This window comes from Ambystoma mexicanum, chromosome 2q (genome assembly GCF_040938575.1).
Source record: "Ambystoma mexicanum isolate Mex_15411 chromosome 2q, UKY_AmexF1_1, whole genome shotgun sequence".
NCBI lineage: Eukaryota > Metazoa > Chordata > Amphibia > Caudata > Ambystomatidae > Ambystoma > Ambystoma mexicanum.
In genome coordinates, this window is record NC_090924.1 from 54029205 (window position 1) to 54101293 (window position 72089).

At 45.6% G+C, this 72089-nt stretch overlaps 1 long non-coding RNA gene across 1 annotated transcript; it reads left to right on the forward strand.

Annotated features, from left to right (window-relative positions):
- Nucleotides 1-27458: 27458 nt before the first annotated feature.
- On the forward strand, nt 27459-49172 carry LOC138569124 (uncharacterized). Its single transcript, XR_011303139.1, has 2 exons — nt 27459-27525; nt 46307-49172. It is a non-coding gene; the product is annotated as an uncharacterized lncRNA (long non-coding RNA).
- Nucleotides 49173-72089: the final 22917 nt, after the last annotated feature.

Genomic DNA, 72089 nt, shown 5'->3' on the forward strand with positions numbered 1-72089 from the left:
ATGCAGATCCTGCTGACACAGGTTCGAATCCCGGCACGGCCAAACCCAGCTTTTCTTCCTTCCGAGGTCGATAAAGGAGCACCACATGCCGTGGGTAATAATAAGCAGCGCTCAGATACCTGAGGGTTCGTAGCGCTATATAAATGCTAAATTATTATTATTTACCGAAGTCGTACAACAGCAGTGATGTGCATTAAATCTCCCATATTAGGTAACTTGCGCGCACTTAGAATTAAGCTGGCAAAAACATCTGTCCCTGCTGTTTCCTTTAACTCAACTTTACAGGTGGGTATAGTGGCTGCCAACAGAATCGGTGGGAGGGGGCAGATTGAACCCCTCTGTTAAGCATTGGCGATGGCTTTTGTGTAGGCATGGGAAATGCCCTTGCCAGCCACTGCCATAGTGGTATTAACTGGCCATTGATGGTAGCAGGTGCAACATGGTGAGTGTATCTGGGCATCTAATAGCAGTTCCTGGAAAATCCCTAATACTTATACACAAGCCAAATCGGTTGGCTTTGCCAATGCTTGTTTTTAACAGCGCTTCAGCATGGGTGTAATTTTAGGAGAGGGCGGGGGTGTTTGTCCCCCCAAATTTCACGGAACACCATTTTGTCCCCATTCATTTGACTGGGGCAGCTTTTCTTCAGATGTCATGCCCCCCCAACATTTTCAGCAAAGTGACTCCACTGCGCTTCAGTGAAGGACACAGAGGCCCTCATTAGAAGGTTGGAGGTAACCATGCCGCTTTTAGCGGCATGGTTGCCTCCTTACCGCAATCCGGGCCCGGGTTCCTCAAATGAGGAATCACCGGGCCATCGCAACCTTGGCGGACCCGGTAATTCCCTGTCCGAGGAACCCGGACCCGGTCCATCCCCATTCCCATTCGAACCCCCATAGGGCTCAATGGGAATGGGGATGGAGCTAACAATGGGCCCGTTAATGACGGGCCCGTTGTTAGCTCCCTGGTGTCCTTGCGGAACCCGGTATGGACGCATGGTTTTTCCAGGCGCCCATTGCGGGTCCCGCGAGGGGACCTCGTGGTGTGGCGGAATGGGTTTACCGGCACCGGCGCCTTTACCGGTGCCGGTAAACCCATTCCACCAACCTTCTAATGAGGGCCAGAGAATGCTTAGTGGCTGAAGGCCGTTGTAAGCCATTACACCAGTAGTTGCTCACAACTCCAATGAAGTCATTAACTCGCAGAAGACTGCTTTGAAAAAACACTGGCAGGCACTTTGAGTGGAAAGTTTGATGTGAGGCTTGATTAAAGTGAGCTCAAAGAGTTCCCAGGAGGAGGTGTTTTGGGCAGGGGCAAGAACATAGTGGGAATGGCCATAGGGATTAGCATGGACATGGGCAGTCAATGCGTGGGTAAATAACCAAACAACCCCTACAAGCTGTGTGCCCTTCCTCACGTGCCATAAAAAGCATCACAGGAAAAGCCATAAGCGTTTTCAACAGCAACATTGAACGGCAAGAGAAATAGAATCAAATCTCCTGCCACCATTGTATACAGGTGTACCTTCTTCCAAGCATGATTTATTATTGGAGTCAAAGCGAGAAACGAGCTCGCTGTTCAGAGAGGAGATTGGGCTGCCTTCCCGGCTGCAAGGGAATGACTTCCGGTGCTTTGTCTTTCAGGCGCGTGCCTGAGAGCTCGTGGAGTCGTAGGCCCGGGCAAGTCCAGGCCTGCGCCTGGGCACGATGGCCAGAACAGACTGCATTCCTGTGCGAGCCCACGGCACGATGTTTGCCAAGCCATTGTTCCCGGGGCCCGCCAGGCAGCACGCCCAGCGGCCACGCCACCTCCATGCGGGGGGTACGAAGGAGCCCGTAGAGCTTCTTGCTGTTCCAGATGGGTAGGTGAAAGGAGGCATGGCGGAGCAACCTGCTCTCTGCCGACTCGCGTATGGCTTGGGGCCAAGCCCGCATTCTTCCCCCAGCAGCAGCAGGTGCAGAGAGCACCCGGTAGTCTTCTGCTGCCCCTACAGGCCGTGGCGGGCTATGCAGTTTAGAGCAAGAACGCCAACCATTGCTTGAACGGGAGCATCCTACCTAAATGCGATGCCCCACCATCCATCGCATGGCATCCTCAAAACATAGCCGCCTGTTTTATGGCTCTTGCAAATGCAACTTTGTGGTTCTTCAGCGATGTCAATATTATGACTGTTGCTATTGTTCAACGCAATGACATCCAATGTGCTCATTCTTGGGAAGATGAAAGCTCGATTCGGCCCTGGCCTGTTGTCAAGATTATGACCTTTAGGTAGAAATTTAGCTCAACAGCAAACGCTCAACACACTGCGCCACCTTATTTGGCGAACAGACGCTGGCAACTCTCATTGAAATAGCATTAGATACACAATTTAAAAGCAGCTGCAAACAGCTGTGGGCTAAGGTGGCATAAAGGCTGGCATTGGTGCACAATGCAAGGGTGCTGGAATTAAATCACCTGCTGCGCAACAGGGCCGACGCGCGTGCTCGTTATTATGTCTACTCCTTCAGGAATTTCATGGCAGGACTATACTTCTGACAGACAGCATATTTCGGGAACACAAGGGGCATGCCAGAGGTCATTAATAAGAATGATACCTTTAAGATACCGAGGAGGTATTGTGGGTAAAGACACTGGGCCTCATTATGAGTAGGGCGGTAAGGGATACCGGGCACCGGTAAGGAGACCGGTGCCGGTAATCCCTTACCGCCCCACTACGAGTTCCCTTAGTGGGTCCCTCCTTTAGCGCCAGGTCCGATCAGGAGTTATGGACGGGACCCGTTAACGGAAATCAGAGCCAATAACGGTACCGCAATTTGCAGTACCGTTATTAGCGCCTTGCCCATTCCCATTGAGACCTATGGGGGCTCAAATGGGAATGGGGAATGGCTTTTTCAATGGGGACTTACCAGTCCCGCAAAGGTCGGACTACACCGGTAAGTCCCCATTGAACGAGACCGGTGCCGGACAGGTTATTGGTGGCAGTCGTGGCGCAAATAGCACCATGACTACCACCAATCTCGTAATGAGGCCCACTGTCTCTCCTTTGAGGAATAGATACATGGGGTGGAGGTGGGAATGGTGAGGGGAACGCCAGCAGTACGCCTTAAGTCGCGCATCCATGAGTGGGAAGAGGTGCGTTAAGTGGGATGAGAAATCGAGGAGGGGCCCTCTAAAGAGTTGTAAAGAAAAAATAAAGACGTGCCCTGTGTGTCCTAAGAATTACCAACATCTAAGAAACCTGCAAAAGACACGTGGCCTATGCAGCTGAAGGTGTGGCCTAACAGACGAAGCCACGTTTTCCTACCAGGCACGAAAGGGAGTTCACTGTACATCTAAACTGTTAAGTATAGTGGAATTAATGAGCAGTCAAGAAAAATCGACTACAAATATTACATCAAATTAAAATAGGCAAAAGCCGGTTAAATTTCCCCAATTATTTTAAGGAAATCCATAATTCTTATGTATTTATTCATTTTATGAAATCATTCTAATAATAAGACTTCAAAAGGACAAGTTGCACAAATCAAACAACGTGTTCTGTACATTATATTTTACCACAGATTATTACAAACCAACTAATCTAACCCCAAATGCCTGAAAATTCTGGTGTGATTCTGAACTTGGCTGATAATGACATCTGCGTGAAGAAGGTTGGGAAGAGATGCGCCCCCCCTAAAAAAAGTTACGTATTTTATTTTTAATAAGATTCAGATCATAACAACATAGACTTTAAGTACAATAGTTTGCAATATTAGAACACTTGAGTAAATGCAAGAGCTGGTTTATAACGAAACACACAGCTAATGTCAGAGATTGACACCAAAACCCAAGCAAAGGACATCAAAACACACACTATGCCTGATGCATATTTAATTCTAGGAGATATGTGGACATATACTGCGCTTCTTTAGGGTTCTGCTTAGTATGTGACAGTATGCTATTTAAAAAAATATATATTTTAGACGATGAATTGACTTATGGAGAAAAAGTGATCATTCTCATATTGTTGTAACAACTTTTGGTAGCTAGTAGTTGGGATCCTTGTTTTGGATTTTTCTATACGTGAAGAGGGGGGCCTGGGATGGGGGCAATAGCCCCAGGTCTTTTGGTTGTATCCCCGGATAGAAGCTCAGGGGCTACAAAGTCCCGACAGTCCAGACATTAGCGTAGCCCCAGATCTTTCACAAACCTAGCAACACCCCTGCGAGAAGATGCACCCCCTTTTCTCCTGTTGGGGTTTCTATATGTCTGGATATTCCAAAAGCAGAGAAGTGCTTTGCAGACCAGCCACTCTTACCCTGAAGCTTATGGGGTGTTGTCACCCTGTTGCGTAAAATATAATGTCTCCCCATAAAAGACTGAGTCAGCTAGTACGGACCAGTAATACGCGTGGTGGGATAGCCGCTGCGTGATCCATGCTGTGTGCCAACAGGAAAGTAGGTGGCACAGCTTTGCACAAAGCCCTAGATCGATGGAAATGGGCGGTAGAGCCAGCAGGATACCGGAAAGTGTGGATACCGTTTCCAGCACCCGGTCCAGCAGCATTGCCGCCGGATTACGAGTGCCAGCGGAGCGGTTTTGATCCCCATTCATGTAGTCCCGTAGGACTCCATGAGGGGATTTGCCGTTGTTACTGCCACCGGCAATGCCATTGGCGGTAATAAGGACTTTTTTAACCGATAGGGTGCCTGACTTACCTCCTGTATTTAGCTGGAGGTAACCCAGGTGCCCCACCGGCACTCCCGTAGTCGGGCGGTCCGTTAAAGTCCTGGTATCCTCAGATACCGGCACTTTTTTACTGGAATGCCCGACTTGGAATGAGCCTCAATATTTGGACATTGTTGGTTCTGAGCCCCTGCTAGGCCTGGCCCACTCAAAACTCTAGTGGAACTAAATGTCTGAATAGAGGGTTGATGTGACAGAAAAGCTTAAGCTGGGCTTTGGGGTTCAAAGCTTTAGGATGGGGTGGTCGCGGTTGGGGACACATCTACCCTTATAAAGCTCATGGGTAGGAATGCCAAACAAGTCCGTTTTTGGTTCTTTCGTTTTCCGAGTTTTAAGAATGCCGCTGCGAGTCTGAGGTGCAGCAAGATTTCCTTCCATCATCCGGAGACACAAGTAGAGAAGGCTTTCATATTTTTGCTGTGCTTATTTCTTTCAAGTCTCGCCCTCCTTTGCCTCTGTGTAATGCAATCATTTTCAGTGTGCCCTTTTGAAAGCAGCTGTAGCTGAAAATATGCTTCAAAGAAATCCTAAAACAGACCAATATTAGTATCAAATTGTTCCACAATAGCCATACATTTACAAGAATTCTGATGTTGTTTTACAGCCCATCTCTGGTAATGGAAAATGATGAGACATGGAAAGTAAGTTAGCTAATAAAATAGCTCAGTGGGTTAATGTGTTTTCTCCAGATTGTGGGCATCATTACGAATTTAGAGGCATCACTGGTGCTAATTCCTTTCAACCGAATGATGGGAACAGAGTCACGTGTGCCTTATTTTGAGGTTGTTTTATTCTCCCTTCTGTAGCCCCATTGGACCTCTGGCAATATTGCTGTCTGTGGATCTACACCCGGAGTTAATACCACCTTATGCACATGCAAGTGGTTTTGCAAACCCACACTCAGAGAAAAGGAACATCGTGTCAGTAATACCAGTATAATACCAGTGCAATACCAGTGTAATACCAGTGTACTACCACTGCTGCCTTTTTTCAGCTGCCCTTAACTTCAGGTTCAAGGTTCAAATCTCAGCGTTTCTAAGTGTTTCCTTCGCCAACATTTTGTACACTGACTGCTCTGGGTAATTGTCACATTTCTTATCAATGCTGTGCGAGTTCGATGACCATTTTTTAATAAAAGATCATTCATTCCTAGCAGTGAATTAGATGGATGAACGGAATGTAAACAAGGCAGAAATTGTCATTTTAAGCAAATATTTCCGGGCGATAGTCTCTTTGAAGTTTCCTTTTATTCTTCATAAGGAAAGTTTGCCGTTAATATCACTAGCTCCTGTCAGAAATCCATGGTGTCTGCTTATAAGGAAAATTCTGTGTTGAGAGAGGAATGGGAGAGGAGATTGGGGTGTGAGGTTTCTCCCGAGATGTGGTTGGATATGTGTACGAATATTAAACATTGTGCTATTGATTTGGTGGAACGATTGAGACAGATAAAGATCCTCAATAGGGTGTTTTGGAGTCCGTTTAAGAGGGGATTGATGGACTCGGATGATTGCTGGTGTTGTGGGAATGGACAGGGAAGTTTGGAACATTTACTATGGGAATGTGTACGTGTAAAGGGATTCTGGCATGATGTTTGTTCTGCCTGTCTGCGTGTTTTGAATCTGGATGTGGATTTGGATTTTATGACCATGTTTTTGGGAGGTGGGGCTTTGCTGGAGGATCTCTCTATGTCACGGAAGAAGTTTCTACTCCGTGGTGCTAGTATGGGCAAAAAGCTGGTTTTGAGGGGCAGGAAATCACAGAATGCTCCAACTCTTGATGATTGGATTGAGGGAATGTCTGCCCTGGCAGCCATGGAAAAAATTGTTTTTAAGAGGCAAAAGAAATTGAGTGTATATGGGAAAATTTGGAATGCCTTCCTGAATTTCTACTAAATTTATTGCTAGTTATGAATATATAATGTTCTGCTGTTCTGTATATTTTTACTGTATTGTACTATTTGTTCTGACTGATTTTATCGTCTATCTACTTGTGAAACTTTATAAATAAATAAATAAAAAAATAAAAAAGAAATCCACCTCTCTGCTTCACCCTCTGCCCTTCTTTCTCGCTCTCTTTTCAATCACTTTAAACACAACACTTCTCAATCGCTATGATGCGCGGATGTACAATTATTGCCAAAGTGTTGCCGTTTTTCTGATGCAACATCATGATATTTGTGTTACACACGGGTCCTCGGGTTTCTGCAGGTACTGTGGGTTGCTAGCTCTTATGATGATTTTTCTGCTGTCTCTGGGTTTTCTCCAGGAGAATGTACATCTTCTGTCCTTCTTCAAGCTCTGTCCAGCTGGTGAAATATTTGTACTAATGGGCCCTTGATTTTATTTCTTTTTTAACTTGGTTCATTGTATGAGGATACAGATCTTGTTTTGCACACGCCCCTAGTCTGATTGCTCAAAGAGCCTGCCTTTCTCTGCTTTCCAGGCCTGTTTATGCCGTCCTGTTTCTATTTCTAGTTTGTGGTCACTGACCCTGTACTTGTTTATCAGCCAGTGCTTGTGGTTTTCCTGAGATTAGATAGCCTGTCAAGGTGTAATCCTGTATGAACTATCTAGCAGCGAGTAGCATTTTACTCTCATTTGTCCTTGTATCTGAGTTTGTCAACTGGGTTGTCTACCTTTGCTTCGCCTCTTCCACGGGACAGTGTTAGTGGTGTGTTTCTATGTGAGGTTTGTTTCTATCATCATTGTGTGTGTCCCTGCAGGTTTCTTCAGTGTTTGGGGAGTTTGTTGGCACTTACGGTGGAGTTTGAAGAGCTTTGCTCAAGAAGGATTTGCTGTTGCTTTTCCTGCAATGTATATTAACGTTGGCAGCCCACTTTTCTAAACCCAGCAGTAGTGAGTGTCTCCCCATTCCCGTTGGTGGTAGTACTGTGGACCCTCAGCTCTTGTTTCCAGAACAGTGGGCCAGGCTAGTGTCCCATTTGTTGTAGTATTTGGCATATTTTGGTCCCCAGACTTCACTGCTGTACAGGAGTATAGATTTGATCACTCAGTCAGATAACGTCATCCTGAGTATTACATCACTTCGGTCTTTGTTTTGTGGGTGTTTAGGCAGCAAAGGATACAGTACCTTTCGAGTATGCTGTACTTTGTCATAGGCCTTGCTCCATTTGAGACAAGAGGACCAGTTCATCAGCGTAGTGTAGGCAGTACATCATTGCATATGTTAGTGTTAATGAAGGTGGTTGTAGGTGATGTTTCTAGTGTGGTTGCCAACTTGCCAGGCCATTCATGTGAATGTTGAATAGAATTGGTGCAAGTGTTATGGTCCTCGCCTCCCTCCATGTTCCTGCTCAAAACGTCTAGTCTGTCCTCATCTCTGATCACATTGCACATGTTTCCCCTAATACGACTTTGTAAAGGTTTCTGGAAGGGACCTATCTTGTCATATTGAGTCAACAACATTTTGGACTCAACAAAGCATGCACAGATTTCTTTATGTCTGGGCTCTATGGACACCTTCACATGTTTAAGGTATACATTTGCTTAGTTGTCCTGTGGTTCTAATCAACCCTATTTGGACACATGCTCTAGGCCAGTGATCTGCAAATTGTGGCTCTCCAGATGTGTTGGACTACATCTCCCATGCATTCTCACCACTCACTATCCTGGATAGGTCTGGTGGGTGTTGTAGTCCAAAACACCTAGAGAGCCAAAGGTTGTGGACCCCTGTTCTAGGCGTATGCCTGGATTCTCTTCTTCAGAATAATGCTGAACAATTTTCATAGGTTGTTGCTTACACAGATGCATTTATAGCAATTTCGGTCCAGCCTTTTTGTGTTTGGGATGATCAGTGCTTTAGTGCATATTTTGGGTAATTGTCCTGAGGTGAGTATCTGGTGGAATGGTTTTAATATTTCTGAGCCAAACGTTGCAGACCCCTGTTCTAGGCGTATGCCTAGATTCTCTTCTTCAGAATAATGCTGAACAATTTTCATAGGTTGTTGCTTACACAGATGCATTTATAGAAATTTCGGTCCAGCCTTTTTGTGTTTGGGATGATCAGTGCTTTAGTGCATATTTTGGGTAATTGTCCTGAGGTGAGTATCTGGTGGAATGGTTTTAATATTTCTGATTGTACCTTGCTGTTGCTACATTAAATTAATCATTTTGTTTATAATGGCTCCTGTCCCAGTGCTTTTAGGGGTTTCTGGTATGTTTGTACTTTGGACCACACTTTCTAGCCTGTATAAACTGTTGACAGGGTCTACCGTGTCTGGCAGTGATGTTGCTAGGTCTGGAAAAGATCCGGAGCTACACTAATGTCGGAACTGTTGGGACTCAGGACTAGATAGGCTTTTGGTTGTAGCTCCTGAGATCCTATTCGGGGCTACAACAAAAAGACCAGGGGCTATAGCCCTCTTAGCCCCCCGCCCCCTAGCAACACCTCTGTCTGGCATTAGCAATTTCTCCTCCCTGGTTTTCTGAGAATAGAGAAGTGTTATTTCCATACATTTTCTATGACTGGTATTTCCTTCTCTGTGTATATCGTCTTCCATAAGATATTGGACAAGAGTGCCTTCTTCATAGCAAAGTATTTTCTTGTGTCTGCAATACTCCCATTCTTTCTCGCAAGTATCTTGAATCTTTTTAGGGTGCCCTGCTTTTCCTTGCTATGGCCTGGCTTCCCTGGTATCTGTGTTTTTGGTTGCAGGGTTTCCTCGGTTTACTGTGCAGTGCTTTGTAATCAGAATCCATCCAGGTGTTTTGTGGTCTCCTGTGATTGGCTCTATGTGACTGTATTGTTGTTAGGGATGTGCTTACTGACCTTTTCCTAACTTGTAAGCATATCTTAGGCAGTTAGTCAGTGTCAGCCCCAGGTCTGCCAGCGCCCTGTGCGAGATTTGTGCACCGCCCACTACAAATGCAGAACAGCAGGGGACTCAGTTCTCTTGTTCGGCTGCTGTTCTTGTAAAGTGTGTTTAAGGGCACCTTGCCTCTAGTTCAGTGTCATGTAAACAGCGCCTATTAAAGAATCACGCTGTGAATTGATAAAAATAACAAAAGCATACAATTATAACAGAAGACATTTACACCATTTCACAAAACCTTATTTATTTATTTTCCTTCTCTTTGCAGTGAGCATTAATTAAATTACTCCCTGTATATATATGTCTTATTTTCCATCCAAGTTTTCTTTCTTCCTTTTCATTCATTCCTCAGATGGTTCGTCTGCTCGACTTTCATTTCGCTCCTCAAACAGTCGTAAAGCTTGTCAGTGATGACAGCTTTTCAAGTGATTGATATGGGCCCATTTTTCTTCTGTGTGTTCTCCTTTTTGATGCAAATCTTGTAGGCTACATGTGATATGTTATCTACAATTTCAAAGGCACCACGCCAAGACGAAAGACATTTCTGCTCCTTGGTCTGATTCCTTTGAAATTTTTCGGGTAAACCCTGCTACCTACTTCATAATATTTCTTGGTGGTCTTTAGATCATAATAGGTCTTCATTCCTTCAGCCGACTTTTCTAAATGGCAAAAAAGCAAAAGTGTGGTGGAGGTGCTTCTTCAAATTTTCAATGTACTCATGAGTCGTGGACGCATTTATCAGTATCTGCTCCTGAGTTCTATAGAGCAGATGCTGAGGTAACACCATTTTTCGTCCAGTCATAAGCTCAAATTGAGACATGTTTGTTGCAGAAGATGGTGTAGACCTAATAGCCATTAAGGCAAGCGGTAGTTTGATGTCCCAACTGGGTCCAGAGTCTGCCATGAACCTCTTTAAGATACTCACAATTGTCTGTTGTATCTCTCTACCCCTCTGCTTGAGGCCAGGCAGAAAGCAATGAGGAATTTTCTTTTTACCCCTAAAATCTAACAAATCTTTGCCATCACCTCACTGGTAAAATTACTTTATCAGACTCAATTCTTTGGGAGAGGCTGAAATGAGAGAAGATGTGATTGATCATTGGTGCAGCAGGGGTCTCCACCATACAATTCTGGCTGAAAGACACTCTACCGAGTTTGAGGGCAAGCATGTCACAGTCAACATATATTTGTTTCTTCTAGAGGACTGAATCACTGGCCCGATGAAATCGACTTGCAAATTTGACCAAGGCAGTGTCAGTCCTCTTTTTTGTAGGGGAGCTCTGTGCGTGAGTGACCTGGGTTGAAATTGAGCAAACACAAGGCACCCCTATAGGTGAATGTCGAGGTAATAGCCCATGTGTGGCCAGTAGGCACCCTCACACAAGATTTCTAAGGTTGTATGAAACCCCCTATGACCGGCAGTGGCATGGTTCAATATCAGGCTTTCGGAATGAGGTAGGTACCACTCACTGGTCACAGCCAGATAGGGATCTCCTTACCAATAAACCGTCTTGGATGCGGAACATCTTGGAAAATGTCATCAACACCCGGAGATCCTCTTTACCGGTATAATACGACTCTGTTAGAAGGAAACACACAGGGTCTTCAATGTGTCAATAGAATTTTCCAATAATCCGGTCCTCTTTCTGTGCATTGATCAAATCTGCATCTGAGGTATCTTTACTCCACTGGGCAGTCAAGACTTTACGGTTAGCACAATTTTGTGACCTGGTGACAGCAGCAACTTGGATTTCCCCCAACAGGGATTGCCTTTCTATGAAATCCCCCTGCAGATATTCAGTTTTAGACGGCTGGTCAGCCAGGTAATTGCCAGTCTTAGCTGGTCCCTCTATTTTGGAATTACCCCTTTTTTATTCCAATAGATGGTCATCTCATTGGAGGTCACCAGATTGTCAATTGACTGGATCAGTTTGGCATGTTTAAAGGGTTTATTGTTGGCACAAAGCATGCCTCGATTCTTCCAGTTAATTGGGCGCCCCACAAACCATCAGAGTCAGTGATTATGACCAGTTAATTGAGTTGGTGGTGCACTGAGTGAGGATGGCTTGATGAACAGCCATCAACTCTGCAACCTGACTACTTTGGGTCCTATTTTGTGAGCAGCAGAGGGTTCCGGGGTACCATTCACACAGGAATTCCCGATGCCAGCCACTAGTTCTTTTTCTCCGTTGTTATCAACATGCTAGGAGCACCCATCCACATAAACTGTGGGTATCCCCTGACATGTGTCTTCTTCGTAGACCTTGTGTGGGGAAGTTAAGTACACCACCATTGTAACTCATGGTGGCAACAGTAAAGACAGACACAAGTGATCACAGTTCATGGGGGTTTATTAAACTGTATATGTAGCGTGGAAAAATGCCTAATCTAAACGTAAATCTAAGATGGGAGCAAGCTTTGACCATCAAATGAAAAATAAGGCAGTCCTTGTGGCGTTGTGTCAAAATAATAGGGCCTATGCTAAGACAAACCTATTACCAATTCCTTTCAACTAATTTCAAAAAAAGAGTGTGGGATAGGGTTTCAATAAAGAAAGAAGTGTTCACAAATAATAAGTCAGGATGTGATTGCCAGGGATCTCCCTTCCCCATGTTTTGAGCATGGGACTTTGGAGCACAGCACACGTTCAAACCTTCCCAGCACGAGCCGACAGTTCCGTTCCACTTATCAAGTTTCTCGATGGTTAAGTCTCTTTTTACTAAAAGGTCTCTTGCCTTGCCATTTTCAATCTTTCCTTTTCTATACCAAAAATCAAAGATTTTTGATCGTGCGCTGTATTTTGCTTGACCCACCGCAGGACCACTTCGATTCACAAAATCTTTCTCTTGACAATTCTTTACTTTCTCTTCTTCCACTTCTGGAAATCTTACAGAGACCTTCGATTGAGCATGCACACGGCACCAGACCACTCTGTCAACGATATTGTATCCTTTCAAAGTTCAAACATTCATCAACAGTTCAACTTTACTCACGTCTTTCATCACACACACTTTAACAATGTTTGTTCCAGTGCTCAGTATACAATGTTGCTGCTTGCAACCTTGGCTTCAACCCAGACCTGTCTTGTATCAGTCTTCCCAACTCACCGGCTGTGTTGATTTCTCTATCATTACTTTGTTCTTGGGGACAAGGGTGGTACCATGGCGGCTGCTGCTTCTCCCCGACTCGATTAGCCATGTAGGAGGAATGTGGGTACTTCTGACACACAATGCAGGATTCTTCAGACTTGTCTCCGGGCCTTAAACTGTCCAATCTCGGGATCTCTTGAACATAACGCTTTCTTTCCAGAAAGGTCAAGGGAATTCTGCTCCTTGCGAACCCTTTGTAGTTTGCCATCTTTCGTCCCTCATTCAGCTGCCATCTCCAAACTGCTGTTTCCTCGTGTGCCTTGCCTCGCTCAGAGTGTGCTTTCATGGTCCGCCTTTTATCCATGTGGGGAAGCTTAATGGAAGTCTGGTGTGATGGTCGGTCAGTAATTGCCTGACCTCACCTGACTATTGTATTGGGGACACATCAGGTATACTGTTCGGGTGTTAGTCTGTTTTCTCCCAGAGCGGACTGTCCATGTGAATGTGTTTGGAGGAGAAAGAGGGGTAGAGTTCCGATGTATCCTACATGGTAGAATGGGGTAAAAGTGTTACAGGGAAGGGGATACCATGTCTTACCATCTGGCATCCCACTCCCACTCCCTGAAGACCCCTCACACAGGTGATCCTCATGCACTAGTCCACACCCAGGAACTGAATCCAAATGCGATGGCTGTGTCCTGGCCATCTGGATGACAGATCCCGGGGACTAGTGGGTAAGACACCTTCTGGTTTCTCACACTTTCTGCAATTGGGTTTGAACATAGTGGATCTCTGCTTTATGTTCTTCCACAGTTGAGCTCTTGATCGTAACATCATCTACATAGGTCAGGTTTCCCCTTTCGTCCAAGTCGGCATGGCCTTATGTAGAAAGATGTTGAACTAACTGCCAATGGTTTTGTATCCAAAGGGGGTTCAGGTCCACATGTACTGCTGGCCCTCCGAAGGTAAAGGCAAGCTTGTACTGGTATTACCTATTCAGTGGTACTGTGCAGTAGCCGTTGGTCAGGTCAATGGTGGTGTACACCTTTGACCCATGGATCTGTGTCAGCCTCTGATCGATGTAGGGAAATGACACGTGGACCTGCTTGTTCAACTCCCTGAGGTAACCGGTATTGTTTAACAAATACAGGAACCATCTCAGGGTCCGTGGGTATGGTGGTTGAATGAATGTGCATCCACAGTGGTATTAGTCCACTGAAAAGATATCTTGGAATTCCAGGAAGACCTATTTCAGCTTTTGTCTTTGCTCCTCGGTCTCACAGGAATCAGCAAGGTTGTTCCTTTCCTCAACCATCTGCTTGAAACCTGGAAAGACCTGAGGCATGGCAATTTCAGCAGTATCCTCCAGTTGGGTGGAGAGATCTTTTTTCGTGGTGTTGACATGGACAGTAGGTTCAAGGGATTCGAGGAAGTGGTCCTTGACTCTGAACACTACCTCCTCCCTCCTGGTGTCACAGGTCACCTCTTCCACCGCGTAGGGACAGGAAGAGTACACCAAGACATTTCTCACATGACTAGTCCCCCGCAACACCCCGCTCACTATGCCACACAGTATAGTGAGCGGGGTGTTGCAGGGGACACCCCTGGATCGCCCGCAGTCTTTTTTTTTTCTTTTTACTTACCTGCAATGGTACCACCAAAGGTTAGAAATTTTGGTGTTCGAACCTTTGGTGGTAGCATTTTTCGGTCGTTTTGTACTTTTTTTTCGGTCCGATCGCACAAAACCGATAAAGGAAGCTTCCTCTAGGGATTGGCATCTCCCCTCCACATGGTCCCCTCCTCAGGAACCTGTAGTTTGTCAAACGTTTCCTCCCGTCATTCCCCCTCCGAGGCATCAGCCCTAGACGTTGGGGCATTCTGGGAGGCAGGATTAGGTTGAGGGTTGGACTGAGCCCTCAGCACGCACCCCAATTCACCAGTTAGTTGCTGGACCTGTCGCTCCACCTGCAAGACCTTTTCTGAGTTGTAGGGAGGGCTCAAGTCCTACCTCTGCTGCTTCCGAAAAGGGTAACTGTCCCTTCTCCTGGAGTAGCTTGGGTACGGGAAATTTCCCCCATACTTTTCCATCCTGAATCTCCCTTCTCCCCGGTTCAGGGATCTATTGTCCTGGAATTAGGCAGAGAGGAGGATTATTTTGGAAGTTCTGGTTCTGGGGATATCTGCGGTAAAATGTCTGATTGGTACTTAGAGTGTTACTTATCTCCTGAGGGAAGTTTGGAGGGATGTTTCCCAGGGCAGTGCTTACCTGAATGGTTCTTCCCACCCCCCAGGGCTGGGGGAGTGCATACATACCCCAGGATTGGCTTGGTACCCTTGGTATCCTTGTATCTAGGGCTTACATAGGTGGCAGGGTCAGAGGGATTATTCTTCTGGGTACTGCCTGACTACCATTCGATTGGGCCAGGGGTCCTTCTGCCTTCCATTTTGCTTCTTGGCAGGAGGGTTACCTTTAGACCACCCCGTCTCCAGGTCCAAGGGAGGGGTAGTTCACACCTCTGCCACCTTCGCAACAGCAGATGTGTTAGATGGTTTAGGAGTTTGGGGTGGGGTTTATTGTCAGTGGGCTTCTGGACCTCATAGATCCTGGTGGCTTGTTCAATTACCCAATCCATGGTCCTGTGCTCATGAAAGTCACGCACCAGCTGAGTAATAATGTATTTGGGGAGCGCATGGAAATATGTGGTTACAAACTCTCTACTATGTGTGTTCACCCGCAGGGATGTCTGTGCAAATGCACGCTTTAATTCCTGCACAAACTCCCTAGGCGCCTGATCCTCCTCACATTGCAAATTATATGCAGTCTTACAGGCATCATGTGGGTTTCTGTGTGAGGAGAAATGTTTTAAAATGGCTGCCTTATAGGTGGACCATTTATAATGATCCTGGTCCTCCAGTCCTGCAAAGAAACTGGAGTACTCAGGTGAGAATGTCCACTTCGCAAATGCGATGCAATTCCCATCATTTCTAATCTGAAATGATGCCATTATCTGCTCATAAAGTTCCAGGTTCTACCATACCAAATACTTGGCATTCTTGTGGTATGGGGTCAGGGAGCTCTTTATAGCCTTGATTTGTCTTATTGGGTCTTTCACAAAACCCTTGCCCTGTTTCCCTGTCTTTTTCTTCCTCTGCACCTGAGTTTATTCAACTTCTGACTCAGAGCTGCTACTGCTACTCCATTCTCTGTCTTCTGAGCACTCCCTATCTTAATGAGACTGAGAATGTTTCCCAGAACTACAGGGTCTGGACTCCTCTTGCCTTTGCCGCTGTGAATTCTCAGGGTCATTTCCCCTGTAGTCACCTTTTGGCACAGGATAGAATACAAGTTCCATCATCCCTTCTTCCAGGGAGTCTGGGGAATTCACCCCTTCCTCTGAACGTACAGAGGTTTTTAGAATGCCCTTCCTAGCAGGAGGGTCTGGCTTTTCAACTTCAGCGAAGCGGGCGAGGTGGTCTCTTTGTAGTCTCATCTTCAGCCAATCTAACTCTCTGACTTTCTCATCATGGGAGTTTTCAGGTTCTGAAGTACTTACAGTATTCTTTTTAGTCTCCCAGGACATGCTGGTCCGGCCCCCTTCCCTTCTGTATGGTAGAGGTGAATACTCATCAGGATCAGACAAGGACTGGCCTTCTGGATCCGTATGGCTAAACCTGGGTATGTCCAACTGCCTCATGTACCCCTGTTCTTTATCTGTGGCATGCATGAGGTCAGTTCCCATTTGTACCTCAGAGGTTGCAAATGACTGGCCTGAGGACCTTGATGAGAGGGGCACCTTATCTTGATCTGTGGGCATTGTCCCTTATCCTGGTTGATTAGGGTGCCTCAGAGCCTGTTTGTATTTCCTCATTTAATTTTTCATTCTTGCCTTTCTCTGTCCAGAATTCCTGTTGGTATTCAGAGAGCTGGCTTTTTAACTCTGACACTAAGGCCTGATTAGTCTCAAGCACCCTGCTCTGAGCCACCAACTGATCTTTGTTTGCTGCACCTCATGCTGAAATAATTAATTCTCCCTCTGACCTTGTTGTACAATGCTCACCTGCTTCCGGCGCTTCTCTGTGAGACTGACTACGTCTTCCTCCTGAGCATCTCTATCATGGGCTGCCTAAAATAGGTCTGCTTCTGCGCCCCTCAAACACTCTAGAAGCTCTGTATTTTCTCCCCTTACTTTGGTGAGTTCCTGGAGCCCAGGCTTGCCCTTTTCTGTATCCATCTTCAATTGGTTTACATTTTGTAAAAGGACACTATTGACCTGCTGTAGGTTTTCTTTTTCTTTCACCAGTTGCATTTTCCGTTGTAATAAAGTCTTTAAATTGGTTATATGTGATTTTACTGCCCCAAAAGAGTGGTACATTTCATTGTGACCATAATACAGAAAAACTCAGTATTTCTTTATGTTTTTAATTTGGGGGGTTTCCTCCCCAAGCCCCCCATTTTTTAACCCTTATAACACAACTCCAACCCCATCCCGAACCATTTCAACCCCTTACCCCACTACCCCATATATATTTAATTAATATTTTCATTATTTTTGGTATTATGTACTTCGGTGAAATGTACCACTCTGTTTTGTTTTCGGTAAAATGAATGGGTACCTTTAAATCTTGATGCAACTATTAAAATTCTTTCCCGGAGTCAACCCCTTTTGTAATTAACTGGTTATTTTCATATTTCGGTTCCTTGATGACTTGCTTGGAAGCCACTATTTCATCCAGCAATGCGCTACTATGAACAGTCAGATCATTCAATTTACCTTGAATGTGGGTTACAGTTGCTGCACACTCTCTTGTAGTGTAGCAAACTCTGTTTCTTGCTCTGCACTGGCTTGCAAATGGGTGTTTAACTCATTTTGCAGTTGTTCTATGAGAGTTTCATGTTTCACCTCCAAAATGTGTCTCTGTTGCCATTTCTCCTTCATTTGTTCACATGAGTGCTGAACCTTGTTTAGGACCTTGGTTTGACTCAAGACACTGGTCTCTTATTTGCAACCAATTTTTAGCTAATTGCAAATAGAAATAGAAATGAGCCGTGAGTTCAGCCATTTGAGTCTTTTCCTCGCGTATAGTTTCAGTGGTGTAAAATGCCTCTAACGCTTCGTGTAACCTTCAAGCCAAATGTCAATTCCTTCATTTTCGCTTGCCAGCTCCACTCATCCGCCTCTGTCCACTCTCCACGAATGAACATTTTGGTGAGGAGATGTTTCCTGGCATCATCTACTTCAATGGCACTCATTTTAAAAATGGCCTTTTTGCAACCCTGTACCTTTTATCACACTAACAAAACCACCTTATGCTCTATTCCTACAAGCTTTCCACAATCAAATGCCAAATCAAAAGTTAACACTCTTCAATCTTAATTTTTCTCCTGTACAACTCCCTGGAACTCAGGGTTAAGTCCTTGTGGCACTTTAACAAAGCAAAGATGACTTTCCATCCACCTCATTGCAATTACATCAGAATGTATAGTCTGTCACAATGCACTTGTCATGAGTCAAAAATAGCCTGCCAAATCCCAGCACAAGCCGCCAATTTATAACGGTTTATTGAGAGACCACCCTCAACATGGGGAGTTCCTGACCCTCCCCAATCAAGGTGTCACACAACAAACTTTTTAATGGATTCTTTGTGCAGCTCTATTTGAGACTCATATAATGCCTTTGGACCCCTCCCCTTGTGCCACCAGTTAGCCAAGAACCAGGCTGATGTACTATTTATATTTATTTGAATTATAGGTAATGCAGATTGCACTAAAACTACACATGCCACCTTCCCTGTGCCTCACAATTAAACTTCTTTTTACATAAATAAATCACACATGTTGGTTTGTAAAGAACAAATCGCAATACTTTATTTTATGCAGATTTCAATTTAAGGAATAATCAACAGTGGTCAATGAACAAAATCAATTTACATATGCAGTGCTGTGTAATTTCGATTTTCCTGCATGCTTAATTAGGCTAGCCGTTTGGTTTACAGATTTGTACAAATGCATACAGCAATTATGGTTTCACCCAAAATATTGCTTCAAAATACAACACAGGGTGACTTTTGAACACTTGAACATTATTTCCAGGGCATCGTTTGGTTCCCAGTCCATCCAGCCCGTCTCTGTCTGCCGGCATGTAGTCCTCCTTTCATGCATGCATAAAGGCTAAATAGACAATCTGGTGCGAGACTTCCACATCCTCACTGTAAATTAAAAGGTTGTTTTGAGATCCCCATTTTGTGCCAAGTTTGGTTTATGTAGATAAGTTAATGCATGTGCATATACATTTGTTAGTCGTTTTCACATCACATTATTTTCCCAAATGTAGATTACTTAATTAGAACTATCTTTTTCTCAAGATGTTTCCTTAATATCATCCTGTTCGTGAACCACTATGTTTCACAGTTTCTCTGGTTTTATCGGTCGAGAGTCTCCATTGGTTATTAGTGTGGAAAATGTGTTTCACCTGTCTGGCTGGTATTTTTCTGAATCTGCTTTGGTATGACCTGAATGATCCTTTATGCCAAACATGCCTCTTTTTTAATGCATAAAAATGTATATTTTATGTATTTTATTTAGTGTGAACCTAGATTTGTGAAACAGTGGATAACTTTACAACAATGGGCTAGTAAGAATGCAGGTAAGGGTACACAAGTTACTGCATGGCAATACTGTAATACACATTGGGCCTCATTATAACCCTGATGGTAGCCGTGCCTGTAAAACAGGCACAACTGCTGCCAGAGTTGCATTTTTTCCGGCACCCGGAAATGGCCAATTATCTGGGTCATGCCGAGTTTGGCGGACCCGGTAATTGCCCATTCACGGGGGCCTATAATAAGGGACTCCCCATCCCCATTCGGCCCCATAGGGCTCAATAGGAATGGGAGGGTGGTAGCACCGGTACCATTAATAACGGTACCGGTGCTACCATCATATTCTGCTTGCGGGTGCCTGTCTGCCCGCCAGGTCAGACCTGGCGGGTAGATGAGCACCTGTGAGCAGGACTTGTAGTATGGCAGTGCGGTAGCAACGGTGCTGGTAGCTTACCGGCACCGTTGTTACCGTACCGCCAGGGTTATAATGAGGCCCTTCTGTTTGCTGTGTTCAAGGTGGCTCTCACACCCATTGTGCTGGCTTTTTATTTGTTATTTTGATTGTTTTATGGTTTTTCCTTGTATGACACTTCCTTTCTATATTTATGTTAACCTTGCAGACTTTCTTCCCTCTCCTACCGTCTGCAAGCACTCTGAGAAAAGGAAAAACCTTCCAGTTTTTGTTTTCTCTCCTTTGTGCATTTTACTGCTAACAGACCGTTGTTGAAACACTACCCCGGGAGCTCTTCTCTGATGATACCTTATTTCTTTGTAAACTCCTTCAGATTTGTCCCCATATGATCAGAAAGGTTTTTTCATCACTCGTCAGCAGGCCAGACTTCACCATTAGCACCCTGGGCGGGGGAGCCAGCCAATCAGGGGGCAGGGAACGTGAGCTGACACTAGCAGTGAAAGCCCACGTTCTATACCGCCTGATGGCCAGCTCCCCCGCCCAACATCTTCCCCCCACGACCCTGCTTTTTTTGTATCCCTACCCCCTATTTCACTTACCTGTTAGCTGTGGTGGTGAATCCCACCACTGCAGCTGCTGCTCCCGTCCCCGCTCTGGCCACCATGTTAATGGAAGAGGGGCTCCATATTGAACCCGGTCTTCCGATTCTATGGCGGCCATGTTGGTACAGTATTTTCGCTCTGTGAAGGGGACGCCATGAGGCATCCCGTTCATGGAAAGAAAATACTTTCCATTAAAAAAAAAAACAGCACCTGCATAGCATGCTACACGTGTGCTAACGGCGATATGCTGCTCTGTTGCTGGGCCCACCCTGTGGGTAACGGTCTACCGCCCAAATTAAAAGCTCGAGCGAATCGCCTCAGTAAGACCCTTGCCCCCACTTCCTTCTCAGCTAGTAATGTTATCCTCCTTCTTGGTATTCCTTTGCTTTCAATGATTTATGTCGCCCTCTTGCCCCAAGAGGGGGGCCTCCAGCAACCCATTTCTATGGGATCTCTCTCTCTCTCTCTATTTTACTTTCTCTCTCGCTCTCTCTCATTCTAGTTCTATAGTATTTCAGTAGACCCACGTTCTAAGGAATATACTGCTTAGGTAGCTCTTCTTTCCCAATTGATAATATGTATTATAACAACAATAATGCGGCCTCAAGCTCGTTTACTAAGTCAAACTTATAAATGTAACCACCATCCCCTATTCAATGTGGTTATCCTAGACATCACAGATATCCTTACAAACTGATTTGTAACATGAAGACTGAGTTTTCTTCCCCTCTGTGAAGGGATTGGGCCTCATTCTACCTTTGCGGATAACCTGGCACCAATGGTATGCTGTCTGCTTAGCTTACTCATTGATGGAGGACCTAAAACCTGTCACTCTGCTCCTGCGCTGTATAAAGTTTGCAGCAGCCAACCCGGGAGGGGTGCCACTTTGAATGCACTGAGCTGCATCACATTCACAGGACTAGCATGTAAGACAAATATTGCTTGTCTTGAAAAACACACGGCTTAACTATCAATCAACCTTCACATGTTGACACGATTGACCATTTCACAATTATGTATTGGTTACTGAAAAACATGAGCATCTGTCTTGCCAGCTTTTTTTAATTGTGGGAGAGATTTTATCACTGAGAGGGTATCTCTGAGGAAACTTTGAATGTTGGAACCAGAGCTGGCAGGAACTTAGAATCTGCCGTTCACTCCCTTATAGCAAGCAAGACATATGAACGCTCTTTCTCCACAATGTAATTTTCACAAATGCACTTAAGTATCCACTCCAACTCTCTTTTGCTGTCTCTTCCCCTTTCAGACGTTCAAGATGCCTTCGGGCAGTGCCGAGGGCTGCTTCAGCAAACTAGGTTTGATGTTTCCTGCTTTTCTGAGGCTTTATGAACAGTCCTCGGTTTTTTGAGGTTTTTTTTGGCCGAAGGCCATTTTGATGAATCTCTTTGCTGACTGAACTGATTTTTTAGCGGAAAAAAGCAGAGGAAATCCCACACAGCTCCCACCCCCCGCTTTCTATAGACCTCGCCCAAAAGTGCCACCCATATTTCAGTGGTAAAATAAAGTGGAAAAATTGCGCTAAAAAAATGCCAAAATGTCATTCGGCAAAAATGTGCGAAAAGGTCCTTTTCTGCTCCTCATAGTCAGTCTCTCTCTCTCTCTCTCTCTCTCTCTCTCTCTCGCTCTCTCTCTCTCTCTCTCCCTCCCTCTCCCTGTCTCTCTCCCTTTCTCTCGCTCTCTCTCTCTCTCTCTCTTTCCCTGCCAACTTCCCACCCACTTTATTTTCAAATAAAAAATGATGGGTTATAGGACTTCCAGTATGTTTTTCATCATTCCTAACAAATAGATATCACAGATGTACTATTTTTGGTATGTTATGTTACTTTTTAATCCTTGTACATAGACACACTTACTTTACAATTCACCTTTTGGATCCATATTTTCAAAATGTTCTTGTGAGGAGAATCCCAGCAAACCCTCTTTAGTGTGGCTGGGCTCTCTTGCAATGTTCGCTTGCGATCGTTCGTGTGATATGGGGCCACTGAGAAAATAAATCGAGTGCCACTTTTGGTTCCCAGTCCACCCCTGCCACATCCGATAAATACTGCCTTTTCACATTTATGAATACATTCTATCCAAAATGTTTGCAATAAGTATTTAAGTGTAATATCTATGGGCATGGGTTATAGTGTTTAAAATTGTTTGTGGAAAATACTCGCTAAGATCGTTTTTCCTCCAATGAGTTAAATTTGGTGGGCTGAGCAGGGAGCCGCGCACAACAGCTCCCCGCCATGCCCTTGTGGGGGCGGTACCAAGGAGGCCCATACCCAGTGACTGTACCGACTACCCACCGATTCTGCCCCCCTGGTCCCAGTGCCACCTACCGGACCGAAATCCAGGGTCCCCCCGATTTGCGTTGCCAATGCTTGTTTTTAACAGGACTTCAGGGAAGGACACGCAGGGTTCTTATAAATCAAAGGGGGCTGAAAAAAATCATTTTCAGTGTGTTTTCATCAGGTTTTTGGTTTTGAAAATGTGGTCAACCTGTGTGGAATATGCTGTGCGTGATAGCAGCAGAGGAGAAATGTTTTCAAAGGATTGCAACTATTTTGAAGACACAAGGATCCCTGCCATTGTAATACATTAGGATTCTAGCACTGGAACAAATTGAAGAACTCAACCTCGTCTGAAGTAGTTTCTTCAAAAGCCGCTTCATATTACAGCCCAGCTTCTCTCACCTTGCAAGGCCGTTTCCCCATGTGTGATTCTTTATGCTCCCCATGAAAGAAAAAAAACAGAAGCCCTCTCAAAATCTCGGAAACTTTAACTCGAGTTGATCAAGCAACTCAACGCTGCAGCTGCACTCTTCCGTAACACCTGACTCCTTCCTCCCCTGAATAATAACGATACTCATTACGATACGCAGGTAACATTTTTAAAGCATTCCGTATTATTCTGTTCAGTTGCTACCTCTCCCAGCTTACTTCATGGACCTACAATTAATGTTTTGCATGAAGCACTGAACAATATTCATTTTTGGCTGCCCTTTTTAAGTCACCCAAGATGAATTTATTGATGTGGGTAGTCCATGTGTCAAAGTAATGTATTTCTTCTGAACTTGAGAAGCCTATACAATTGAATTGGTAGGAACTGATGACTCTGGTTATCTTTTACTAATACCTGCACACTCCTAGCCAACTCTACAGGTTATTAAATTGTATTTTCACCACAAGTAGATTGACATGGAGTGTGATTGAGCTCTGTTGTTTTGCTCAAATGTTTACTGCGAAGTCATTGGACGCACTTCATATCCATATAGTGTGTCTGATTCGGGTTGTGAGGTTCTACCTAATTACTATTTGATGACAGGTGCATACTAGAAATTGGTAGATATTCCATTACGTCTCCTGTCACTTTTAGATAAGCGGCACATGAGCGCTTTCTAGTGATAGTGGGTACGTCGGCAGGGATAGTTCAAATTCACCTCTGTCCTACTGTCCTCTTGTGTATGCATCTTTCACATCAGAGTCTCCCCCGACATTAATCTTTGGCGACCCTTGCCTTAGGACCACCACGGACTAATGTGATTTTTTGTTGCTAATGATCATCTAAATTGGAGTAGTGTAGAAAGTGTTATACAGCTCAACACAGTATTCTGGATTTCTTCAACTCTTGTCGTTTTTTTATTTACTTGAGCACATGGAACATAGTTTTACAATTTTTCAGAGTATGCCCAATTTCTGAAAATATGGCCCCATCCACCTCCAAGTGTGAAGGAACTCCTGTTACTAACTAATTCAACATAACTGCCTTGATGGTACTACTTATTCTATGATCTTGCAGCAACACACCCCACCACATGCCTAAGATAACACCCTCTAGCATGAACCTTCACACTGACATAAACCAGATAGCCCACCTGTCTATCAAGTGAAATTAGGATCCTCAGATAAGCATTGAAACATTAAAGCTCTGATAATGATTATTGAGTAGGTGAGAGACAACAAGAACCCTTCCCAGGGATAACACCCAAATTATACCTCCCAGCAACAGATCATAGGCCATTAACCATATCACCCAAGGGCCATCATCTAAACCAGTAACTTCATATAGCCAAAAAAGGAAAAACCACTGATGAATATCTGGCAATGTCTATTCAACTAGTACTGTAACGACGCAACTCAGATTCATCAATGGACAGTAACCGCAACTCGATGCCCCAAGGACCATCATCTAAACCAGTAACTTCATATAGCCAAAAAAGGAAAAACCACTGACGAATATCTGGTGATGTCTATTCAACTAGTCCTGTAACGACGCAACTCAGATGCATAAATGGACGGTAACCGCAACCCGATGCCCCAAGGACCATCATATAAACCAGTAACTTCATATAGCCAAAAAAGGAAAAACCACTGACGAATATCTGGTGATGTCTATTCAACTAGTCCTGTAACGACGCAACTCAGATGCATAAATGGACGGTAACCGCAACCCGATGCCCCAAGGACCATCATATAAACTAGTAACTTCATATAGCCAAAAAAGGAAAAACCACTGACGAATATCTGGTGATGTCTATTCAACTAGTCCTGTAACAACGCAACTCAGATGCATCAATAGATGGTAACCACAAGAACACATGGGACCCACTGAACTTTAATGATCACCAGTACCCTCTGGCCCAGACATGGACTTGAAATACCAACCTACTCCATCCACTAAGTCATTCTTCATCATCACCTTCAAGGGCCGTCTTTACACGCCATACATCGCACACCTAAGACAGGTGGTAGCATCGTCATTGCTCATATAGGTCCCCACAACAAACTCACCACTCCTGTCATGTCTATCATCCCGCCATGTTGCATCCCTGTTATTGTTATTATTATGGTATTTATTGAGCGCGGACCTCGCTTCGAGAAGCAACGCTTAAGTGCCTTATTTCTGAGCTTTGATAATCCTTACACCTATCAATACTCACAGGCTGACTCTCGTTAGTGCACATTAGGGCATAATTGATCATAACACCTGAGGCTCACTTGGCAACAGAAACCCCTTGTGTTCACCTCATCTAGAATCTCACCTGTACGCAGAGAGCGGGTACTTATGAATTAGCACTCTGCAACTTTTCACGATTCAGACTTTGTCTCTGCCTCTGCTCCTACAAACCCCCTTCATCACCTCACTTGCAGACCAGAGCCCAAAAAAAGCTGAAATTGGGTGATCCTGGTCAACTCACATTATTTCTCGTAGTGAAATGTAATTTAATGTAATTGGCTCTTTTGTAGCAACAAAAGGCCGAGTTCAATTAAATTATATTAAATGTCACTACGAGAAATAATGTGAGTTGACCAGGATCTCACAATTTAAAACACAAGACTAATTCTTCCAATACCCTCAATGTAACCACTAGGCCAAATCCGATCTGTTGCTACCAGTATTATAATAGAATGGGGCTATAAGAATGGGCTGAGGGTTAGTGGCAAAAATGTGGCATTACCAATACTCTGACATGCGCGTGGAAGGACTAAGGTGAATTTGCTGTGTTTCTAGCAGTAGCGTAAAGCTAGGAAATAAGGCATTTAAACAAAAATAATGTCTGTACCATGTGAGCACCAGTACTGCAATAGTATAGGTTGCCATATAGTGAACAGGGCTTGAGTGTGTCTGCAGAGCAGTGTGGGGGAGCAATAATACAACGGGACGGGATTTCGAGTTGTGGATGAGGCGCATCAGTGGAGTAGTAGCAGAACCACAGAGGCAGAGGGATGAGGTGGGTCAGCAGAACAGTATTGGTAACAATAATAAAAACACAAGAATTGATAAAGCCAACAATTGTGGTTTTTGTAGAGGCTAAGGATAGGCACTTCTATAATGATGCTACCTCGCTAAAATGTTGCTAAAACTGGGCATGGTATAACAGTGCCTAGCAGATGCCTATCTAATCCCTGTACAACCCCAAACTGTTGCTTTTGACACCTATTGCTTCAATAGGAATTAATTGCAAGATGCAGATGAGAGGAAACACATGTTGCTTATTAATAAAGTGCAAAACAGGGGGGTGGTCTGGGAAACTCTCTACCAGCACGAACACAGCCCATTGACTTGTTCTTGGGTGGATGGTCCCCGAGAGAGTCTCAACCAAGTCTTTAGCTCACTGTTCTTTTCACAGAGAAGAAATTTCCCCACATATCAGTCTTTGTCCTGTGAACTAAAGACTTCAAAGAGTCTCTCCCAGAGGTTAATCACCCAAGAACAGGTCATTGGGTTAAATTTGAGCTGGTAGAGAGATTCGCAGACCCCCCTTTGTTTTGCATAAATTAACTTAGGGTCTCACCCTAAGTTACCAGGGTGATCCAGGCGTGTACCCCTTGCTCACTGTTCTTAGAGAGGCACAGCTTCACTTCACTGATGATGCCCAACAAGGCTGAAACACGTGTATGGGGTTGCTGGTGGTACTCTTGTTCAGAGGAGAATTGCCTAGCATTTCAGTGCTGGACTGCACTGCCCCTGGGCAGGACAAAGACTGATATGCGGGGACATTTCTTCTCTGTGAAAGGGACAGTGAGCTAAAGACTTGGTAGAGTCTCTCCCAGGGGTTATTCACCCAAGAACAGGTCATTGGGCTGTGTTCTGTGCTGGTAGAGAGATTCCCAGACCCCCCCCCCTTGTTTTTATTAATAATTAATAAAGTGGCTGTGGGTGCATTTGGTTAAGCGAGTTTACTACACCAGGAGCTGGTTTACAGCTGCAGTTAAGCCATTACATGGCAGAAGACGGAATAGAAATAACATTGGCACCCTCTTAAAATAACAGGGCTAGCTCTACGAGATGACAGCAGTGTGTGTTCTGGGTGGTGAGAGTGAGATGGCATGCCACAGTGGGTCAATGGCGTGGTAATAAGACAAACAACACACAGGGTGTGTGTGTCCCTCATCACATCCCATCTCCCTCTTATTTTCATGTTTCACATGTTAAAATCGGTTTGTAGTCTGTTTTTACCGTGCCACCTAATAGCCAAAACCACCAAGGGATGGTGAACTGAAGAATGGTGGTGCATCATGACAGAGGATATTGTATGGCAGAAGTATGTATGTCGCAGAGCAGTGCCAGTACTATAAAAGAAGAGGGCGGGTCAGGGCTGTGGGGCATCACAGAGTTCGTCTGGCGTCGCTCCTGCGTGCGTGCGTGTGAAGGGTGGGTGTGGGGGTTGGGCGGTCCGCTGTCCCTCCTCTGCAGCCTGGATAATGTGTACACAGCCAGCGCCATCATGCATGCAGGGCCATTAAACATTAATGAGAGGTAAATGTGGGAGGAGGGGCAGGGCTCTGTCAGGGTCAGACTCATTAATCACCAGCTGTTAAGGCGGCAGCCTTTCTATGAAATCAAAGGAGACAGGTGGGCTGCCCAGGCCTCCCCATCCCCCATTCTGTGACAACAAGGGGGATCCCGGGCCTTTGGGCAGAGCGGAGAAACATGGCGCAATAATAGAAGTCGTCCCCCTTCTATTAATCTAGGCAGTCTGAAACGGGTGTAGACCCCTGTCTTAAAGATGGGCTGGCTCCCCCTGGTTGAGGGCGACATTCAGATTCACCATCAATGCTCTAAATGTAGCAATGCAGCCTGCTGCTCCCCCCCCGTCGTCCCCGGTCCCCTTGAACAGCTCCGCGGGTATACCTCGTTCCAGAAGCATCGTGTGCTGCCGGAGCTGTCACGCGCCATGCGCTCTTCTCTCGCCACAACCCGACAAGGAAGCGCCGTGGCAGAATCACACAGGTGCGCTGCTGATGCAACATTACCAACTTTTGTGTAGCAGTACACAACCCAAACAATGCTATTCATATCCCCACAGCCAACGCGCGGTGCGGCAGCTGCAACAGGCAGAGGTTTTCTCAGATCCCAACACAGATTTCCAATTTCAAATCAAACACACCTTGCTGTGGGACAGGCAGGCCAAGAGAGGACAATTTTAAGGGAATTTCGACAAGACAGATTTAGGACCCCGCTGAACCGAAGAAAACAAAGGGTTCCAGAATCTCTGATAGCCCCCTTGGTCGCAATCCATACCTAGAGATGCTGACTCGCCAGCGATGAAAATAAGCATAGATGCTCCTTCAAGTCCTTTTATCCCCTTCATCCATGAACAAGTGGCATGTCAAGGGCAACATGACGAGTCCGCTTTCAGGTACTTGTGGTCTAGCACAGGAACAGGACACCTTCTTAACAATGTCTTCGAAGAGGAAGATGCATGGGCTGTAGTGTACTGTAGATACAGGACACAGATCACTAGCCATATGAAAAGTAGACATACCCTTGCATAGACATAGAAAACAGACTGAAAGCCTCACAGAATGGATAGGTTATCAAGCACGGATACATGAGGCAGGTTAGAAGAAATTAGAAAGAAACACATAGCATAGCACAGACAGTGGATATGGATTAGAAGCCACCAGGGTGCGCACATGCATATGTAGACTGCGCTTAGTAGAAGGCCTTTGTTTTCAAGTGGTACTGCTATTGGTAAGCAAAGAAACACAGTGGTCACTATTACTATGTATGTAGCAGTACTATAGCCAGTTAAACCCTGAGTGAGGCTTTTTTGACTAGCGTACCAAATCTGACCATTTCGAAATATTAAGGAGCTGGCAATTTTGACCTGTTTTGCACTATGAGATTAAATGAGTTCTCGAGGATGATACAGTTTGGTTTAGAGGCAGAGCCAGGCTTTAAATTCACTCTGCCATTTCCGTGCTTGACCACACCGTTTCACAGTTCTCGTCACACCGCTAGGTGCAACTATTTGTGCATGTTTACCTTTCATAAAGTAAAATAGTAAATACCCTTTATTGTAGATGTGTCTTGGGAAAATAGACACGTCATAATAACCCATTACAATATTTGTTTTAACCTTTACACAACCATGCTCCTTTAAAGGAGCCTCATTGTAACACAATTGTTTCAAGCAACAAGGGAAGTATACAGGTATGAGAATTGTGATTGATGTGAGAGTGAAAAATATCATCTGGGTGTTTGTGCTTTGTTTTAAAGCTTTAAATAAACTCGCCACACAGACTTGCAGATTATCATGCATAATGTGCAGAAGAACATTTCAAATTGTACAAAAATAATCAACCATTTTTTGTGTCAATGAAGAAGAACTGGAAATGAGCTCACGAGAGGCTTGTGACATTTGGTCGGCTCTCTTCTGTCTAGGACCCCTTCCACTGAAATGGCCTCCATGAAAAAAAGAGCGGGCAGTGGGATTCTCAATGCCACCGGAACAGGATAAACTTTCCACAGAAGACAGCATGGTGCTACACAGTGAGCTACCATGATTCGTCTGGTGGCCGGGTGGTGAGCCTCGGTGCTTTGGTTGCACAGTCTCGACCCAAGTAACAGTGTCAGCTCTTCATTGGGGTGGCTATTTGTTAGGAAAGATTTCGTAATTGTGGGTAATTTTCCTTCCATGTGGCAACCCCTAAACTTTTTGCTGTTGTTTTCACCATGATCTAGACTTTGCCAGAGAAGTGCAGCCTTCTGCCGCACTCCTCTGGGCTTTCGCTCCATTCTTACGGGGAAACTGACATGCCCTTAAGACAGTCAGTACCGGGAAAAACGCTGTTTTCCGTAGTTTCTTTTATCATGTTGCGGCTTTCGTGCAACATGACACAAGAGGGCACTGTAAACTAAGTTACTGCTCTCCTGGGTCTCTAGCCTTCTACAGGCCCTAGCTACTCTTTTTGGATTGTAACTGATCGGTGGAAGTGAATCACGGACGGGAATGGTGGCAGCGCTCGTTTCTTGTGTTTTGAGCTCCTTTTGGCGTTTTAATCGCGTTTCTCGCGCTTAGCCCAAAATGGTGGGCCCGGCTCCCAAAATGGCCAGACCACGAGGCTCCTTTGTCCTGTCCGCTGACCGTCTTGCTCCCTTCACCTTCCCCAGGTCGAGCCGACCCGGGGCCTTCCTTATTTGGGCATGTACTTTCCTGCGAAACACGGATGCTTTCGCGGGCTTCTACAGGCCTTGTGTGTGCCTCCAGGATGTGGGCTGGGATGTCTGGTCCCAATACACATCCTGGGTGCCAGAGAGTCTAGGGTGGTGTGAATGCCTGGGACCACCGTGGTCCGTGATAGGTCCACGTATGGTGTGAGTGTTGATGAGCTGATCTCCCATTGGGTCCCCTCCGTTTTGGCGCAAAGGGAACTGTGGACAAGAGGGGGCTGGAAACACCACTACCATGTTGATCTCCTGAGTTCTCACGAACGAAGGAATACAGGAGCCAAGTATCCTGCAACCACAAGGCTGAACCGAGGAATCGCTGGTGACCCGCTGAAGGACTGCTCCTCTGCACTGCTGTCGCCTTGTGAAACCCTTTTTACCTCTGATCGAACCAGAAGGCCTGTACTGGTACTTCGATCCTTGGAATAGCGGGGACAGCTATTCTCGGCATCTTCACCATCTCCTGCACGTAAACCTTCGGAAGTGTCTCTGGGCCATCCAGCAGACGGACCAGCCTACACAGGAGTCTTGCTCTGTAACCGCCGCCAGGTTGTGTTGTATTTCTAGTCCTTGTCACTCTCACACGATTCGTACACTTGGCGTTCCCAGGTCTGAAGTGAGTAGTGTACATTTGGCTGAGATACACACGGCCGCTCCGTTGCCCTGCTGTGGTAACAAACTGTGTGGGTTCACTTCGTTTGGGACATCTTTAACTCAACTCTGCTGCTGCAGAATCTACACGACGATGAGACATCCCCTGCTCTCCTGAATCTGCCAGCACTGAAACTGACGCGGAGAAGCCTGGGTCTGCTTGCATCGGGGACCGGTGAGTAGCATAGCTAGGAACTGGTCGCCCTCCTGCAGGAGCCCATAGCTTTTCCCCGCTGTGTCAAAACAGCACGCCTTTCCGTACTCGCGCTCTGCTTCTGCCCACAGTGGAGGCTGCGCTTGAGTCGCAGAACTCTGTTCTTCTTCATTTGTGCACTAAACTGAACTGCCTGATTCCCTCGAAGAGACTCCCCTTTTTGCCCGTTGGCACCAGCGTGTGCAGGTACTTTTGAGCACAAGGCTCCACTCTTCGTAGGGCTCAGACTTCCTTTTAGCTAGGTGCCTATGAAGGCGGACTGGGTCTAAGCATTATTTCGCACTGCCTGTTTTCCTTCCCTTCTAGGTGGACTACACATTTCGTGCATCTAACGCTTTAGACTTTTTTGTATTTGTATATATATTGTATTGGTATGGTATGTGTTGGTTTACTAGAGTTGTATTGTGATTTCTCGCTATGGTCATTGTTTTAAAGGCCTTGGAATAAATGTGTATATATTTTTAATATAACACCTGTTTGGAGTAGTTTGTAAGTGTCCTTGCTTTGTGTGCTCATTGCGGGCTTTCAGTCACCCTCACCCCTCTTGAGACCTAGTCTTGACCGCCGCGATCGCTACCCTGATTGGTCTGGCTTGTCCAGAGGTTACCCTGTTCCAAGTAATTAGGTTGGCCTTCTGAACTTCTGCGCCGCCAGGACAGAGTTCAGAAATCCGTCTTAACACTATTCAGTTATTACAACCCTTGTATTGACGAAAGGAGCTCTCGAGCTATATGATATATATATATTTTGTTTAAAATGCACTTAATACCCAGAGGTTCCTAAGCACGGATCCCGTATCGAACCAGTGTGGCTCGTGCTCAGCGTCGTCTTGCTCCCAAGATGAGCACGTTGCCCCTGAGCTATCCTACCGAGACCTACATTATTATTTTCTATAACTTGCACTCGCTGGGGCATTGTATCGCTGTAAGCTTATCAGCCCCACAGAGAGGAAAGAAGGAGTTGCCCTTGCCAGAATTTGATACTGCGATCTGGCATATAAACACAGATATCTGCAAGGAGAGGCTCACACACTGGGGTACTTTATGAAGCATTGTGACACCCACATTTATTGATCTGCATTTCAACTTTGGCTGTAGCTCGTGATATGTGTATTCCATGCAGGAAGGTGAAAACAACACATCTTCTGCTAGAGTGAACACACAAACTGTGTGTGTACTACAGGGAGCACAGAGGACTACGTGGTCAGATTGCAATGTACTTGTAAAGACCAGCCATGCAGCGGGCCTTGTGCCTCGCAGCAGGCCATGCAATAGCATGATGTGTTAGGCTTTGTGATATACAGGCACCGTCTTCTGTGCATCAGGCGTGTTCGGGATTGGGCCCGCCGGCCGGGGTACGTGCCCTTCATTCCCACCCATAAACACTTTAGAGGGGCGAACTCAAAAGGGGCCCTGTCAACTTTGCTGGCAGGTGAAACTGCGGCCAGAGATGCCAGGCCTCCCTCCAATATTAACACTCTATCCCCCTGCCTGCACACGCCTGTGCTGAGAGGGGGCGAGGGAGGCCCTGTCCCCGCCCCTCTAACAGCCCGCGAGGTTAGAGACGTCACAGGGCTACCCAAAACCTGATGCAATTACAACATTAATAGTGTAGTAGACATTAATAATGCAGGAGCGATTAACCTGTCGCCCCTCATCCCCTCCCTCATGTCTCTCACTGGATTTTCATCCCACGCCTGCTTCTCCGTTTATCAATGCCTTCTCTCGCATCCAATCCCTGAGAAACCGACTTCCGCTCACGCTCTTTAATCTCCCTACTTTTTCTACCCCCTCTACTCGCTTCTCCTTCCGTCTATACGCACCCCATCTTCCTTTTGTCTCTGCCCACCCACTGTCTACATTTGTTTTTCTTTTCAGCTTCATCTCCCACTCGCTTCGTATTTCTGGCTTGTGCACGCCCCTGCCCCAACTTTCCCCGTTCACTGGGCGTGTACCTCCAGCCCTGCCCATCAAGGCGACACCCTGCCTTTCCACGCCAACTGCATGTCCCTTGTTTTTAGAAAGGACCCGGAAGTTTCTTGTTGCTTATTTCCTCCTATAGCCAGCATCTAACGAAGACATCTTTGGAATTTCAAAACCATAATGATCAATTAGTCCAATAAAGGTATACAAATTATGAGTTTGTGTGATCCTTCGTAATTTCTGATTTTGTGATTTCTAGTCTCAGTAAGTTTTGTACTGTCTGCAAGATCTCCCCAGACCCTCTGCCGCCGGCCCTCGTCTCTCTCAGCTTGTATAATTACGGTGGAAATTATTTACCTGATAAATAGAATGCTCTGCCCCCCTCTCCTCCTCCCCCTCCGCTCAAGGTGGGTTACCTTCTGTAATCCGATCATTAAAGGACTATTGTGTCCCTGTGAGTCTTGTATTGCTCAGTTTGGGGGAGGGGCTTCAGAGGAGATCCAGGCCCAGCTGCTGCATGGCAGGGGTGCCTTCCTCGCAACTGCCCTGACGCAGCTCTTAGGGCAGGTGGTTACTGCACGTGAACGTCTGAAGGTGCATGCCAGGTTGGCGAGGCCTAGGGTCTTACGCTGAATCTTGAAGGCCACACGTTCTCGGGTTACTTTTAATATTTGCAGTCTAGAGGGATACCACCTGGAGCGGGGGTTGTTTTTAAGTAAAACACGTAGGAAGGTCCCAATGGGGCACCATTCTGTGAAAATATATACGCAATTCACTCTTCTTGTTCATTATTGGCAGTCCTTTTTTTTAAGCGTTCACATATTGTATTGATACATTATAAGAATACCTAACATTATCATATTCCAGGACATATTACTCGTAATTTATTTTTAATTTATGTATTGGTCATTTGTAAGGCGCCTATACACAAGTGTTTCAAGACGCTACAAGACAGGGCGGGGGGGCAGAGGAGAAGCAAAAGACCAGAATCAGGCCAGTCAGGGATGGGTGCCTGATGGCAAGTGCTACTAAAGGGTGCTAGGGTAGATTGAACATGGAGGGCCTGGTCCCCGTGAGGCGCATAAGGGACCAGGTGCCAGTCGCAGCAACAGGGGGACATTAGCAGGTTAGGGGGTGAGTGAAGGAGAAGGAGAAAAGGAAAGTCTTGAGAAGTTTCCAGAACGTAAGGAGATCCGGTTGAAGTCTGAGAGGGGCAGGAAGGCCGTTCCAGAGGGAAGCTCCTGACGAAGAAAGCGATTTATCCCCCATCTGTGCTCGGAGAAATGTCTGATCTGCAGAGATTTTGAGTTAGAGGACCAAAGGACCCTGGCAGGGAGGTATTTAGGGAGAGAACGTTGGATGTAGCGAGGTCCCAGGCCCCAGAAAGCCTTGTAGATGCTGCAGAGGGTCTTGAATTTGATCCTTGCAGCCACCGGAGCCAGTGGATACAGTTTAGGGCTGGAGAAATGCGGTGTCTGAGTTGTAGGATAAGTCTTGCAGCCCTATTCTGGATTAGTTGCAGAGGGCGGAGGGAGGAAAGAGGCATATTGAGGAAGAGGCTGTTGCGGTAGTCTCGCCTAGAAAGAACCAGGGTTCTGGAGACATTGAGCTTCTAGGGAAAGGTGAGGAAAGGGAGAATGCCTCTGATGAGGTAAACATTGTGCCACATTAGGGGTAGCCTGGCAAAGTTGAGACATACTGTAAATTTGGTATGTAATTGATTGTATTTAAATTGGTGATGTTTACAAAAATTCACTGGTGGTTCATACTAGTGATGTAATCTAAAAACCCCTAGAGGGTGAACAAGACAACTAGATTGTATTGTATAGGTCTGCTCTATATTGTTAAGAGAGACACGTTTTATTGTTATTAGTGCAATTTTATTACACAGCTTCCCTTATCAGAGCAGCAAAACACAAACTGCAATGTCCTGATATAGTGGAAAAGCAAGAAGGAAAGGTGCAGACAGTAATAGAGCATACATCTCAAGACTGTTCTGCAGTCAAAGGAACAAAGAAACCAAAATACAAAAAATGACTGAATTCTGGCGATAGATCTGATGAGGTATAACTGGAAGTCAGACTTTTTTGCATGGTCCGTGATGTGAGGGGAGGAAAGAGAAGTGTCGAAGATGACCTCAAGGTTTTTAGCCTCACAAGAGGGTGCAGGGAGTGAGCCCAAGGAGGCCAGCCAGAGAGTGGGAGGAAAGCGAGGGGCAGGCGTCCCAATGAGAAGGAGCTCTGTCTTACTGGCATTAAGCCAGAGATCATTAGCAGAGCAGCATTCCTGAATAGAAGTCAGGCAGTAAGGTATGAGAGAGGAAGCAGAGGAGGTAGAGGAGGGAAGCTAAAAGGAGAGTTGTGTGTCATCTGCAGAACACTGGAAGTGAGGAGAGAAGGTGGAGATTGAGTGGACCAGAGGGGCAAGGTAGATATTGAAAAGGCACATCGATAGGATAGACCCCTAAAGGACGCCACAGGTGGAGAGTGAAGTGGCCGAGAGGAAAGGCCGCAGTTGCACTTCAGAAGGTCGGTTAAAAAGGAAGAAGGTCAGCCAGGCCAGTACCCAGTCCGAGATACCTAGGGTATCACAGAGATGATTTATGACGATGGCATGATTGACCGTATCAAAGGAAGAAGAAAGATCAAGAAGGATCAGAATGGAGGGAGAGTTGGAATCAAGATTAGAGAGCAGGTCCTCACAGGTGTTTAGGAGAGCAGATTCCGTGCCTCTGGAAGCTCTGAAGCCAGACTGGTGGTCGTGGAGACAGCCAGCAGATTTGGTATGGAGGGTCAGTTGGGGGATGACCAGCTTCTCCATAAGTTTAACAAGAAAAGGGGTGATGGAGAAGGATCTGCAGACAGCGTTTTTAGGAGAGGGTGTACAAGGGTAGCTTGAGGGGTTGTGGGAAAGAACCAATGGCAAATGAATGGTTACAGAAGTCAGCCAAGGAAGGGGAGCGGAGAGAGATGTTGCTCTTGATAGTTCTGGAAGAGCAGGCTAGCACCAGTTTGGAGACTTTCATAGAGCGGACTACTCTAGCGACCTCATCCAGTGTAAGGGGGTGAAGGAGGAGAGTATGGGGGAGGGATTTAGGGGGGCCAAGAGCATAGGGGGACAGGGGAGGGGAGTAGAGGAGAGTGAGGACAGGATGTCCTGAGTTTTGTTGGGGAGGTGGGAGGCCAGTGCAGTGCAGAGGGCCTGGGAAGGAAAGGGAGAAGAGGAGACTGCAGTAGGATTGGCACGTTCCTTGCAGATTTTGAAGAGTTCAGGCGTGTTATTGGTGGCCTCAGAAATGCGTGCTTGGACATGAGACCTTTTCTTAGAGCGGCTGGAGAGTTAATATTGCCTTTGGAGCACGCAGCAGGCCAGTTTGTCAGAGAATGCACTTGAGACCTGCACTTACGTTTTAGAGCTGCCAAGTCTGAGTCATATCAAGAGTTGCATTTAAAGGCAGGCATCATGTGAATCCTCATGGCAGGGGCAAGGATATCTAGAGTGTTTTACATGGAGAGATGGAGCTTAGCAAGTGCTAAGTCAGTATGGGAGTCAATAACAGGACAGGCAGGGGGAATGAAGGTGGCGGCAAATGCAGCGACTGACACACGCTTCATCAGTCGAATGATGGAGGTGGAGACTGATAGTGCGGGCAGAGGCATCGCTGGGGGACAAGAGAGCTCCAGGTGGGAGGAGATATGATATGATAAGTCATTTATAACAAGGCTTTACACAAGTGTTTCTAGGCGTGACAAGACAAGGAGGGGAGGACAGAAGGAGGACCAAACAAATGATCTTACTAGGACTTTTGTCATTCAGATCGCACAGGTGGAGGGGAGGGGTAGAAGTACCAAAGGGGAACAGGGGAGGGGAGAGTGCAAGTAACTCATAAGTGCTGCCGGGAGTGGCTCATACGTACAGAGAGTCAGGGGACTGTAGGGTTGCAGAGACAGTTCCCATAAGTGGTTGGGAGGCCCGGAGGCAGTGCAAGGGCAAATGGTCATGCAGGAGCCTGGACCTGTAAATTCAGTGGGTTACCAGGTAACCAGTGTATGCAGCAGTCAGGGACATCAGCAAGGGAGAGGGAGAGAGAGAGAGCGGAAGCGAATAGGGAGGTCTTGAGTTGCTTCAGGAACTTTAGGTGGTCCTGCTCAAGTTTGAGAGAGGCAGGGAGGCTGTTCCAGAGGGAGGCTCCAGCTGAGTAAAGAGAACTACCCTCGACTCTATGCTGGAGAAGCGGTTGACCCTCAGAGAGTTGGATGAGCGGAGAGCTCGTGAAGGAAGATGTTTAGGAAGAGAAAGTTGGATGTAGTGTGGTCCCTGGCCCCAGAAAGCCTTGTGGACAATGCCAAGGGTCTTGAACTTGATCGGCACGGCCCCCCACACCCTTCCTGGTCCCCGGTGATGTCTTTGTTGCCCCCCACCCCCTCCCTTGTCCCCCGGGATGTCTTTGTTGCCCCCAACCCCCGTCCTGGTCCCCTGCAATGTCTTTGTTGCCCCCAGCCCGTTCCTGGTTCCCTGTGATGTCTTTGTTGCCCTCCACCCCCTTCCTAGTCCCCCGTGATGTCTGTGTTGCTCACCACCCCCTTCCTGGTCCCCTGTGATGTCTTTGCTGCCCCCCACCCCCTCCCTTGTCCCCTGTGATGTCTTTGTTGCCCCCCACCCTCTCCCTGGTCCCTGTGTTGTCTTTTTTACCCCCAGCCTCTTCATGGTCCCTGTGATGTCTTTGTTGCCCCCACCCCTTCCTGGTCCCCTGTGATGTCTTTGTTGCCCCCCACCCCCACCCCCTCCCTTGTATCCTGTGATGTTTTTGTTGCCCCACCACCTCCCTGGTCCCCGTGATGCCTTTGTTGCCCCCTTCCCTCTCCCTGGTCCCCTGTGATGTCTTTGTTGCCCCACCCCCTTCCTGGTCCCCCATGATGTCTTTGTTGCTCCCCACCCAGTCCGGGTCCCCCTTGATGTCTTTGTTGCCCCCTCAACTTCCTTGTCCCCTGTGATGTCTTTGTTGCCCCCATACCCTCCCTGGTCCCCTGTGATGTCCTTGTTGCCCCCACCCCCTTTCTGGTCCCCTGTGATGTCTTTGTTGCCCCTACCCCCTCCCTGGTCCCCCGTGATGTCCTTGTTGTCCCCCACCCCCTGCCAAGTCCCCTGCAATGTCTCTGTTGCCTCCCTCCCATTCCCCCCTCTAGCTGGCCCCTCTTTTGTACCCCCAGCTTTGCCAGCTCCCTTCTTCCGCCTCCCCCTTTCCGCTCTTCTAACCCCTCTCCACCCTTTCTTTGCAGGAGTTGTCTTGATTCACTAAGGTTTTTACCATCACATACCTGTTGCCAACGCTTGGATTTGACTTTCGGACACATTGGCTTTGGTGCTTCACCTTCTCAACCTTCATGCTGGACATCCCCTGGATTTCGTTCTCAGTGTGGCCCTGAATCATGCTGTGCCCTTTGTCCTCTTGATTCCTTGCCTACAATTTCTGTTCCCTGCAACATTATGTGTTTTACTGACCTCTGCAATCTGTATTCGCTCTCACCTCTGCTTCTTTGCTCTTTTTCACTATTTTATTCTTTGTTCTCTCCTCCTCTACCTTCTCAATCTTTCCTCCCGCCCTCCCTTACTTTTTTCTATGCACTTACTCTATCAGAATTGCCCCTGGACCTAGTATGATAGCAACAATGGTTTGTCTCCTCCCCCCTTCCCATACTTGTTCTCCTCCCCATCCCCTCCAGCACTATCTGAAATGTCGTCAGGCCTAGTACGATAGTCACTTGTTTTGTTCCTCTCCTTCCTTTCTCCTCCCCTCTCCTTCACATCTTGTAAATTCTGGCTCTATCAGAAATGTCGTCAGGCCCAGTACGGTAGTCGCCTGTCTGTTTCCCACCTCCTTCCTATCTGTGTCTTAGCTCTTGCACTATCTGAAATGTCGCCAGGCCGAGTACGGTAGTTAATTTCACATTCTTGTTGTTCATGGCCTGTAAGAATGTCTCTGTATTTTCCCTTGTTCCCTCCCTTGCCTCAAATCTTTTTGAAATACATTGTGTATAGGCGCTATATAGATAAACTATCATATCATATCATATCACAAGGAGCCACTGGAGAGATTTCAGGGCTGGGGTGATACAAATATGGAGTAGGTGTTAGCGACCCCCACCCCTCAAAACTGAATGCAGATAACTTGTTGGGTTGATCAATAGTTCCAGTATTGAGAACATCCGAATTGTACTGCTTTTAAGAGAAAAATGCACATTGTAGGGTGATGTATATTTTTGGGGTCAGAATGCCTTACACATTGGAGGGTCTCTCGGGCATTACACATACATTATGCATACCAAAAATCTAGTCTGGGAACTGGACAGAACCTAAGTTATGCTAAATGCTAATCAGTAGGTTGTCATTTTGTAGAAAGGCCAAGTATTAAGACAGAGCTGGATCCTAAAATGGCTGCTAGAAATGCAAAATGGTGGAATTTTGCATAATCATGCTGAAATAGTTAAATAATTCTCTCATAGCAGTTCATTAAAAGTTCAGTGAAGGAGGACATGTGTAGGACATAGTGTAAGAACTTCTTAGCAGAGAAGCATGCTATCGCCAGCCAAAATTACCTTGAATAGGCTGCCAAGGTTGTTCTTTCTCAAAAAATCAAAGGATTCATAATAAAGGTCAAGAGAATCTCACACAAATGTAATTAGCTTGCATGCGTAGTTATGACATAGGGACCTGGTGAGTGGCAGTTAAAGCCAGCAAATCACAGGCACATAAGGGCTTATCTTTAATTGTCTGACCCAATCCAAATGAAGTGCATCACGAAATGTAATGCTGTGCCAACTGCAAAATGTATAAAAAGCAGTAAGTTGGGAACTCAGAGCTGTTATTTTCTGATCCCTGAATACAGAGGATGTTTGGAAATCAGTCCAGGTTCCTGTCTCTGCCTCTTTCTCTCCTGTGTCCAACTTTGCATGCCTTGATACACAGATGCCATCAGGGAGGGTGATGGGCCCTCTTCTTCACTTTGCTGACCACAAAGGGGCCCTGAGGACTGTCTTTCCAGGGTCCAAGAATCTAGGCAGAAGTACATGCTCACATAACTGGGAGATGGGCCCTGGCAAGGGTGGCAGGGTAAGTATATCAATCTGTTGTATGCCCCCATCCTTGCTGGGTGGGTCTCCTTTGGCTGTTGGCATGTGATGTTATCATGGCACTGTGGTCTCTGTGGATTTTGGAATGTATATAGTGATTGAGGTAAAGAGGGAGAGAATAAAATATATGTATTATTTAAGGGGTCTTTAAAAAGTAATCCAAATGTAATCAGGGGTCTTTAAAAAAGTAATCTAGAAATAATGTATAAGTAATCTAGAAATAAATTAGGAGTAATCTAGGAGTAATTTCGAAGTAATCTACAGGTGATTTAAAAGTAATTAAACTTAAAGCTAATCAATGGTTTAAAATGAAATCTGGTAGTTTAGGAAAGTAACGGGGGGCTGTATTAGTGTCTAATTAATGATGTGAGATTAGGAGCATCACAGATAAGGTATATGGATGAGGAGCGATCCATATGATAAACCCAGAGTCCTTCCTCAAGAGACATTTAAGAAGAAGTTGTTTTAAACTTCAAGTGGACATACCTAGGCTACGAACGATCAAGGATTGTTAAAGAGAACAACTTACCCTCCAATCGGGGTATTATTTAGGGGCAAAGATAGCCATTAGGAACGTTGGCAAATATATATGTTGGGGGCCGGCCAGCCTGTCTGTATGTGTATTGTATGTATTTTATGTATAGAGGAGAAAATGAGACGTCGAGAGACAAAAATTAGGTGTAAATAATTGAAACAGGTTCAGAAAATATATAATTTATTTGAGAAAAATAATTGGCACAAATCCAAAAAATAAAGTGAAGAAAACAAGATAAATTAGAGTAAGCTATTGATGCGACGGCACTTATGTGCATGTTTAAAAAGTGATAAAAGAAAAAAAGAGACCAAATAATGAAAAAAAATCCTGAAAATGTGGATAGTTGAACCCTTGCAGCAGGCAGGCCATGGTAGATACAGGGTTAATTTTCATATTCCCATATAGTTCACATTCTTGGCTAGCCAGAGAGCTTTGAATGGTATAAATCTGTGCTTTCTTTCTCAGAAACGAAGAGAGATAAAAAGTAAGACAGAAATGAAAAATTGTTAATTTGGCTTTAAACAGCCAGCTACGCAGTTACAAAGGAAGTAATTTAAGGATATGTAAATCAAGTGAAGCACAAATCTGCGTTCACATTCCTGTCTTGCTTAAAAGAGCAAAGTTAATAAGATGCAGTACATGTCTTAAAAGTAAAAATTCGCAGAAAAAGAGATACTTTCTTAAGGTGATGTGCATAGATTGGCAGCCAGCCAGTGCACGAAACATGCAGTAAATTATGTCCACATGTTACTGAAAGCAAGTTGGAATGTCTGTTCAAGGACTGGGATTTAAGTTGGCAGAGCTAAAATGGATTTTTTTATGATCACTGGAAAAAGCAGGGCTGTTTTACAGAAAGACAAGGATAGTTCTTTCAGTTAATGCATGCAGTTTGCTTAGTAGTGCATGAGCATTTATGGTGAAAAAACTGCATTTTTGTCCATGACATTAGTGTATGATTATGAAAAATAAATGTTGAAGGAAGCGATGGCTTCCAAAGTGATAAGCTGTGAAACAAGTTAACCCTTGGGTGGTTGAATAAATGTATGCATTCTGAAGAATTGTTGTTTCAAGCTGAAGAGCTATATGGTTGAAACCGTGTTTGGAAAATATATTGTTTTTGTATTGAAGGCTACCCCTGGTTAGTGGACATGTGTAAGCTGGAGGGAGCCTCAAGGAAACACTGTTTTAGGATTGTATAGGATATTTCCCATGATAAGGGAATTGTTTGGTCCTATTAGTTCAGTGGTGATGGAGGCTTCTTTGATCAGCACACGTTAAGAGTGCCCCTGATTTTTTAATTTTATATGTGGCAAATAGCCATCCCTTGTTGAGAAGGGAATGGGACATTTAGAATGGACATGAGTTATTGAGATATGCACAGGTTAATGGTCTTCAGTACGCGCTGAGGGCAAAGAAAAAAAGACAGATTGTCAAATGGAAACACAGGAGGGTGTTTCTGGTAACCAGAATTATGAAAATGCTGAGAGTTGGAATAGAAATACGGCATGAGATCGGCATTGCAATAAGCATTGGGTGCTATGCATGCACATATATAAATTTACATCAAAAAGTTTGGAGCACATTGGAGAGGTGCCAAGTAGGAGAACAGTGGTGGCCTCTCTATATATTATGGGCCTCATTACGACCCAGGCGGTAAGTTACCGCCTGGGCCGTGACTTTACCACCATGGCGTAAACTACGTTTACGCCATGGTGGTTGGCGGACTTACCGCCCCATTCCGACCTTGGCGGGGCGGTAAGTCCCCAATCCCCATTTACCCTTCCCCATTCCCATTTTTGCCCCATAGGGTATAATGGGAGTGGGGAAGGCGTTAATTACGCCACCGTAAATTACGGTGGCGTAATTAACTCCATGGTCCCTTAGCGCCATGGATTTTAACACCTGCTAAAAGCAGGTGTTAAAAGCGCCATGGCGCTAAGGGACCTCGTACTCAGGCGGTAAGGGTCGGCGCTGTTAACGCTGCCGTTAACCCCTTACCCCCTGGGTCCTAATGAGGCCCTATGTCTCTGAAGTATGAAGACATTTAGAGAAAAAATAGAAAAAAATGTGACCAGGGTCACAAGTGTCGCCGAAATTTAAAATGTATTGATGAGTGCACATTGCAGTAAAAAGTAGGCTAATGTGTTAGTAGATGACACCAAAATAAGTACAGTAACTATTTATGTGGAATGACCAGAATAGATGAGAAAAAATACTTTTTTGAAAAAAATTAGGAATGCATGTAAAAATGCAAATATCTGTGTTTAGTATAAAAAGGCAGTAAGCAATGAAGGAAGTGCTTGCAAAAACACTCTGAGACTGGAAACACACACACATACTTGCACACGCATACACGCAAGCTCACACACACACACAAACTTGCACACATGCATGCATGCACTCACACACATACATGAGAAGGCACGCATACACATATGCACACATGATTTTATGAAAGTTTAGGTGATCAGTGCACTAGAGACTATGCATCTAAGAAATATACATGGGTAGTCAGAAGAAGGAATTCAATATTGTAATAAGAACATACACAAACACAGAATGCTTTAGCTTTATATGTTGAGTGCTAGATGGGAACCTTATGTTATATTTGAAATGAAATAAGGATAGCTGGACTTTTTCAAGAGTATAAATGAAAAGTAAAGATTTGTGTGTTTATAATTAGGAACACTGAGATTCTTACAGTACGAAAAGCAAGGGTGAAAACAGTAATTATATTTCACCACAGTTTATGGCAGGGACTGTTTGAAGTAGGTATAGTGATGCTTGGGAAGCAAGGGGGATTAAAAGGCAAGGTCATGAGAAAGGATACAGGGACTACTGCGGATTTCTGCAGGCTGTTGCAAGCAGAGAAAAATAAGAAAAGCTTGAGGAAGCCAAGATAGTCCAAAGGGAGAATATCAAGGTATGCCGTAGGAAGCGCAGTATTGACAAGTGAAGGAAAGTTGGGAATGCGGCACGCAGTATGTGCATCGTAGGCAAATAATTAGTGCCAGATGGGCCAAGAAAGGAATAAATTCATGCCACAAAATAAAGGAATGACCTACAGAGGAAGTTGTTTTTTTAAAAAAAAGAACCAAGGCAGGTTTCTGAATATGCAGGATGGACAAATCTCAAGATAGGGGCCCTGTTCAGCCACAAGCATAGAGCCTTGTCTTTGGACAGGCTGACTTTAAACAGAGACTAGAAAGGTGATAGCCACACTAGTTGGGGACAAGATGTGTCAGACCAAGAAGGGGAATCCTTCTGTGGGGAGCAGGGTGCTGCTGCATGTGGTGCCGAGCGGTGTTCTCAGACAGACAAAGAAGTGAGATGGTCGGATCTGGACCTACCTAAACCGAGGATGCCAGAGCCCCTGGTGTGGCCAGATCGACCTAGAAGGAGATCTCTTAATGAAAGAGGGAGTAGCTTCTCCACCAGTATATAGCTCACAAGCTAGGGAAGGGTTTGCCAAGAATAAGACATTATATCAGACATAGGTGCTGAGAGTGCAACAGGTACAGCAGCTAGAAAAAGTACAAAATGGATTCCCTTCAGGGGCAAGTATAGTGAGCCTCATGCAGATTTAGTGACATGCGAACTCAGATTAGGAAGTGACACCAGGATAGGAGGTGCCATTATGGTAATAGGAAATCCTTTCATAGGAACAGGGTTATGCATGCACCCACAATAAGGCATCTCACAGAGTGGCTTGATGTGCTCAGAATTGTTAAGTGGCACTAGGTCCCAAGAAGTGCCAAGAGTTCATATGGCTGTAGGAGGGAAGAATCTTTGCTCTATTGGTAGACAATGGGACAGCATGTTTATGCAATGAAGGCGGAACAATATTGAAAAATGCGAATTATCGGAAGATTGGGGGTTCTTTTAGAGCTATAAGTGAAGTTCCTTTTTATTGAAGAATTATTAGTCTTTTTTAGGAGAGTGTGCTTTGATTGATCTTTGTTATATTGGTGACAGGCACCTACCAATATTTTGGGAAGGGATTGGATGACAAAGCCTAACATGGTGATTTTATTTAGTTGATCAAGGGATAGTGTGTTCCACTTGTGGAATGCACTGTGTGAGCGTGGATGAATTTATGTTGGCATGTGCAAGGCAAATGGCCCTGCGAGCATTGTGGTAAACCCAGAGGTCTTTTTGTATAATGAGATAAGCATTGTGTTAAACATGGCTATTTGGCATAGCAAAGGAAATGGTGAGAATGGTTGATGAATTTTTGTTTAAACTGTGGATATCCAGAGACAAAGAGGGGGGACAGATAATCCCTCTAGAATCAGAAGCAGCCATGAATGCACAAGAAAATAGCAATGTTCAAGGGAATGGATAATAAGAGCGGACCATGGAGGACAGTGATGGTTCCCAAGGAGGGGTTTAGGCTGATTGACGTCACTGATGGTGGCATCTTTAGAGAAGAGTGAACACAAGAGGAAGTGGTGTTTCATAAGAAGCATCACATACTGAAAAGGAAAAATCCTATAGCATGTGGCAATAATGTAGCTGCATGTAGCAGAATTTCAGTAAGGCTTGGAGAGTGTGCCAAGTGTCATCTGGACTACGGCCCTCATGGCATGGGTCCAGTAAAATGAATAAGGGGAATGTGAAAATAAATGATTGACTTTAAACAGCGCAGAAGTAAGAAACTCAAAAAATTAAAAGTTTGATAAAAAAAGAATTCAGGGAGCCCAATAAAATAAAATAAAAAATGAATAATGAATGAATACATGATTGTATGAATGGATGATTGGATATTAAAGTAGCAAGAGGTGTAAATAAACAAAATATTCCGATTTGGAAAAATAAAGTGCACCATTGAGGTTACTGGCCATAATTGAAAAATGTAGTGTATTTTAGTTAAAAAAAGATAATATGATTAATATAGGACCACAGGAGTATGGTTGGCCAAGGTAGTTCTGATTATGTGGGAACAACTGTAGTAGAATTGCACAAAAGAACATATGAGAGTAAGTAACACAACATTATTTGAATGTATATAATGGTATTGATTATATTTTTAAGATGAAGACTGTTGACCGTTTTTGTGCACAAGATGAATGTCTACATGGCCTCGCAGAGTATAGTAATATAATGAGAGAAAACATGATATCGCGACATAGGTAAGTGCTAGTGGGAAGGTAGGGCTAGAAGAGGTAAGTACTGGTTCACGCCCAAGGTGTGTGAACACAATGCTGATCATTATTAGGAGTAAGAGGACCCAGGTGAGTGCAGAAAAAAGGCAGTAAGGGATAAGGTCTTTTCAAATATTTAGCATTTTTCCCAAGGTAGGTGCAAACAGGTGTGAGTATAGAATAGAATATAGTTGCGAGTATGGCCATCTCTAACGACAAAGGACGCAGAGAATTTCAGGTAAAAGGTGAAGTAACTTCTTTTGAAATTTTGACAACTGGTGAGATCCCAATTGGGTAGATTTGGCAGAAATAAAGGTAATGTTTAAGAATAAGCAAACGGTACATTTCTTATGTCGAAATGTGTAGGCACTTAGTAGGAACAGTGCTGGGTTTCAAATAACAAGGGTAGGCTAGATTAGTGTAAGGCAAGCAGCAAGCATTAAGCGATAAGCGGCACACAGCGAAATATGTTTATTATATTTTAACAGGAGCAAGGCACAGTAAATAAGAGATGATGACCGCGGCCCTACGCGACCAAAAGGAAGACATTGAAAGAACTGAGAAGAACGTTCAGCTAAGCAGAAAAAAGCTGAGTACATGCCTGAGTGTGACGCAAATGTATTAAATATTTTTATGTGCACCAACAATTATTATAAAGAGAGCCTATAGTTAAAAGGGCTGGAAGTAATAAGAAATGATCTTAGTAAACCTCTTTTTGTAGACAGAAGGGAGCAAGGGTCTATGTTCGGGAGAAACCTGACCCCCTTGCCAGTCCCCAATTGACTTTGCCTCTATTTTGGTTTTCTACAGAAAGTGCGGATCTGTACCAGTATTGTCTTCTCCAACTAGGGATGCACCAAGAAGACAGAAGGAGACCAACACAAGAAGAAGACATCTCTTTTTAAATGTTTTTCTTAAATCGCTTATTTTGTTTATTTGTCATTTGTTATTTTTGACCCTTTTGTCTGAGAATGTCGACCTTAGGGGAAAATGTGTCCTTTAAAAGGATGTACAGATTCTGGAAAAAGAAGCTCATATGACAGAAGGGCAATACCAGACAGAGGTTGATGTATTTATTGCATACATCCAGATTATGAGCCAGGTCCCGACATCAGCCAGTATATATTTGAATGCAAGTTAAAAATGAGTGAAAAGAAAATGAAGAGTAGTTATTTTAGTATATTAGAACACTGAAGAGATTGTCTAGGAGGCAGGAATGTTTGAAAGAATCACATGAGAAGCTTTTTATGGGTTGTGGTTGAGGAGAAAGCACTGACGATAGAGACATATACTTATTTTTCAAAGGAAACGTAGTCAGTTTTATATTACAGATGGACGGAGGAGACGATGTATACATCAGGAAATTGATGGCATCTGACCCAATGAACAGAGAGAAATGGTGAAGGGACCCAGTCAGATGCCCAGTTATAATCATCTTTGTTTGAAACAAATCTTCTTGCAAAAAACTCCCCATCCTTGTGTCCCCCAGAAGAAGTGATCAATTGCCTTTCCGATCAACTTTTCTTGGATAAAACAAATTGAAAGTTCAAATTGCTAAAAAAGTCAATGGACTCCTGGCCTGGGCATTTAAAGGGCCTTGCTGCAAGGCAGCCTAAAGGACAAAAATACAAAATGACCAGATTGGGAAAAAGATCTGTGGACATGGAAGATGCTTAACCAAAATGAATCGGATGGAAGACGTGTCAGTGGAAGATGTATCAATGAAAAGAAAATGAACATTGAAAAATATTTATGGGGAATACAATGAGAAAACAAGGAAAAATGTTGTTATGGGGTGGCAGTGATGGAAAGGTGTGAAGTATAAGCCACACGTAAACAATGTGTGAAAATGGGCTGCTATAATTTTCTCTCCATTCTCATAGTGGCTGTAATTACCTGATGTATATAGGTAGATTAAAATCAATAGGGTAATAGAGGTGGGATTCAGATACAAGCAAACAAAGGTGTTCTTTAGTGATACATACATGTTTAGACTAGGAGAATACAATGGGCCTCATTACGAGATGGGTGGTAGCCATGGAGCTATTAGCTCCATAGCTGCCTCCCATACCGTGCCCGTGTCCGGTCTCGTTCAATGGGGTCTTACCGGTGTAGTCCGACCCTGGCGGGACCGGTAACTCCCCATTGAACAGACCATTCCCCATTCCCATTTGAGCCCCTATAGGGCTCAATGGCAATGGGAGGGCACTAATAACGGGCTCGTGACTTGCAAGCCCGTTATTAGCACCCTGGTCCCTTAGCGGGACCCGTAAGGGACGTGTGGTCAGACCACACGTTCCTTATGGTCCCCGCCAAGGCAGCTTGGAATAGGGCGGTAAGGGATTACCGGCACCGGTCTCTTTACCGGTGCTCGGTATCCCTCACTGCCCACCTTGTAATGACCCCCAATGTGTTATTACTGACTTTGTAGAAATGTCTTTATGATACCTCCCATATTGAAACAAATCACTGTGCTGAGGAGGGTGATTAGGATAGAGATGTGTAGGTACACTGAATATGAGGGAGGGTAGACATTGGGTGTAGTGGTATGTATTGAATAGGTGTCTAATACAGGCCACAAGGGGGACGGTCGAGTAGGTGTTAGAGACCCCCTCAAAACTGAATGCAGATAACTTGTCAGGTTGATCAATAGTTCCAGTATTGTGAAAAATAGAATTTTAGCGTTTTTAAGGCAAAAAAGCACATTTTAAGGTGATGTATATTTTTGGGGTCAGAATGCCCTACGCAGTGGAGGGTGCCTCAGGTATTACACATCGATTATGGATACCAAAACTCTAGTCTGGGAACTGGAAGTTATGCTAAAAAGTAGGTTGTCATGTGGTAGAAAGGCCAAGTAGTAAAACAGGCTGGATCCGTAAAATGGCTACTAGAAATAAAACAAATGGTGGAATTTCAGATAGTCATGCTGAAATAATTATTATAATTCTCTCATAGCAGTTCATTCAAAGTTCAGTGAAGGAGGACATGTCGGGGACATAGCGTAAGAACTTCTTGGCAGAGAAGCATTCTATTGCCTGCCAAAATTGCCTCGAAGAGGCTGGTAAGGTTGTTCTTTCTCAAGACAACAAAGGATTCATAATAAAGGTCAAGAGAATCTCACACAAATCTAATTAGCTTGCATGCGTAGTTATGACATAGGGACCTGGTGAGTGGCAGTTAAAGCCAGCAAATCACAGGCACATGAGGGCTGATCTTTAATTGTCTGACCCAATCAAAATGAAGTGCATCATGAAATCTAATGCTGTGGCAACTGCAAAACACATAAAAGCAGTAAGTTGGGAACTCAGAGTTGTTATTTTCTGATGCCTGAATAAAGAGGATGTTTGGAAATCAGTCTTGGTTCCTGTCTCTGCCTCTCTGTCTCCTATGTCCAGACTTTGATTGCCTTGATCCATAGATGCCATCAGGGAGAGTGATGGGCCCTCATCTTCATTATCCCTGGACTTGAGGCCAAGGACAAGTCTCGCAGTCCTGTTCTGGATACATTGTAAAGTATGAAGAGTAGAGGCAGGCAAATTTAGAAAGAGGCTGTTGCAGTAGTCCAGCCCACAGAGGACCAGAGCTCTGGAGACAGTAAGCTTCTGGGGGAAGGTGAGAAAAGGAAGAATACCTATGAGGAGGTGCAGCTGATAGTGAGACTTCTTAGAGACATCAGAGATGTGAGGAGAGAAGAATAGGGTGGAGTCGAAGATGTCACCAAGGTTCTTAGCCTCACAGGAAGGAGCAGATAGACGACCCAGAGTGGGCAGCCAGAGTGAGAGAGGAAAGGAGGACAAGGTTTCCCAATGTTGGTGTAAATACCAGGTATGCCAGAGGTCGTCTGGGGATTCGTCTGACTCCCAAGGGCCCAACAACCCTTTCCCCACAATGAACGGAGGACTCAGCCAACAGCAAGTTAGAACTGTCGTTTATTACAAAAACCGATAGGGATCGTACAAGACAATCAAGATTCTCCAGTACATCTCAATTTTCCAAGGTGCGTTTCCCAGTTTTGATGCCACATATCACATGGGACCTCCCCCAAAACCCTATCCTCATTTCTAATAGGGTCCTGAGAGTATTAACACCTTTAGCTATCCCATATGTAGGTTATTCTACTGGTCCTCACATGTAAGATGGCTGACCTGCCCCGTCGCCAAAAACTATCTATTACATTGTTTTAGGGTTGTAGACTTACCATTGGCCCTTGCCCTTTGCCATCCACCCGTGGATTTCTGTCTCATGATTGGCTAGATCTGTTCTCCCCAGGCCTGGGACCCAGTTCAGTTCTCAGTCCTCTGTGCACCTCTTCAAGGTGATGTGAAATGACTATGTGTCTGAATTTTATCTGGTAGTAGACCACCTTTGCCTATGAGAGTGCGCTCCCCATTGCAAAACTTGTTTCACTTCTAGTCTGAGTTGATGAGAATGGATCAGTCTCACACCATGGGTGAATGCCCATTGTCTAGTTTGGCTGCATCATGTAGTTGTAGAGCACAAACCTGAGCTCTTGGGTCTGCATTTATGAGGATTTATTCAATTTTCCTGCAACTGGTCCCTTTGTAGTCTGGAGCTTGGAATGTCACTGTTTACCTCTGGCATGGGCTGTGAACTCGGTCTGTGCTTCGTGCAGCCTGAACCTGCTCCTTTTGTCTGGTGTTCTGTGGCTTGAGGCCTTCTGTAATTTTCCTTACACTTACAATATGATTTCTACATGCTTGTGCTGTGCTATGTTTTCTGTAGATTAGTCATACCTACCAGGCTCCATAAATACTCCTGTACTACCATTGGGTTAATTGCCATAGGCGTCTGTAAACTTGCTCAGGATCTCTTGTTACCTTGCGCTTTTGCGTTACTGCATTTGGCTAATGAGAAAAAGAATAAAAGGTTTGACAGTAAGTATATGTATCCATCCTCTATCTACAGACCTGTGTAAGCATGTTCTTCATGTATGCGAGTGCGTGTTTGTGTGAGCTGTGCTTGGCTGTGAGTGTTCTTCGTGGCTAATGCTGCTACGTCGTGGTGTCACTAATGACGTCAGCACAGTGGCTTCTTCTTGGCACTTAATCAATGCAGTCCATTATAGTGTTCGGGTCCACGATCTCCACCGGGTTCTCTGGATCTGGAAGGATATGTGATGGGCAAGATTGGAATGGCTGTCTGAGGGGAAATCTCCCTGCATATGTGTCAGCCAGTGGTGCACTTCAGTGACTTCTAGTGTACTTGACTCTTCGGCCTGTCATGATCATGGGGTTGAGGAGCAGCATTCCTGGGACCCTCTCTTCAGTCCCCCCTCTGGTCGACCTGTCGCCCACTCCTCAGTACCTTGTCACATACATTCTTGGCAGCCATATATTTATCACTCCTCTGAGATATCCATAGTAATTTGCATGATCGTCAAAACTCCAGGTCATGTAACTACATTCTCCTTCTGGGTTACACCTTTGGCAAGTTGTTTGAATATGGTAACGTAGGATAACATATCCTGTGATCCTTGACAGAACTCAAGCAGTCTTTCTTGTGCGGTATACACCTGGTCTGGGCGATCAAACATCTCCTTAAAGGCCTTAATGAAACCATCATAATTATCAAACAGGGTATTTCCTGCAGAGACTAGTGGGGTAGCCCAGGCCAGGGCATTGCCGGTAAGATGGGCTATCACAAATCCCACCTTGGCTCTAGGAGTGGAAAAGTAGTATGGCTTGAAGGTGAAGTGTACTAGACAGAAGTCCAGGAAGGAGTGGGGCGCCTTAGGGGAGCCATCGTATTTATCCACTGCTCCACTTGTAGAAGCGCTGTCCTGATAGGCCGAATCTCGGGACAAAACCAGTTGTTTCAAGGCAGCGTTTTCTGCCTTTAGATTCTGTACCTCTGTGGAAAGTTCTTGCATTCCTCGTAAGAGGTCTTGAACATTAGGATCCATCTCTGTAGCCTTGTCAGACAGTTGGCATGTCAAAATGTCACAACTTGATTGTTAACTCACCTGTTGAGACTTTGTGAGCTTTCTCTTTGCAGATTCTGGCTGTCCGCGTTTCTTGGAGGTGCAGGTCTCGTGGAGGTAAGGATGGGCTTCTGACGCCACTCTGATGGTAGTAATGGCCAGAAGTACGGAGTTCAGGGGCTCTGCAAGGGCAACCGTGGAATATCAGTCCTGGAACGAGTATCAGGGGAGCCAGCGTGAAGCGGCCGAGGTCAAGGATCCGGAAGACTTCGGATATCCTGGAGAAGAGGTAAGCGGTCTAAGGGCAACTGCCGGAGCAGTCCTGGAAGGAGTACCACATAGGCAGTGGAACACGCTGCGGTTAAGGATCCGGAAGACTTCGGATATCCTGGAGCGGAGGTAAGTGGTCTAAGGGCAACCGCGGAGCAGTCCTGGAAGGAGTACCGCGGAAGCAGTGGAACACGCCGCAGTTAAGGATCCGGAAGACTTTGGATATCCTGGAGCGGAGGTAAGCGGTCTAATGCCAACCACGGAACAGTCCTGGAAGGAGTACAGCTGAGGCACAATGGAAACAAGGATAGTTTCTCTGAACTAACACTGGGAAACAGCAATCAGACTAGGACTGTGAGCGGATTGACACGTGCCGAACCGCAGGGGCTGGGCGCTTATCTAGCCTAGCTAGAAAACTACACTGCTGATCAGAGAGCGGCATCCACCATATTGGGAGGGGGTGGAAGGCGTTCTGGCACGTCATTGTATGGACCAGGAGATCCAAAGGGGGTGGTGGTGTGGTTTCATGACAGCATTCACTGTTGGGTTTATTGTCAGCATTAGCTCCCATCTGGTTGTTTGCAGCCATTTTGCGTTTGTATATGTCTGAACTGCTGGAGCCACTGAAGCGAAAAACATTTCTGTCCTGCTGAATAACCTATGTTCAGGTGGCACATCATCTATGGATGCTTCTGATGAGAAATAGTTGTTGCTCTTCACTCTACTCACTTCCACTGACCGTTTCTGTCTTCCTTTTCTTCTACTCCCACTGACCTTTTCCTTCTCGTGTTAGTGTCCATATTCAGGAAGTCATCTATCTTTATGTCCTTCTGGGGCACTAGCAGTGATGGCATGTTGATGTGCACCAATGAGCAAACTCCTCCCTAGTTGGGTGGCAGCTTCTCGTATGCCTTGGACCCACACGCCCAAAAATGATCCATCCAGACTGCTTTGTCGACCTTTATTGCTGGATGCTTTTCTGTGTAATGACATCCTTTGTTATCTCAAACTCTGACTGCTCCTTCATTCTTGTAGCACATGCTGGTTTCTTCAAAGGTATTATGGGCATCGGTCCAGCTTCATTGTCTAACCAGGTGAGCTGTTTGGCACTTGCATTCCATTCGTTCAACCACTTGTCATTCTCTCCTTGTACTGTGTACACTGGTGATTGTACTAGGATGTGTGCTTCGCTTCCTACTACTTCATCTTTCCATCCTTCCACTCTGTATGGCCATAGATGAGCATCTGCAGTCTTTGCCAACATCCTGGTTCTCCTCCTATTTCCTTCACCCTTCTCTTCGGGCAGGGCAGTTTTTTCAGTGTTATTATTTTCATCTCGCCTTTCTGCGGCCCATCAGTAATATATTGGCCCTCATTACAACACTGGCGCTAAACCATGGCGCTATTAGCACCATGGTTGGTGCCGGTGTTGTAACGGGTCCGCCATGTTTCAAAGGGGAATTACCACCCCATTCCAAGGTTGGCGGGGTGGTAATTCCCCATTGAACCATGGCCCTTCCCCATTCCCATTTTCGCCCCATAGGGTACTATGGGAATTTGGAAGGCGCTAGGTACGGTACCGCAAATTGCGGTACCGTCCTTAGCACCAAGGTCCCTTTGCGGGTCCCTACTTTAACGGCCGCAAAGGGACCTAGTAATCAGGCGCTAATGGGTTAACGGCACCGCAGCCTTTTACGGCGCCGTCAACCCTTTAGCGCCAAGGTCGTAATGAGGCCCATTGTATAGCTTGCTCTAACTGCCAGTAATTGTTCATCATGTCAAGAGTCTTTATGTAATAGCCTTCAGACGGGAATGATGTTTGAGACATCCAACTCAGTGTTACTGTTTTCCCTTGGAATCTTCCTCGGTTTGTAACCATGGATAGGTACATGAGGCTTTGGGCTCTTGCTGCTGGTATTTCAGTTGCTATGAATGTTGTGGAGGCACTCATGGCACAGGGGATTAGTGAGCAGACATAACAGCTCTCCCGCTTGTTTCCTTGCCTACTTTGGTCATGGGTTCATTACCACATGTTACTAGACACTCAGGCAGTGTCAGTAAGATATAGGTCCACCCCCTCATGTCTGTGTCAGCACTGCACTTACCTGTCCTTACCGTGCTTTCAGTGCTTTCCTGTCCACCTGGCATGGTCGTTCCACCTGCTGGGGTAATGTTAGTAGAGGATACAGCAATTTCACTAGACACAAGTGATATACGCCAAAAGATGAATGCAAGGACCCCGCTTAGGAATAAAAGACACAACAAGATAAGCAAATTTTTAATTATTTCTTTCACTTAGCTGTGCTGCTGGATCCTTGTGCAGCTTGAAGATATTAGTTGCCTGCCTGAAATGCGGAAAAACTGTGCATTAATTGATTAGCATTCTATTATTTTTAAGCCCTGTGGATCATATAGTCAGACATGGCGAATATGAAAAGCTGTTCCCACACAGTTCTAATTCTAGGGTGTCTCAGTACTGCGAGGACAGATGGGTTTCCTCATTCAAGTTGTGGCTAAGCTTGGGCCAAACATGCTATAAAAATGTGATAGTACACACTAGGAGGACGTGCCCGGAATCTATTGGACCGTCTAATGAAGTGGACAAATTGGCCCGAAAATGTAGCAGATTGTGAATCATTGGGTAACATGAACAGTTATACAATAATTCTCGACGAATGTGTGAGTCGAAAGAAAAATAACAAAAAGACAGTGTACCCACACTCTGAATGTGTAGGAAGTCCTTGCCCTAACTCTGTTTTCTGTGAGCGAGTAATCATTGGGTGTCCTCCACTTGGGAAGTGCTGATTCCGAATTATCTCCTTGTTCCTCTTGCTGTTGATTGTTGGCTCAGTCAATCTCATTGCCTGGTGAGGCCACAGCTTTGTAGGGCTTCACATCGTTCATGTGATTCCAGACAGTCTTCCCCACAAGCTTTACTGCTCTTTCAGTTACTGCTTCAAAAATGTGGGGCCCGTGAATCTGGATGCATCCCAGAGCCGGGTAAAGTTCTGAAGGAGGACACTGTCCCCAGGAAATACAGGTGGCTGATTAAGTAAGTCTTTTGTGGTGTTGGCACTGTCATTTTCTCCGTTGGCTTCAGGGCCTACCTGGTGTTGTTGTATCTGGCAAGAGATAAAAGAGGCACAAGCAATAAAGAGAGTAATATAATCATGCATTTCCTGACCCAAAACATTTGAACTACTCTGTGCATCTTTGATCACCCTAGTAGGAGGAGCCAGGGGAAGTTGCTTTCGCCGTCCTGTCACCACTTCATGTGGGGTTAAAAAATGGTCGGACCCGGGCTTGTTGCACAATGTATTCTTTCAGGAGGCCGTTGAGGCATTCACACACCCTGTTTGCTTGTGGTGATAAGCACAGGAGAATTTGTGTTGGATGCCCAGACACGTTGTGGTATGCTTGAACATCTCATTGGCAAAGTGAGGGCCATTGTCAGACTGCAGGAACTCACACACGCCCCATCATGGGAATACTTCCTGGACCAGATATTGTGCCACTCTGAATGCATTAGGATGAGAACAGTTAATCCACTGATAGAATGGACATACAACCACTATCATGTAGCGATATCCATGGGAGACTTGGATCATGTCAACATAGTCGATGGGGAGGTGTTGAAATGGACCAACTGGGCGAGGTATGAACTACTTGCAGGCCCAGCAATTACTCATACATTTGGCCACGTGTTCCACCAAATTAGGACAGAACCATGTTTCTCCAATATGGGTGGCAAGCACTTGCGTCACTGTATGTGTTATTCTGCCACCATAGGGCATCTGTTAGAGATACTGTACATCCCCTCCTACTCCACAGTTCCTTTTCCTCCCTGGGTGCAGCTTCCTGCAGCTCCATTATTTGTGTTGCTGGCAATACATTGTACCCCTCCTTTAGTATCATTCTCTTTGCATAGTCACAGGCATGTGACAAGGCCTCCATTTCCAGGAGTTTTCCAAAATATGCGGCACACTTTGCTTCTGCATCTGCTGCTTCATGTCCCCTTGTGAAAGGTTCCTCCCCTCATGTGCGTGCTTGGCATTTCACTATTGCTAGATAGCCGGGATAATGTATGACATCCACTAATCTTCCCAATAGGAGTGCATGCTGCGCTGGTGATCCGTCAGCCCTTCTGAAACCCCTCCTCATCCATAGTGACAGTCCTGAGTGTACTGTGGATGTCACACAGGCTGAATCTGAGTAAATTGTCAGCTCCCTTTTTATGCTGTGCTCCAATGCCAATACTAAGGCTACTAGTTCTGTTGCCTGTGCTGAATAATGTAATGGCAATCATGCACTGACCACTACCTCACTGGTTCCATCCTCCCTTAACCTCACCACTGCTGTCCCTGTATGTCTGACCCCATCTGCCTGGTAAATTGTTTATGACCCATCAATACAAAGCATATCTCCCCCCTCAAGTGCGTCCTCCTGTACCTTGCAAACGTCGCTGAATTCCTGTAAGTTTGCTGTGCAATCATGTGCGTAGTCACCTTCTTGCAAGACATCAGCGAGAAAGGTCACCGGATTGACAAGTCTGCACCTCACTACCTTAAGTGCTGTATTTGAAATTTACACCTCGTAACCCTGATGCTCTTTGTGGTGTCAGTGTGCTCTTTGGTCTTTCCAGTATTGCGAAGAGGGAATGCTCCACGTAAAGAGTGGTGCTGCACCCCATGGTAATACTCGCTGACTTGTCCACTGCGAACAGCTGCAGCCAAAGCTTGTTCATACGGATAATGTCCACTCATTACTAGGTCTAGCTTCCCGCTGTAGTATGCTAATGTCATGTGCCCCAAGATTGTCTTCTGGGTCAGTACTGCTGTCATCACTACCCCATCGGAGTGTGAGAACAAAAATAATTCCTTTCAGTAGTCTGGGATCCCTAACACTGGAGCTGTACACATCGCTTCCTTCAGAGCTGGGCACATCACTTCCTTCAGCTCATTGAATGCCTCAGTCATTTCTCTTGTCCATCCTATTACCTTGGTCCCTTTTTGTGCTTCCTTCACTGCACTCAGTAGAGGCCTGGTGTAAGTGCTGTAGTTAAAGACCTATGCCCTGCAGTAATTCCATAACCCTGAGAATTGCTGCATCTCTCTTCCTATCGTGGGTTCTGCTGTCCTGCGTATTGCCTGTGCCCTTTCTAACATCACCTGTCGGCCATTTTAGGAGATCATCTGTCCAATGTAAAGAATTTCTTTCTGACAGTACTGTAACTTGGCCCTGTCCATCTCTTGTCTGCTAACACTGTCAGCATGTGTACTGAGTCATTTCTGCACTGGTCTTCAGTCATGCTACAGATCAATATGTAATCTACGTACTTTATGACCATGCTCTCCACTTGTACGTTGCCTAGGTCCATCTGGAGGACCCTATTGAATATGGAGGGTGACTCACAGTACCCTTGAGGAAGTCTTGTATGTTTCCACTTTTTATTTTTATACAGAAAGGAAGTCAAGTCTTGTGAGTCTGGGTGTAGTGGTATAGAGAAGAAAGCATTCTTCAAGTCCATGACCATGAAATAGGCAGCTTCTGCTGGAATGCTGCACAAAATTGCCGCTGGATTTGGAACTAATGGATATTCTGCTTCTACAATATGATTAAGAGGGTGCAAGTCCTGTATAAAATTCCATGAACCCTCCTTTGCTTTCTTAATGGGGTACACAGCCATGTTGCTTGGTGATTCTGATGGCACTATGATGCCTTGCTTCAATAATGCTGCAATTGTCTCATAAATGCCCTTGTCTGCCTCCCTTGAGAGTGGGTATTGTTTGACTCCGGGTAAAATTGCTCCTGGCTTCAGCTTGATCTTCACTCCTCCCACCCCCTTCAGAAGACCCACATCATAGGGACTAGTGGTCCATAAGATTCTGTGTAACATGGCCAGATCCTCCTCGCAGAAGGTCAGTGATGCCTTTAGCACCATCACCATCCTCTGTGGTTACCTCTCTGTAATGTATCTTTATCCAATATGTGACACTCATTTCGAACACCATCTCAGGGTCTGATCTGTAGTGCCTGAATAGTTCTTCGTCTGTCACTGTGGTCAATCTCTATCCCTCAGCTATGGCGATCACTGCTCACCATGGTCGTCCTGTGTCATCCATCCTGTGTACTGCTATCCACTCATCTCCCACAATTACTGCTTCCAATTCTAGTGGCACTATTGTTCCATCTGCTCCAATGGCATCTCTGGTCTAAACAAGTACTCATTTGGAATGCGCCACATCTTCCCTTGAATCCCTGGGAGCAATGCAATAGCAATCTCAATCCCATACTGGAATAGTTTCTCATCCACTGGCACTCTCCTTTGTACCTTTTGTCCACAATATGCTTGAATGATTTCCCATACATTGAGAAAATGTGTCCCTGGTGTGGAGCACATGATTCCCTTGTCCATGAATAAAATTTCATGGTAAGTCTGTTTATGATATCTCTCCCCAGTATGTTTACCGGCGTCTGCCAAGAGTAAAGTAAGGGTAAGGATAAATCATGTTCCCCTATAGAAAGTGAAATATTGTCTGTGAAAGGAACCACTTCCGTAGCCCCAGAAAATCCTTGAGTATTCATTGCATCGCCTGAGAACCTGGATCTTCCCTCCCGGATACAGGATTTAGTTACCCCTGTGTCTACAAGAAAGGAAAAAGTTTTGTCACCTATCGTCACCCCTACGTGTGGTTCCTCCTCATGGTTCGGTGTAATCGACAGGATGGAACACATCAAGTCCATCTGTGGGCTGTCCTATTGAGGGTATAAGGACATCCCGTTTCCTGAAAATGGATTGTTCCCACCATGGTGACCGATCCTAAATTTCTAATGGGGATCGTTGCTATGGAGCCGGTGCATGCTATAGTCCCGTCATTTGGTTGTGCACTGTTATGTATCTGCCGTACCTGATGTGCTGCGCATGTGTGCTTTGTGTTACCTTGAGTCTGGGGCATCTGTGGTGACTGTAAACACTACGGTATAGGTGCTTGCATCTGTGGTGTCTGTGTCATGGGCTGGTGTGGCTGCGGGTATGCGCTCAGTGTCGGTCCTTGTTGTTGTTGTGCTTGGTCCTGTGTGTAATACTCGTCTTGCTCCCCTTGGTGTGCTGGCTGGTATTGCATACCCATGCTTCTGCACACTCTCAAAATGTGCCCTATATGCCAGCACCCCCAGCACTGCGCTGATTCCCTCCCCTGCCCTGCCCTTGGAAACCCCCATAAAACTCATGTGGGCCCTGCTGCACCTGCTTCCTGCATCCTCTAAACCCTCCTGGAAATCCCACTTGGTTGTGATGTATCTGTGGCCTGGACCTGCATCCTCTAGGCGCCCCCCTCTTCCTTGAAACCCATGCTGCATGTTCTCCTCCCCCTGCGGGCAGTGGTGCATACTGTTGCTGTGGTGCCCACTGTCCTCCCGTGCTCTTCAGCACTGCCCCTTCCATGGCATATTTGGATAACTTCCTCTGCACTAACTTTGCTTCCTCTTGCTTTTTTCCCCTCACACTTTTTCCTTGCATTTTCTTGCAATAGCCTACAATGGTGTACTATCTTGAGCTGTATTTCTGGGCAAGGTTTCACCTCCATGCCTACTTATTTCTTGAGCTGCTTCTGTACTGGCTCTGGTAGCCTATGTCAAAATATGTGGTAAAATAATGCTACTGTTTTGTCCCACGGTTCTCGCATTTCAAGATGCCAAAGCTCTTGGATTGTCTTTATATAGTGTAAGGGGTCTTCGTCTTACCCCATCTTGCATGCCATAATCGCACTAATGTCTGACGTGTCTGGATATTGTGTCCTTAGAGCTTGCCATACAGCAACTCAGAAGTTTGCAAACAGTGAACCATCATGTGCCATATCCTGGATGGTTACTCCTGGGTACCCCGCCCTTCTCCATACGTCATCAGCGGCCTCCACGAGTAGTGCCACTAGTAGTCCCTTTACTTCCCCCACTGCTAACTTCTGTCCCGCTGTCATTCTTTCCATTATGTATATCCATTTCCCCACACCGTGGTTAACGAGGGTAGCCTACACCTTAGGTTTTCCTTGTCAATGTGTTTCCATGGTATATATTGATGTAGCCCCCTCCATTTTCCAGTTGGGGCAACTGTGTAAACCCTACCTCCACATTCTCTCCTCGAGGCAGTCTAATCTGCTTGTCAGCTTCTCTAGTGTCAGTTTATGCTTCAACTGGCTCCCTTTTCTGTCACCCTGGGAGATCCCGAAGCCTTTGTACATATGGGACCAGGTCATCTGGGTTGCATTATTCGTCTACTGACCGTGCAGTTTGGTTGTCCTTGTCTCCCTTAGATTCCCCCTTTACCTTTCCCCATGTCCCAGGTCACACCTTTGTCTGCACTTTTCCCCGATGAATGGTGCTTGAGTTGCCTGCTTCCCTGCTAGCCTCTACTCCTTGCTTCGTTGTCTGAGTCAGAGCACACATTACTGCAAAAATCATCCATGAAGCTCAGTTTCCTAGAAGTTGTGTCTGTGTTGGGCTTCACAGTGAAGTTGATGGCATGCTAGTGGTGCCTGCCTCCTTCCCCGCAAGACCCCATGCCTGTTCTGTCTGAGATGGCAGTAGTCCTATCCTGTGTAGTCATGCTGTCCTGCTCTGCTCGTCTACCTCCTCCTACTCTATCATTTCCTGTGCTCACTGTCCACCGTGTTTTTATATCTCTGATCGCGCATCCCTCCTCCTCTTTGCGGGCGCGCTCTCTTGCTATTCGCTCTATCTGCCACTTCCTTCATTCCCTATCCACTAACACTTGCTTTACCTTCTCATCTTCTTCCCTTTGTCTCTCCTTTTCTGCGAGCTCATATATCCCCTTTCTCACTGCTCCTGCTTTCTCTTCCTCCCTTTCCCTTTCTCTGCATGCTCTTGCATCACTTTTCTGCTTCCCTCTCTTTTCTGTCTACTTCCTCCATTATTTCTGCCCATTCCCTTGCTTCACTGCTCCCCTTAAGGCTCTCTATTTCTTTAGATGCCCCCAATGCCTCTGCCGTTGTCTTCCCTTCTAGGTTAGGAGAATCTGTCCCTCTACCCACTCATTCGTGGCAATGTCCTCTAGCCCCTCCTTAGTGCTTGCCTGTGCCTTGCTGAATGCTCCCTTCCCGCTGGCCGCCTGTCCGACCCCTTTCAGCCCCTCCTCCTTGGAATATGGTGGCGGTTGAAATACTGGGTTTGAATACCCTTCGGCTGCCTTTAACTTTCGTAGTGGGTAAAGCCCTTGACAATCGTCTGAGTCCTCAGCATTCTTGCTCACAGGCGTGGGTATCCTCAGCCTGTAATATATATTGCATGCCTGTAATGTTTATTGTATGCATCTAACCTGTACTTTATACCTCATGTAACTAAGCTCTTTACAAGTAACAGTGCCTCGATGCCCAAGGGCTGTTTGCATGCTATACAAATATAAATAAAAGGGTGGGGGAACGGAGGGTGGGGGCACTGGCCCCTGTGCTTCCTGTTGGTTCAGCATCCATTGACGCCTCATCACTTCCCCCTCCTGAAACATCCGCCACAGCTCAAATATTGCCATGCAGATTGCTAACCTCTTCCCCTTAAAAGTGTCCTGTAAGTGTATCAGTAGTGATTGCTGCACATTCTTGGAGAAACTTCTGCATTGTGGCCATGGTATGCCAATTTACCATCTGTACTTTTAGTCCATTCTGCGCTATATTCACAAATCTTCTCCTTATAGGGCAGAAGGGTCTTACATAGGTGCTGTAGGGGCCTGTCACCCTGCACTTCCCTTGATACAGTGTGTTTTTTCTTACTTGAACTCAAGTTGAGGCTTTCGACAATCGGCTGTTACGGTTGGTAATGGTAATTGTTTCAATTTTCTTCGAGCCTCTCTGGCTCCACCACAACCTGTCAGGCGTGCTCCACCCTTCCACGAATCTCCGCCTCCTCAGGCACACCCACAAATCTTGCATATTCACCTTCCGTGCAACTCCACTGGACAACTTCCTCTGTCAATTTCAAGTTCCTCAAGGTATAGGACAAAATTACCAGATCCAAAAGTCCGACCCCACCAAAAGACCTAAAACACACACCATGAAAAGTTCTAACTACCAAATGTTCTAACTTTTTGTGGTATGTGTTTAGGTGTTTCGGTGGGGTCAGTATGGGGTTAAGGGTGGTGTCCCCCAGTGCTCTCCAAGTGTTTTATAAACTTGGTGGCAGGGGACCTGACACTCTCAACTGGTTTAGCTGAAGTCTTCACGCTATCTTTCTCTAGCTGGATTTCCTGACATTCAGTGTCCTTGTTTATGAGCTCAAGATCCTTATCTTTGAGTATCACTTGCTGTGCCAACTCCTCTTTCTTAAATTCAGCTTCAGTTTCCAACGTTCTATATTCAAAGGCCAATCCTTAATAATTCAAGTTCCAAGAAATTCCCTGAAGAAACTTTGCTGGAGGTTGGAACAGAGGCAGCAGGAGTGGTGGCATTCCCAGAATCAGATTAAAAAACAACCCCAGGTGCAGGGGCCTCAATGGTTGCATCCCCCCCTTCAAGAGTTTCACAGTCTGTCTGGTAGTCCACTAGGGCAGCTATCAGTTCATCCCTAGACTTATCCTCAAAGTATAACTACCTGGCTTCACAGGCACTCTGGAGAGCCTCTAAGCTCATCCTAGTCAATTTACCATTTGCAATAGACTCCCTTGCTTGTAATGTAGTTATCTAGTAACCAACTAAACCTCTGTTTAAAAAAGTGTTGATATTTTGTAGGTGGCAAGGTTACACACTGATTCCTAAAACCATAAGCACCCCACTTCTGACACCAGTGTAAAGACTGAAGGGGGGTAGCTGTACTCCTGCTCTCTGTATGGCAGAGTGGAGGCACAGAGCACCCCAGCCAAGATTCTCTTTGGTAACGTTGGATGAGCAAATAAGCCTTAAGTTCTCAGGAGGTGATGCTGGCTGGTTCTTAAGTACAGTGTAGTCCCCAAGCACACACAAAGGAATATCCACTTACTATGTTAGTGATAACGCAGTCTTTATATAAATAAAGTTCAAGGTTATATACATAATCACAATAACACACTTCGTGCTCAAGTTAATCTACAATGGAAACTGTATACAGTTTCTATGTGGTACCACAATTATGCTTTGATTCCTTTAAAATGCATTAACTGTACTCAGTTCAAATGTCATACAAATCAGTTAATAAAGTGAGCCACAAATAGACATAGGAGAAAAGCAGGTTGGTTAAAACAAATATGCAGAATATTGTGCCCTTACCCCCAGGCACAATTCTGTATGAGGATCCCCCCACCTGGGCAACCTGTAAATAAAGATATAATAAAAGCCCAGTCCATATATTATTTCTATGAGTCTTATTTCCTTCTAAATAGTTCTACCACCCCAATATACCTGGAATAGCCAAGTTCTTCAAATAGGCGTCGATGAATCCTTCTTGAGTGGCCCCTTTAAGGCAGGAGCGACGGATCGTCAATAAGCTTCGAAGAAGGTGGACCTTAGCATCGAGAGTCGTCGATGAAAAGGTTTGATGGTGTTGAGGCAGCAGCTTCGGTCCTGGCGGCGCTCATTGATGATCGGTCATGGACGTCCTGCAAAGACGAGGCGTGGACTGCACCTCGACGACAATGGTTAATTGCTACAAAGAGTCTATGAAGAACTTTGGCACAGCAAGGGCATCCAGTCGTCAGGCGTCTCTGCGGGCTTCGGGTGGTGGGAAACCCACTGGCGGATGCTCCTCGGCATGTCGGCAGCTTCGACTTTCTCCAGATGGACAAAGGCGGTCGACAGTGCAGGCGAGAGTGTCCTGTGATTCAAAGTGTCCTAATCCGGTGGAGCGTTGCGGCTCCGGTCGTTGGCAGCACGGCATCAAGTGGTCCCCGCTTCCGTTCTCTTCGGCGGTCCCCGTCTCTGGTTGGCAGCCTGTCGAGGGTCTGACTTCCAGGGAGTTTCGGCGAAGGTTAGCAGTGCACAATGTTCTCTCATAGCTCCTGAAGAGGTCTCTTAGCCAGGTACTCTCTTGGATCAGTCCTCGACAAACTCGACAGCTTTCGGATCGGGTCGAAGCAAATGCAGCAGAAAATCTTCTTCTTCCAGCTGGGCTTCAAGGATAAGCATCACGTATCAACTTCAGCTTCTGAACAAATTCTAGAAGTGAGAGGCCTCCAGATATACTATTCTGTCAGTCATTCATTCTGCTGGGTCACACTCAGGCAACCAATCACTCAGAAGGGCATTCAGGCAGACAGGCAGCCAATCAGGCTCACAGTGCATTCAGGCCATTCTCCTCTCTCCAGACACTCACAACAAGTAATGTGCATTGGGACAAGTACCCAGCCATCCAGCACTCCACACTGCATTCATACCCGTTTCAGGCAGGGCTGTCTCATTCATTGTATTACACACAGGAAACCAGACACCCATAACATGAAGTGCTTATTGGTCAAACACTCCATTCACCCAGGTCCCACCCACAGGGTGTACCCACAACATACAGTCACTGGGAAGGTACCAGCCAATCTGGCCTGGACTTCCCCACAATACCATATATGGAACTAACACCCAACAGCCTGTCAGGGGGAAGGGACAGAGTCAGGGCTTCTCAGAACTTTGGGAAAAACAAGGTAATAGGCAATAGAAAGCAAGAGGCCACAGGGGCCATCTTGTCTCCTATCAGGAATCAACTAAATCCAATGGCATGGCCATGGTATCCCAAATGGAGGATACTCAGAGCACCTGGCAAATTCAGCATGGAGCTGCCACCAGCCCATACCCTGCTCTGTGGGCCACACACAGGTGCTCAAAAGCATACACTAGGGGTACAGGGTTGTACCCCCACCCATGGGTGCCATAAGGGTATCCCAAGGGCCTGTACACCAAAACAAAAGGAAGAAGAGCTGCACAATTCTCCTCACCCTACTCATGGAGAAGGGGTACAAAGTGGACAAAGAAAAATTGCAAGACTGCAAGAGAGAGGTCTTGTATCTGGGGCAAGTAATATCACCTGAGGAAGAAAGGTAATGTCGAAGAGAGCCAACCTAGTTCAAAATATGCCTTAGCCAGTTACCAAGACACAGATGCAGCAGTTTTAGTTTTTGGGGCTCTGTAACTATTGTAGCTTGTGGATCTTCGATTACTCCAGTTATGTGAGGACCTTACTTCATAGACTCAAGGAAGCACTGAAGGTGAAACATCCGATAGTGTGGTCTGAGGAAATGGGACCTGCTTTCTGGAGCTCAAGGCTGCAATTGGAAATGCTCCGGTCTTGGCAGCTCCGAATTACAAGAAGCCATTCTTTCTGTTTTCCCATTCGAAGGGACAGGTGATGACAGTGGTCCTGACCCAGAAAACATTTCTAGGTCACAAACCTTTAGCGTATTATAGCGGACTCCTAGACCCAGCGATGCAGGGGCAGTTCACTTGTAAGCAAGCATTAGCGTCAGCAGCTTTTGAGATCCAAAAGTCTTCAACCATTCCTGTGGGTTGACCAGTGACACTGTAGAGCATGCAGTTTTTGTGATTTTAGAAAAGTCTAAGCCCACGTTAACGACTAAGAGTGTTTCAGGGTATGAGGTAATTTTGTCAAATGCATCAATTCATTGCATGCAATGTCACCTAGTCAATCCTGCAACCTTTGTAGCTGAGCCAGTGCAGCCTGAGGACATTGTTCATGATTGTGCCACATATGAGGGAGAAGAGCAACAGAGTGTGGATGTGAAAGAAGATTTGATATGATATGATAGTTTATTTATTTAGCGCCTATGCACTGAAAGGCGTGAGGTGATTTTTGCTGATGGGTATTCAACCACCAACCAGGAGATTGGAGAGAGACATACGGGTACAGGTGTCGTGGGTCTTGTGGATGAGGAGTACCAGATCAGACTCAAGAGATGGTTGCCTTCTCATTCATCTGCGCAAGCGGCAGAACTAGTGGCACTCATAGAGTCGCTAGAAATGACTAAGGGGAAGGCAGTCGCTGTTTATTTTGACTCCACGCATGTCACCTCCACGGTCCATTCTGGGTTATCGAGATGGCAAAGAAGAGGGTTTAGGAGGTCCGACGGGTCCCCTGTCCAGCATGCTGTGCTGCTATGCCCATTAATTGAAGCGTTAACCTTGCCAGTGGAGATAGGGTTAGTTAAATGCGCTGTCCACACTAACTGCACTAATTCAAAAGCTCTCAGGAATGATAACGCAGACAAGGCAGTGAAGGAAGAGGTGTAGTAACCTTTCACAGATTCCGAGAAAATGGAAATTGTGTCCCAACAGGTACAGTTACCAGCTCCATACACCGCATTCCTGACACTCCAGATAATAGAAATGCAAGGAAAAGCCCCTAGAGAAGAATAGGAGCTCTGGAAAAAGAGAGGTGTTCTCTCACCCACAGACTTGCTTTGGAGACAGGAGGTGACGGGGAAGGTAGTAATGCCTGTAGAGCTACTTCTCTTGGTTCTAGAGCAACTACACTACTCGTCTCATACTTCAAATTTGTTTAGTTTTATAAAGTGCATGGAAAAAATCTTAAGATTAAAAAGAAATGTTATTTGATCCCACAATGAATGCACATGGTTTCACAGCAGATAACGTATGGAATAGCCATATGAGGAAGGTGGGGAGAGTGGGGAGAGTGAGAGTGAGATCCGTAGGATATTGCCACATCTGTTCTCTCATTCCCCATTCTTCTGGCGTTCCTAGGGTATGTATTGTGAATGAGTTAGAAGTAGCAGATGTGTTATGTCTAGTGCACTGGGCCTGTACAGGGTTTGAGGGCAGTTTAAAGGGCAGTCAATTACGGCATCAACCTTACCAATTGCCAATAAGTGTTCAGTTGCCGACCATACAGGGCTCAAAAATATTAGGTGTATTGAAAGAGCCCAACTGACCTTGGAGTGAGCTATTATTTTTTTTTAAATCAATGGGAGCAAGGGGTCAAGAGTTGCAGAGCTGGAGGAAGGAGGGATTCTCAGAAGAAGGGGTAGCACAAAGAAACCAAGAGTGTGGGACAGTATGGAGAAATCATTTGCAGTATCTGACATGGCTCAAGGAGCCAAAAAATCCTCTTAAAATACAGACACTTACTCGTTTTTCTGTGTATTTTAAGGGCAATGGCATAATACCCACTGGCACAAATGGGAACTTCAGCCGCACACTTCACATCACAGATCTGGCTGAAGGAACGGCTGCTCGTCTTGTTAATTTTTAGACATGTGGACTGTATGCATATAGGCAGTTGCCTCCAGCCTTGCAAGGTGTGCACAGTCTCTCTACCCTTCATGTGCCTGTTCTCATTATCCCAGAGGAACACATGGTGAGGGACCGTCCAAAGCCTGAAGTTACATCTGTGCCCCTTTGCCCCCTGTGCCTCTTGGATCCCCTTCATCACCTTATATGGGAAAATCAAAGACTCTGTTTGACAGCGAAAGTCAAAAACAGTTGCAAAGTAGGAGAAAATATAACTACCTTTCAGCAGCATCATCACAGGCTTTAGCGGATATTCCCAATTGATACCGGATGTTTAGCCACTCCGAAACCTTCTTCGCCTCCCTCCTGGCACCTGGTGCCCAACCAGTGGCCAATGCCAAATGACCCGAGGCAACTAGATATGAAATTTTACTCTTTGTGAACACTTCTGAGTCAGCCTTCAGTGCCATTAGTGTTATTTAATTGTTACATCAAGCCGCTCTGCAATATGATTATTAAGCACGTGTGACTTTTTCAGACCATGCTGACAACACACAGTTCATGTGGGAGCTTGAAGGGACATATGAGACAGATTCTAATAAGCTCTAATCGATATAAGGCAGTATCAAACTGGATGTCAAAAAAGTGGATGTGTCTTAATAACAACAAGATAGAGCTGTTGATTTGTGGTTCTCATCAGGCCAGAGGTAAGCTCACACCAGACTACACCACCTTCCAAATAGAGGACTGTGAGATCTCAGTCCTCAATAAGGTTAAAGCCCTTGGAGTCATCTTGGAAGCATCCGTAGGCTTTGAGGCCCATGCTAATCACATAAGTAAACATACCTATTGCCACCTACATTTATGGAGACAGATAAGACTGTTTCTCTTGGAAGAAGATTGCATTTTCCTTGCACGTGACACCATTCTTCCCAGACTAGATTATTGCAATGCCTTACTGGGAGGCGTAGATAAATCCAGCCTAAGAAAATGACAAGTTCTCCCGAATGAGGTTATTCGTGTCGTGAAAAAAACACCCTTGTCACTCCCATGTATCCAAACTGTGGAAAGAACTGCACTGGCTTCCAGTTGCCTCCTTCATACAGTTCAAAATACTCACATTGACACACAAATGGTACTGCACCATGTTATCCGATGAAGAAATTGATCAAATATGAGCCTAGTAGAACCCTGAGATCATCCGGGTCTACATTACTCACGTGTACTAAGGTAAGAAATACCCAAGGCATGGATGATCCTTTATTACAACAGTGCCCAGGACCTGGAACTAGCAACCCATCACTCTTTGTCAGGAAACCAATCTATTGTGCTTCCGCAAGCAATTAAAGAGTGTGCTGTTTGCTTAAATAATGACAGATTGTATTCCTGCATCACTGTCCTGTGCTTCATGATCTGTTTCTAGATTTTTTGTGCACCTCGATGCCTGCGGGGTTTGGCACTATATAAATAAATAAATAAAATAAATTAGGGAAGAATTGAGGGCACTCAGGCTTATGACTTTGCAAAACCGGGATATACTCAACATACTCACAGTAATGGAGAGCGGAGTGTGCCATAAGATCGGGAGTACCTGCTGCACATTTGGGCCTCCCAATGACACCGAAAATGGTACCCTCATGTGAGCTATTGTTGCCTTGAAAAAACGGAAAGTGATCATGGATACTGAGGCTAGAATCACCAACGATTCATGGATCAACTCGTTGTTCTCTTGGGTACCTTCTTGGTTGGGCCCTGCTGTGAAGTTTTAGTTAGCTATGTTTGTCCTTTTTCTCATTCATTATTTTCCTGTCAAATGCTCTTATGATGTTGCTCTGCCCAGGTACTAACATCTGCTGCCATGATGACTGCAACCCTGTCCAAGTTTAGGGTCACCACCACTTCATCCCATATGGGTACTCAAACTGAAGTTGCCTTCTGTCCTCCACCAAATTTTCATGCTTGTGTGGAGCAGCGGGTAGATTGCGGAAATGGTGCGGGACGAGTTAGGTTTGTTCGGTGGAGGAGTATGCCCATATTGAGACCTGTGTGAGAGATGATCGTGGGGTTGTTCTCCAAGAAGATGATTATGATTTGTTAGTTAACATATTAACTAAAGGGGGAATGTTGGTGTGTTTGTAAGGACTGGAGGGGGTATCTGTACCTCTGCTCTCTATATGGCAGATAGAGGCACAGAGCACACCAGTCAAGATACTCTATTTGGTAACTTTGGACGAGCAATCAAGGCTTAAGCTCTCAGGAGGTGATGCAGGCTGGTTCTTAAGAACAGTGTAGTCCCCAAGCCTCCATAAAGAAATGTCCACACACTATGTTAGTGAAAACACAGTTCTTTATATAAATAAGGTTCAAGTTATATACATACACAATAACACACTTTGTGCTCAGGCAATACTATAATGATAAATGTACAATCTCTATGTGGTACCACAATTACTCTTGACTCCTTTAAAATGCACCAACTGCTGGCAGTTTCAATGACATACAAATCAATAGCAAAAGGTATCAACAATAGACTTGGGAGGAAAACAAGTTGATTAAACAATTGGCAGAACACTGGGTCCCTAGCGCAAGACACAGTTCTGTGTGATGATCCCCCCACCTGGGCACCCTACAAATAAGATATATTGGCAAGCCCAGTCTATATATTATTTAGCAGAGTCTTATTTCCTTCTACAAATGTTCTACTACCCCAATCTACCTGGTTTAGCAGAGTTTGTCGACCGGTCGTCGACGGATCCTTCTTGAGTGAACTCCCTTTAAGGCAGGAGCCATGGATCGTTGATATTCCTCGATGAAAAGGGTGAACAATGTTGTTGAGGCAGCAGCTTCGGTCCTTGCGGTGCTCGTCGACAATCGGTCGTGGATGTCCTGTGAACATTAGGCATGCGATGCACCTCGATGATGATAGTTTGTTGCCGCAAAGCAGATCGATGGAGAATGTAGGCCCAGCAAGGGCGTCGGGTCATCAGCGTCTGGCGTTGGCAATCGGGATTCGACCACAGCTGGCTTTCGGATCTTCATCGGCGTCTGTGAGGGCTTTGGGTGGCAGGAAACCCACCAGCAGATTCTCCTCAGTTCCTCAGCGACCTTGACTTTCTCCGGCAGGACAAAGTGGTCGACAGTGATGAGCAAGGGAGTCCTTGAAAAAGTGTCTTAGGCAAAGGTGGAGCTTTGCGGCTCTGGTTGTCAGCAGCATGGCGTCAAGCTGTCCCCACTTCTGCGCAACAGGGCTTTGACAGGCTTCCAGCAGTTATGGCGGTCCTCCGAACCCTGGTCGATGACGATGGACTTCATTGTCCCATCGCTTCACTTCAGATTCCTTGCTGTCCCCGTCTCTGGTCGACAGTCTTTCAAAGGCTGACTTCCAGGGAGCCTTCGTGACGGTTAGCTGGTGCCCCGATGGTCCCTCATAGCTCGGGAAGAGGTCTCCTAGCCAGGTCCTCTCTTGGATCAGTTCCTTGAATGCACGGCAGCTACAAGCTTGCATCGAAGGGAAAAGTCAGTAAACCTTCTTCTTCCGGCTCGGCGTCGAGAATAAGCATCAATTTTCGACTTCAGCTTCTGAACGATGCTAGTCATTGAGAGGTCCCCAGATGTACTATTCTGTCTCTCACCCACAGTGCTGAGCCAGGCTCAGGCAGCCAATCATTCAGAAGGGCATTCAGCAGGCAGACAGCCAATCAGGCTCACAGTGCATTCAGGCCATTCTTCTCCATCCAGGCACTCACAACAAGGAATGTGTATTGGGACAAGCACTCTGCCATTCAGCACTGCACACTGCATTCATACCAGTTTCGGGCAGGGCTGTCTCAATCATTGTGTTACACACCAGAAACCAGGCACCCATAACATGAAATGTATATTGGTCATGCACTCCATTCACCCAGGTCCCACCACAAGGGTGCACCCACAACATACAGTCAATGGGAAGGCTCCAGCCAATCTGGCCTGGACTCCCCACAATACCCTATATGGAACTTCCACCCAACAGACAGTCAGGGGAAGGGACAGAGTCAGGACTTCCCAGGTCTTTTGGAAAATAAAGTAACAGACAATAGAATGCAAGAGGTCACAGGGGCCATCTTGTGTCCTATCAGGAATCAACTGATTCCAATGGCAGGGCCTGAGTATCCCAAAATGGAGAATACTCAGAGCACCTGTCAAATTCAGCATGGAGCTGCCACCAGCCCATACCCTGCTCTGTGGGCCACACACAGGTGCCCAACAACATACACTAGGCATACAAGGTTGTACCCCCACCCATGGGTGCCATAATGGTATCCCAAGGGTCTCTTCACCAAACCGAAAAGAGGAAGAGCTGCACTGCCAGGAGTCCCACAAGAACTCCTGTGCAGAAAATAACACAGAACACACATGATAAAAGGACTACAGGACAAAGACATGGAGGCCATGTCCCTCCAATGAATTTCCAGCATCACAGTGTTCATGAAAGGTCACCATGATAATGAGTGGTTCATGTTGCGTATGGCGTATTGATAACTGGGGGTGGTGGCGAACTTGGCACCATGAGGCGATTTCATATTTATCAGTGTAGTTAATTATGGATTGGATGTTACTTTTAGTGTTACTGTTGTCTAAAATTAGAAAATATTAGCCTGCACGCGCATAGAAATAAAACATTTCAAACCTATCAAATGTAAAAACAAACATGTAAATAAATACAAATACACGGGGAATTCATGAATCTCAACATAGTGGGCTTTTTGAGGTTGGCATCATGGAAGGAGACACGGACAACAGATTCAATGTAACAAAAATACTTTTAATAACTTAAATGTCAGGATGGTCTAAGGCCTAACCTTCCATCTGCTAAGGTGGGATTTCCTTACCTAAAGAAACTAAGGATAGTCTGTGTCA